A 67,726-nucleotide genomic window follows, 5' to 3' on the forward strand; every position below is an offset into this window, starting at 1 on the left:
GTCATTGGATAGACATATGGATGAAAATGGAATAGTTTAGGTCAGATGATTTCACAGGTCGGCGCAACATCGAGGGCCAAAGGGCCTGTCCTGCGCTGTAATGTTCTAATTCTAATTCAAAAGCCTTACTGAAATCCATATACACCACATCCACGGCTTTACCCTCATCCACCTGTTTGTTCACCTTCTCAAAAAACTCAATAAGGTTTGTGAGGCACGACCTACCCGTCACAAAACCGTGCTGACTATCGCTAATGAACGTATTCTTTTCCAGATGATTATAAATCCTATCTCTTATAACCTTTTCCAACATTTTACCCACAACCGAATTAAGGCTCAAAGGTCTATAATTACCAGGGCTGTCTCCACTCCCCTTCTTCAACAAGGCGACAACACTTGCTATCCTCCAGTCTTCCAGCACTATTCCTGTCGACAATGACGACATAAAGATCAAGGACAAAGGCTTTGCAATATCCTCCCTGGCTTCCCAGAGAATCCTAGGATAAATCCCATCTGGCCCAGGGGACTTATCTATTTTCACACTTTCCAAAATTGCTAACAGCTCCTCCTTGTGAACCTCAATCCAATCTAGCCTAGTAGTCTGTATCTCAGTATTCTCCTCGACAACATTTTCTTTCTCTACTGTAAATACTGACGAAAAATATTCATTTAACGCTTCCCCTATCTCCTCTGATTCCACACACAGCTTCCCACTACTATCCTTGATTGGCCCTAATCTAACTCTAGTCATTCTTTTATTCCTGATATACCTATAGAAAGCCTTAGGGATTTCCTTGATCCTATCCGCCAATGACTTCTCGTGTCCTCTCCTCTCTCTTCTTAGCTCTCCCTTTAGATCCTTCCTGGCTAGCTTGTAACTTTCAAGCGCCCTAACTGAGCCTTCACGTCTCATCCTAACATAAGCCTTCTTCTTCCTCTTGACAAGTGCTTCAACTTCTTCAGTAAACCACGGCTCCCTCGCCCGACAACTTCCTCCCTGCCTGACAGGTACATACTTATCAAGGACACGCAGTAGCTGCTCCTTGAATAAGCTCCACATTTCGATGGTGCCCATCCCCTGCAGTTTCCTTCCCCATCCTGCGCATCCTAAATCTTGCCTAATCGCATCATAATTTCCTTTCCCCCAGCTATAATTCTTGCCCTGCGGTATATACCTATCCCTGCCCATCGCTAAGGTAAACCTAACCGAATTGTGATCACTATCACCAAAGGCACAGTGGCGCAGTGGTCAGCACCACAGCTCCAGCGACCCGGGTTCAATTCTGGGTACTGCCTGTGTGGAGTTTGCAAGTTCTCCCTGTGTCTGCGTGGGTTTTCTCCGGGTGCTCCGGTTTCCTCCCACAAGCCAAAAGACTTGCAGGTTGGTAGGTAAATTGGCCATTGTAAATTGCCCCTAGTATAGGTCGGTGCTAGGGAAATATAGGGACAGGTGGGGATGTGGTGGGAATATGGGGATTGGTGCAGGATTAGTATAAAATGCGTGGTTGATGGTCGGCACAGACTCGGTGGACCGAAGGGCCTGTTTCAGTGCTGTATCTCTAAACTAAACATCTAAATCTAACAGCTGGCCGAGTTCATTACCCAGTACCAAATCCAATGTGGCATCGCCCCTGGTTGGCCAGTCTACATACTGTGTCAGAAAACCCTCCTGCACACACTGGACAAACACTGACCCATCTAAAGTACTCGAACTCTTGTATTTCCAGTCAATATTTGGAAAGTTAAAGTCCCCCATAACAACTACCCTGTTACTCTCGCTCCTGTCGAGAATCATCTTCGCTATCCTTTCCTCTACATCTCTGGAACTATTCGGAGGTCTATAGAAGACTCCCAACAGGGTGACCTCTCCTCTCCTGTTTCGAACCTCGGCCCATACTACCTCAGTAGACGAGTCCTCAAATGTCCTTTCTGCCGCCGTAATACTCTCCTCGATTAACAATGCCACCCCTCCCCCCCCTCTCTTTTACCATCTTTTCTGTTCTTACTGAAACATCTAAATCCCGGAACCTGCAACATCCATTCCTGTCCCTGCTCCACCCATGTCTCTGAAATGGCCACAACATCGAGATCCCAGGTACCAATCCATGCTGCCAGCTCGCCCACCTTATTTCGGATGCTCCTGGCTTTGAAGTAGACTCACTTTAAACCAAGTTCTTGCTTGCCAGTGCCCTCTTGCGTCCTTGTAACCTTATCCCTGACCTCACTACTCTCAACATCCTGTACACTGGAACTACAATTTAGGTTCCCAAACACCTGCTGAATTATTTTAAGCCCCCCCCCCCCCCCCCCCCGAAGAGCACTAGCAAATCTGCCCCCCAGGATATTGGTACCCCTCTGGTTCAGGTGAAGACCATCCTGTTTGTAGAGGTCCCACCTACCCCAGAAAGAGCCCCAATTATCCAGGAAACCAAAACCCTCCCTCCTACACCATCCCTGCAGCCACGTGTTCAACTCCTCTCTCTCCCTATTCCTCGCTTCGCTAGCACGTGGCACGGGCAACAACCCAGAGGCACAGTGGCACAGTGGTTAGCACCGCAGCCTCACAGCTCCAGCGACCCGGGTTCGATTCCGGGTACTGCCTGTGTGGAGTTTGCAAGTTCTCCCTGTGTCTGCGTGGGTTTTCTCCGGGTGCTCCGGTTTCCTCCCACAAGCTAAAAGACTTGCAGGTTGATAGGTAAATTGGCCATTATAAATTGTCACTAGTATAGGTAGGTGGTAGGGAAATATAGGGACAGGTGGGGATGTTTGGTAGGATTATGGAATTAGTGTAGGATTAGTATAAATGGGTGGTTGATGTTCGGCACAGACTCGGTGGGCCGAAGGGCCTGTTTCAGTGCTGTATCTCTAATCTAATCTAACAACTCTGTTTGTTCTCGCTCGAAGCTTCCACCCTAGCTCCTGAATTTCTGCCTTAAATCCCCATCTCTCTTCCTACCTATGTCGTTGGTGCCTATGTGGACCACGACTTGGGGCTGCTCCCCCTCCCCCTTAAGGATCCCAAAAACACGATCCGAGACATCACGAACCTGGGAGGCAACACACCAACCATGAGTCTCTCTCGTTCCCACAGAACCTCCTATCTGTTCCCCTAACTATGGAGTCCCCAATGACTAATGCTCTGCTCCTCTTCCCCCTTCCCTTCTGAGCAACAGGGACAGACTCTGTGCCAGAGACCTGTACCCCATTGCTTACCCCGGTAAGTCGTCCCCCCCAACAGTATCCAAAACGGTATACCTGTTGTTGAGGGAAACGGCCACAGGGGATCCCTGCACTGCCTGCTGGTTCCCTCTCCTTCTTCCTCTGACGGTAACCCATCTACCTACCTCTTTTACCTGAGGTGTAACTACCTCCCTATAACTCCTGTCAATAACCCCCTCCGCCTCCAGAATGATCCGAAGTTCATCCAGCTCCAGTTCCCTAACGCGGTTCTCGAGGAGCTGGAGTTGGCTGCACTTCTCATCGGTGCAGTCAGCAGGGACACTCAAGCAACTGCCCAAATATGTAACCTCACTTACCCAGCAGTCCCGCGTGCGCTCCGCCTGCACACGAGAAATGTCTTCCGATTTCTTGGCACACTTTTCAAAGCTCAGCTCCCGCTGTTCTCTCTCTGGCTCTGTGGCTTTCGATTTCTTGGCACGCTTTTCAAATCTCTGCTGCTGCTGTTCTCTCTCTCTCTCTGTGACATCCGATTTCTTGGCGCGCTTTTCCAAGCTCAGCTCCCGCTGTTCTCTCTCTCTCTCTCTCTCTCTGTGGCTTCCGATTTCTTGGCGCGCTTTTCAAATCTCTCCTGCCGCTGTTCTCTCTCTCTCTCTCTGTGACATCCGATTTTTTGGCGCGCTTTTCCAAGCTCAGCTCCCGCTGTTCTCTCTCTCTCTCTCTCTCTGTGGCTTCCGATTTCTTGGCGCGCATTTCAAAGCTCTGCTCCCGCTGTTCTTTCTCTCTCTCTCTCTCTCTGTGACATCCGATTTCTTGGCGCGCTTTTCCAAGCTCAGCTCCCGCTGTTCTCTCTATCTCTCTGTGACATCCGATTTCTTGGCGCGATTTTCAAAGCTTTGCTCCCGCTGTTCTCTCTCTCTCTGTGTGGCTTCCGATTTCTTGGCGCCTTTTTCAAATCTGTGCTGCCGCTGTTCTCCCTCTCTCTCTCTCTGTGGCTTCCCATTTCTTGGTGCGCTTTTCAAAGCTCTGCTCCCGCTGTTCTCTCTCTCTCTCTCTCTGTGTGGCTTCCGACTTCTTGGCGCACATTTCAAAGCTCTGCTCCCGCTGTTCTCTCTCTCTCTCTGTGACAGAGAGTGTGAGAGAGTGTCAGAGAGAGTCAGAGAGAGTCAGAGAGTGTCTGAGAGAGTCAGAGAGAGTCAAAGAGAATCAGAGAGTGTCTGAGAGAGTCTGAGAGTGTCAGAAAAAGACTGAGAAAGATACAGAGTGATAGTGATACGAAGTGTCAGAGAGTGTCTTAGAGTATCAGAAAATGTCTGAGAGTGAAACAGAGTGCCAGAGAGTGTCAGAGAGTGACAGAGAGTGAGAGAGAGTGTCAGAGAGTGTCTGAGAGGGTCAGGGATTGTCTGAGAGTGATGGAGAGTGTCAGAGAGTGATAGAGAGTGTCAGAGAGAGATAGAGAGTGCCAGAGAGTGTCTGAGAGTGTCAGAAAGTGTCAGAGAGTGTCTGCGAGTGTCAGAGAGTGATAGAGAGTGTCACAGTGTCAGAGAGTGATATAAAATTTCAGAGAGTGTCAGAGAGGGTCAGAGAGGGTCCGAGAAGGTCAGAGAGCGTCAGAGAGTGTGAGAGAGTGTGAGAGAGTGTGAGAGAGTGTCAGAGAGTGTGAGAGTGCCAGAGAGTGTCAGAGAGTGATAGAGAGTGTCAGCGAGTGATAGAGTGGCAGAGAGTGTCTGAAAGTGTCAGAGAGTATCAGAGAGTGTCAGAGAGTGTCAGAGAGTGATAGAGAGTGTGTGAAAGTGTCAGAGAGTGATAGAGAGTTGCAGAGAGTGTCTGAAATTGTCAGAGAGTGTCAGAGAGGGATAGAGAGTGTCAGAGAGTGTCTGAGTGTGTCAGAGAGTGTCAGAGAGTGTCAGAGAGTGATCGAGAGTGTCAGAGAGTGATAGAGAGTGTCAGAGAGTGTGAGAGTGTCAGAGAGTGTCAGACAATGTCAGAGAGTGTCAGAGTGGGTCAGAGAGTGTCAGAGAGTGCGTGAGAGTGTCAGAGAGTGTCAGAGAGTGTGAGAGTGTCAGAGAGTGTCAGAGAGAGTGAGAGTGTCAGAGAGTGTGAGAGTGTCAGAGAGTGTCAGACAATGTCAGAGAGTGTCAGAGTGGGTCAGAGAGTGTCAGAGAGTGCGTGAGAGTGCGTGAGAGTGTCAGAGAGTGTCAGAGAGTGTGAGAGTGTCAGAGAGTGTCAGAGAGTGTCAGAGAGTGATAGAGAGTGATAGAGAGGGGCAGAGAGTGTCTGAAAGTGTCAGAGAGTGTCAGAGAGTGATAGAGAGTGTCAGAGAGTGTCAGAGAGTTTCAGAGAGTGTCTGAGTGTGTCTGAGATTGTCAGAGAGTGTCAGAGAGTGTCAGAGAGAGTCAGAGAGTGATAGAGAGTGTCAGAGAGTGATAGAGAGTGTCAGAGAGGGTCCGAGAGTGTGAGAGTGTCAGAGAGTGTGAGAGTGTCAGAGAGTGTCAGAGAGTGACAGAGAGTGTCAGAGAGCGATAGAGATTGGCAGAGAGTGTCTGAAAGTGTCAGCGAGTGATAGAGAGTAATAGAGAGTGGCAGAGAATGTCTGAAAGTGTCAGAGAGTGTCAGAGAGTGATAGTGAGTGTCAGCGAGTGTCTGAGTGGGTCTGAGAGTGTCAGAGAGGGTCAGAGAGTGTCAGACAGTGATAGAGAGTGGCAGAGACTGTCTGAAAGTGTCAGAGAGTGATAGAGAGTGTCAGAGATTGTCAGAGTGTGTCAGAGAGAGTCAGAGAGCGTCAGAGTTTGTCAGAGAGTAACAGAGAGGGATAGAGAGTGATGGAGAGTTTCTGAGAGTGTCAGAAAGTGTCAGAGTGTGTCAGAGAGTGATATAGAGTGTCTGAGAGTGTCAGAGTGTGTCAGAGAGTGTCAGAGAGTGATAAAGAGTGTCAGTGAGTGATAGAGACAGTCTGAGAGTGTCAGAGATTGATAGAGAGTTTCTGAGTGTGTCAGAGTGTGTCAGAGAGCAACAGAGAGTGACAGAGAGTGATAGAGAGTGTCAGAGAATGTCAGAGACTGTCAGAGTGTGTCAGAGTTGGATAGAGAGTGAGAGAGAGTGTCTGAGAGTGTCAGAAAGTGTCAGAGTGTGTCAGAGAGTGATAGAGAGTGATAGTAAGTGTCAGAGAGTGATAGGGAGTGTCTGAGAGTGTCAGAAAGTGTCTGAGTGTGTCAGAGTGTGTCAGAGAGTGATAGAGAGTGATATAAAGTGTCAGAGAGTGATAGGGAGTGTCCGAGAGTGTCAGAGAGTGATAGAGAGTGTCTGAGAGTTTCAGAGAATGTCAGAGAGTGATAGAGAGTGTCTGAGAGTGATAGAGAGTGTCTGAGAGTGTCAGAGACTGTCAGAGAGTGATAGAGAGTGATAGAGAGTGTCAGAGAGTGATAGCGAGAGTCTGAGAGTGTCTGAGAGTGTCAGAGAGTGTCAGATTGTGTCAGAGACTGTCAGAGAGTGATAGAGAGTGTCTGAGAGTGTCATAGAGTGATAGAGAGTGTCTGAGAGTGTCAGAGAGTGATAGAGAGTGATGGAGAGTGTCAGAGTGTTTCAGAGTGTGTCAGAGAGTGTCAGAGAGTGATAGAGAGTGTCTGAGCGTGTCTGAGAGTGACAGAGAGTGTCTGAGGGTGTCAGTAAGTGTCAGAGAGTGATGGAGAGTGTCTGAGAGTGTCAGAGATTGTCAGATTGTGTCAGAATGTGTCAGAGAGTGATGGAGAGTGATAGAGAGTGTCTGACAGTGTCAGAGAGTGTCAGAGTGTGTCAGAGAATGTCAGAGACCGATAGAGTGTTTCAGAGTGTGTCAGAGAGTGTCAGAGAGTGATAGAGAGTGTCAGAGAGTGTCAGAGTGTGTCAGAGAGTGTCAGAGAGTGATAGAGAGTGTCAGAGAGAGTGTGAGTGTGTCAGAGAGTTTCAGAGAGTGTCAGAGAGTGAGAGAGAGTGTCTGAGAGTGTCATAGAGTGATAGAGAGTGTCTGAGAGTGTCAGAGAGTGATAGAGAGTGATGGAGAGTGTCAGAGTGTTTCAGAGTGTGTCAGAGAGTGTCAACTAGTGATAGAGAGTGACAGAGAGTGTCTGAGAGTGTCAGCGAGTGATAGAGAGTGATAGAGAGTTTCTGAGAATGTCAGAGAGTGTCAGAGAGTGATAGAGATTGATAGAGCGTGTCTGAGAGTGTCAGTGAGTGTCAGAGAGTGATAGAGAGTGTCAGAGTGTGATAGAGAGTGTCAGAGAGTTTCAGAGAGTGATAGAGAGTTTCAGAGAGTGCCTGAGAGTGTCACTGTGTGTCAGGCAGAGTCAGAAAGTGATATCGAGTGTCAGAGAGTGACAGAGACTGTCAGAGAGAATCTGAGAGTGTCAGAGAGTGTCTGAGAGTGTCTGAGAGTGTCTGAGAGTGTCAGAGAGTGTCAGAGAGTGATAGAGAGTGATAGCGAGTGTCTGAGAGTGTCAGAGTGTGTCACAGAGTGTCAGAGAGTGATTGAGAGTGTCATAGAGTGATAGAGAGTGTCTGAGAGTGATCGAGAGTGTCTGAGAGTGTCTGAGAGTGATTGAAAGTGTCATCGAGTGATTGAGAGTGTCAGAGAGTGTCAGAGAGTGATAGAGTGTGATAGCGAGTGTCTGAGATTGTCAGAAAGTGTCAGACTGTGTCAGAGAGTGATAGAGAGTGTCTGAGAGTGTCAGAGAGTGATAGAGAGTGTCTGAGAGTGTCTGAGAGTGATTGAGAGTGTCATTGAGTGATTGAGAGTGTCATAGAGTGATAGAGAGTGTCTGAGAGTGATAGAGAGTGTCTGAGAGTGTCTGAGAGTGTCAGAGAGTGTCAGAGAGTGATAGAGAGTGATAGCGAGTGTCTGAGATTGTCAGAAAGTGTCAGACTGTGTCAGAGAGTGATAGAGAGGGATAGAAAGTGTCAGAGAGTGATAGAGAGTGTCTTAGAGTGTCAGAGAGTGATAGAGAGTGTCTGAGAGTTTCAGAGAATGTCAGAGAGTGATAGAGAGTGCCTGAGAGTGATAGAGAGTGTCTGAGAGTGAAAGAGAGTGACTTTGAGCGTCAGAGAGTGATAGAGAATGTCACAGAGTGATCGAGAGTGTCTGAGAGTGTCTGTGAGTGACAGAGTAGGTCAGAGAGTGATAGAGAGTGTCAGAGATTGTCAGAGTGTGTCAGAGAGAGTCAGAGAGCGTCAGAGTTTGTCAGAGAGTAACAGAGAGGGATAGAGAGTGATGGAGAGTTTCTGAGAGTGTCAGAAAGTGTCAGAGTGTGTCAGAGAGTGATAGAGAGTGTCTGAGAGTGTCAGAGTGTGTCAGAGAGTGTCAGAGAGTGATAGAGAGTGTCAGTGAGTGATAGAGACAGGCTGAGAGTGTCAGAGATTGATAGAGAGTTTCTGAGTGTGTCAGAGTGTGTCAGAGAGCAACAGAGAGTGATAGAGAGTGTCAGAGAATGTCAGAGACTGTCAGAGTGTGTCAGAGTTGGATAGAGAGTGAGAGAGAGTGTCTGAGAGTGTCAGAAAGTGTCAGAGGTTATCAGAGAGTGATAGAGAGTGATAGAAAGTGTCAGAGAGTGATAGGGAGTGTCTGAGAGTGTCAGAGAGTGATAGAGAGTGTCTGAGAGTTTCAGAGAATGTCAGAGAGTGATAGAGAGTGTCTGAGAGTGATAGAGAGTGTCTGAGAGTGTCAGAGACTGTCAGAGAGTGATAGAGAGTGATAGAGAGTGTCAGAGAGTGATAGCGAGAGTCTGAGAGTGTCTGAGAGTGTCAGAGAGTGTCAGATTGTGTCAGAGACTGTCAGAGAGTGATAGAGAGTGTCTGAGAGTGTCATAGAGTGATAGAGAGTGTCTGAGAGTGTCAGAGAGTGATAGAGAGTGTCAAATTGTGTCAGAGAGTGATAGAGAGTGATGGAGAGTGTCAGAGAGTTTCAGAGTGTGTCAGAGAGTGTCAGAGAGTGATAGAGAGTGTCTGAGCGTGTCTGAGAGTGACAGAGAGTGTCTGAGGGTGTCAGTAAGTGTCAGAGAGTGATGGAGAGTGTCTGAGAGTGTCAGAGATTGTCAGATGGTGTCAGAGTGTGTCAGAGAGTGATGGAGAGTGATAGAGAGTGTCTGACAGTGTCAGAGAGTGTCAGAGTGTGTCAGAGAATGTCAGAGAGTGATAGAGTGTGTCAGAGTGTGTCAGAGAGTGTCAGAGAGTGATAGAGAGTGTCAGAGAGTGTCAGAGTGTGTCAGAGAGTGTCAGAGAGTGATAGAGAGTGTCAGAGAGAGTGTGAGTGTGTCAGAGAGTTTCAGAGAGTGTCAGAGAGTGAGAGAGAGTGTCTGAGAGTGTCTGAGAGAGACAGAGAGTGTCTGAGAGTTTCAGTGAGTGTCAGAGAGTGATAGAGAGTGTCTGAGAGTGTCTGAGAGTGTCAACTAGTGATAGAGAGTGACAGAGAGTGTCTGAGAGTGTCTGAGAGTGTCAGCGAGTGATAGAGAGTGATAGAGAGTTTCTGAGAATGTCAGAGAGTGTCAGAGAGTGATAGAGATTGATAGAGCGTGTCTGAGAGTGTCAGTGAGTGTCAGAGAGTGATAGAGAGTGTCAGAGAGTGTCAGAGACAGTCAGAGTGTATCAGAGAGTGACAGAGAGTGATAGAGAGTGATAGACTGTGATAGAGAGTGATAGAGAGTGATAGAGAGTGTCTGAGTGTGTCAGAGTGTGTCAGATAGTGTCAGATAGTGTCAGAGATGGTCAGAGTGAGTCAGAGTGTGCCATAGAGTGATAGAGAGTGATGGAGAGTGTCTGAGAGTGTCAGAGAGTGATGGAGAGTGAAACAGAGTGTCATAGAGAATCTGAGAGGGTTAGGGAGTTATAGGGACCGTCATAGAGGGATAGAGAGTGAAAGAGAGTGTCTGAGAGTGTCAGAGATTGTCAGACAGTGTCAGAGAGTGATATAAAGTGTCTGAGACTGTCTGAGATTATCTGAGAGTGTCAGAGAGTGTCAGAGTGTGATAGAAAGTGTCAAAGAGTGTCTGAGAGGTTCAGAGATTGATATAAAGTGTCAGAGAGTGTCTGAGAGAGTCAGAGAGTGTCAGAGAGTGATAGAGAGTGTCCGACAGTGTCAGAGAGTGATAGAGAGTGATAGAGTGTGATAGAGAGTGTCTTTGAGTGTCAGAGAGTGTCAGAGAGTGATAGAGAGTGATAAAAAGTGTCAGAGAGTGATAGAGAGTGTCTGAGAGTGTCAGAGAGTGATAGAGAGTGTCTGAGAGTTTCAGAGAATGTCAGAGAGTGATAGAGAGTGTCTGAGAGTGTCTGAGAGTGTCTGAGAGTGTCAGAGAGTGTCAGAGTGTGTCAGAGAGTGTCATAGAGTGATAGAGAGTGTCTGAGAGTGTCAGAGAGTGATAGAGAGTGTCAAAGTGTGTCAGAGAGTGATAGAGAGTGATGAAGAGTGTCAGAGAGTTTCAGAGTGTGTCAGAGAGTGTCAGAGAGTGATAGAAAGTGTCAGAGAGTGATAGAGAGTGTCTGAGAGTGTCTGAGAGTGACAGAGAGTGTCTGAGGGTGTCAGTCAGTGTCAGAGAGTGATAGAGTGTGTCTGAGATAGTCAGATTGTGTCAGATTGTGTCAGAGTGTGTCTGACAGTGTCAGAGAGTGGTAGAGAGTGTCTGACAGTGTCGGAGAGTGTCAGAGTATGTCAGAGAATGTCAGAGAGCGATCGAGAGTGTTAGAGCGTTTCAGAGTGTGCCAGAGAGTGTCAGAGAGTGATAGAAAGTGTCAGAGACTGTTAGAGAGTGTCTGAGAGTGTCTGAGAGTGACAGAGAGTGTCTGAGGGTGTCAGTCAGTGTCAGAGGGTGATAGAGAGTGTCTGAGAGTGTCAGAGATTGTCAGATTGTGTCAGAGTGTGTCAGAGAGTGATGCAGATTGATAGAGAGTGTCTGACAGTGTCAATGAGTGTCAGAGTGTGTCAGAGCATGTCAGAGAGCGATACAGTGTGTCAGAGTGTGTCAGAGAGTGTCAGAGAGTGTCAGAGAGTGATAGAGAGTGTCTGACAGTGTCAATGAGTGTCAGAGTGTGTCAGAGCATGTCAGAGAGCGATACAGTGTGTCAGAGTGTGTCAGAGAGTGTCAGAGAGTGATATAGAGTGTCAGAGAGTGTCAGAGTGTGTCAGAGAGTGTCAGAGAATGTCAGAGAGCGATAGAGTGTGTCAGAGTGTGTCAGAGAGTGTCAGAGAGTGATAGAGAGTGTCAGGGAGTGTCATAGTGTGTCAGAGAGTGTCAGAGAGTGATAGAGAGTGTCAGAGAGAGTGTGAGTGTGTCAGAGAGTTTCAGAGAGTGTCAGAGAGTGAGAGAGAGTGTCTGAGAGTGTCTGAGAGAGACAGAGAGTGTCTGAGAGTTTCAGTGAGTGTCAGAGAGTGATAGAGAGTGTCTGAGAGTGTCTGAGAGTGTCAACTAGTGATAGAGAGTGACAGAGAGTGTCTGAGAGTGTCTGAGAGTGTCAGCGAGTGATAGAGAGTGATAGAGAGTTTCTGAGAATGTCAGAGAGTGTCAGAGAGTGATAGAGATTGATAGAGCTTGTCTGAGAGTGTCAGTGAGTGTCAGAGAGTGATAGAGAGTGTCAGAGAGTGTCAGAGACAGTCAGAGTGTGTCAGAGAGTGACAGAGAGTGATAGAGAGTGATAGAGAGTGATAGACAGTGATAGAGAGTGATAGAGAGTGATAGAGAGTGTCTGAGTGTGTCAGAGTGTGTCAGATAGTGTCAGATAGTGTCAGAGATTGTCAGAGTGAGTCAGAGTGTGTCAGAGAGTGATAGAGTGTGATGGAGAGTGTCTGAGAGTGTCAGAGAGTGTCTGGCAGTGTCAGAGAGTGATGGAGAGTGAAACAGAGTGTCATAGAGAATCTGAGAGGGTTAGGGAGTTATAGGGACTGTCATAGAGGGATAGAGAGTGAAAGAGAGTGTCTGAGAGTGTCAGAGATTGTCAGACAGTGTCAGAGAGTGATATAAAGTGTCTGAGACTGTCTGAGATTATCTGAGAGTGTCAGAGAGTGTCAGAGTGTGATAGAAAGTGTCAAAGAGTGTCTGAGAGGTTCAGAGATTGATATAAAGTGTCAGAGAGAGTCAGAGTGTGTCAGAGAGTGTCAGGGAGTGATAGAGAGTGTCAGAGAGAGTGTGAGTGTGTCAGAGAGTTTCAGAGAGCGTCAGAGAGTGAGAGAGAGTGTCAGAGATTGTCAGAGTGTGTCAGAGAGTGTCAGAGAGTGATAGAGAGTGTCAGAGAGAGTGTGAGTGTGTCAGAGAGTTTCAGAGAGCGTCAGAGAGTGAGAGAGAGTGTCTGAGAGTGTCTGAGAGAGACAGAGAGTGTCTGAGAGTGACAGAAAGTGTCAGAGTGTGATAGAGAGTTTCAGAGAGTGACAGAGAGTGGTAGAGAATGGTAGAGTTTGTCAGAGAGTGACAGAGAGTTTCAGTGAGTGTCACAGAGTGATAGAGAGTGCCTGAGAGTGATAGAGAGTGACAGAGAGTGTCAGAGAGTGATAGAAAGTGTCAGAGTGTGATAGAGTGTGTCAGAGAGTTTCAGAGAGTGATAGAGAGTTTCAGAGAGTGCCTGAGAGTGTCAGTGTGTGTCAGGCAGAGTCAGAAAGTGATATCGAGGGTCAGAGAGTGACAGAGACTGTCAGAGAGAATCTGAGAGTGTCAGAGAGTGTCTGAGAGTGTCTGAGAGTGTCAGAGAGTGTCAGAGAGTGATAGAGAGTGATAGCGAGTGTCTGAGAGTGTCAGAGTGTGTCACAGAGTGTCAGAGAGTGATTGAGAGTGTCATGGAGTGATAGAGAGTGTCTGAGAGTGTCTGAGAGTGATTGAGAGTGTCATCGAGTGATTGAGAGTGTCATAGAGTGTCAGAGTGTGTCAGAGAGTGTCATAGAGTGATAGAGAGTGATAGAGAGTAATAGAGAGTGTCTGAGAGTGTCAGAGAGTGTCAGAGTGTGTCAGAGAGTGTCATAGAGTGATAGAGAGTGTCTGAGAGTGTCAGAGAGTGATAGAGAGTGTCAAATTGTGTCAGAGAGTGATAGAGAGTGATGAAGAGTGTCAGAGAGTTTCAGACTGTGTCAGAGAGTGTCAGAGAGTGATAGAAAGTGTCAGAGAGTGATAGAGAGTGTCTGAGAGTGTCTGAGAGTGACAGAGAGTGTCTGAGGGTGTCAGTCAGTGTCAGAGAGTGATAGAGTGTGTCTGAGATTGTCAGATTGTGTCAGATTGTGTCAGAGTGTGTCTGACAGTGTCAGAGAGTGATAGAGAGTGTCTGACAGTGTCAGAGAGTGTCAGAGTGTGTCAGAGAATGTCAGAGAGCGATAGAGTGTGTCAGAGTGTGTCAGAGAGTGTCAGAGAGTGTCAGACAGTGATAGAGAGTGTCAGAGATTGTCAGAGTGTGTCAGAGAGTGTCAGAGAGTGATAGAGAGTGTCAGAGAGAGTGTGAGTGTGTCAGAGAGTTTCAGAGAGTGTCAGAGAGTGACAGAGAGTGTCAGTGAGTGTCACAGAGTGATAGAGAGTGCCTGAGAGTGATAGAGAGTGACAGAGAGTGTCAGAGAGTGATAGAAAGTGTCAGAGTGTGATAGAGAGTGTCAGAGAGTTTCAGAGAGTGATAGAGAGTTTCAGAGAGTGCCTGAGAGTGTCAGTGTGTGTCAGGCAGAGTCAGAAAGTGATATCGAGTGTCAGAGAGTGACAGAGAATGTCAGAGAGAATCTGAGAGTGTCTGAGAGTGTCTGAGAGTGTCTGAGAGTGTCAGAGAGTGTCAGAGAGTGTCACAGAGTGTCAGAGAGTGATAGAGAGTGATAGAGAGTGATAGCGAGTGTCTGAGAGTGTCAGAGTGTGTCACAGAGTGTCAGAGAGTGATTGAGAGTGTCATGGAGTGATAGAGAGTGTCTGAGAGTGATTGAGAGTGTCATCGAGTGATTGAGAGTGTCATGGAGTGATAGAGAGTGTCTGAGAGTGATAGAGAGTGTCTGAGAGTGTCTGAGAGTGTCTGAGAGTGTCAGAGAGTGTCAGAGAGTGATAGAGAGTGATAGCGAGTGTCTGAGAGTGTCAGAGAGTGTCATAGTGTGTCAGAGAGTGTCAGAGAGTGATAGAGAGTGTCTGAGAGTGTCATACAGTGACAGAGAGTGTCTGAGAGTGTCAGAGAGTGATAGAGAGTGTCAAAGTGTGTCAGAGAGTGATAGAGTGTGATCGAGAGTGTTAGAGCGTTTCAGAGTGTGCCAGAGAGTGTCAGAGAGTGAGAGAAAGTGTCAGAGACTGTTAGAGAGTGTCTGAGAGTGTCAGAGATTGTCAGATTGTGTCAGAGTGTGTCAGAGAGTGATAGAGTGTGATGGAGAGTGTCTGAGAGTGTCAGAGAGTGTCTGGCAGTGTCAGAGAGTGATGGAGAGTGAAACAGAGTGTCATAGAGAATCTGAGAGGGTTAGGGAGTTATAGGGACTGTCATAGAGGGATAGAGAGTGAAAGAGAGTGTCTGAGAGTGTCAGAGATTGTCAGACAGTGTCAGAGAGTGATATAAAGTGTCTGAGACTGTCTGAGATTATCTGAGAGTGTCAGAGAGTGTCAGAGTGTGATAGAAAGTGTCAAAGAGTGTCTGAGAGGTTCAGAGATTGATATAAAGTGTCAGAGAGAGTCAGAGTGTGTCAGAGAGTGTCAGGGAGTGATAGAGAGTGTCAGAGAGAGTGTGAGTGTGTCAGAGAGTTTCAGAGAGCGTCAGAGAGTGAGAGAGAGTGTCAGAGATTGTCAGAGTGTGTCAGAGAGTGTCAGAAAGCGATAGAGAGTGTCAGAGAGAGTGTGAGTGTGTCAGAGAGTTTCAGAGAGCGTCAGAGAGTGAGAGAGAGTGTCTGAGAGTGTCTGAGAGAGACAGAGAGTGTCTGAGAGTGACAGAAAGTGTCAGAGTGTGATAGAGAGTTTCAGAGAGTGACAGAGAGTGGTAGAGAATGGTAGAGTTTGTCAGAGAGTGACAGAGAGTTTCAGTGAGTGTCACAGAGTGATAGAGAGTGCCTGAGAGTGATAGAGAGTGACAGAGAGTGTCAGAGAGTGATAGAAAGTGTCAGAGTGTGATAGAGTGTGTCAGAGAGTTTCAGAGAGTGATAGAGAGTTTCAGAGAGTGCCTGAGAGTGTCAGTGTGTGTCAGGCAGAGTCAGAAAGTGATATCGAGGGTCAGAGAGTGACAGAGACTGTCAGAGAGAATCTGAGAGTGTCAGAGAGTGTCTGAGAGTGTCTGAGAGTGTCAGAGAGTGTCAGAGAGTGATAGAGAGTGATAGCGAGTGTCTGAGAGTGTCAGAGTGTGTCACAGAGTGTCAGAGAGTGATTGAGAGTGTCATGGAGTGATAGAGAGTGTCTGAGAGTGTCTGAGAGTGATTGAGAGTGTCATCGAGTGATTGAGAGTGTCATAGAGTGTCAGAGTGTGTCAGAGAGTGTCATAGAGTGATAGAGAGTGATAGAGAGTAATAGAGAGTGTCTGAGAGTGTCTGAGAGTGTCAGAGAGTGTCAGAGTGTGTCAGAGAGTGTCATAGAGTGATAGAGAGTGTCTGAGAGTGTCAGAGAGTGATAGAGAGTGTCAAATTGTGTCAGAGAGTGATAGAGAGTGATGAAGAGTGTCAGAGAGTTTCAGACTGTGTCAGAGAGTGTCAGAGAGTGATAGAAAGTGTCAGAGAGTGATAGAGAGTGTCTGAGAGTGTCTGAGAGTGACAGAGAGTGTCTGAGGGTGTCAGTCAGTGTCAGAGAGTGATAGAGTGTGTCTGAGATTGTCAGATTGTGTCAGATTGTGTCAGAGTGTGTCTGACAGTGTCAGAGAGCGATAGAGAGTGTCTGACAGTGTCTGACAGTGTCAGAGAGTGTCAGAGTGTGTCAGAGAATGTCAGAGAGCGATAGAGTGTGTCAGAGTGTGTCAGAGAGTATCAGAGAGTGTCAGAGAGTGATAGAGAGTGTCAGAGAGAGTGTGAGTGTGTCAGAGAGTTTCAGAGAGCGTCAGAGAGTGAGAGAGAGTGTCTGAGAGTGTCTGAGAGAGACAGAGAGTGTCTGAGAGTGACAGATAGTGTCAGAGTGTGATAGAGAGTTTCAGAGAGTGACAGAGAGTGGTAGAGAATGGTAGAGTTTGTCAGAGAGTGACAGAGAGTGTCAGTGAGTGTCACAGAGTGATAGAGAGTGCCTGAGAGTGATAGAGAGTGACAGAGAGTGTCAGAGAGTGATAGAAAGTGTCAGAGTGTGATAGAGAGTGTCAGAGAGTTTCAGAGAGTGATAGAGAGTTTCAGAGAGTGCCTGAGAGTGTCAGTGTGTGTCAGGCAGAGTCAGAAAGTGATATCGAGTGTCAGAGAGTGACAGAGAATGTCAGAGAGAATCTGAGAGTGTCAGAGAGTGTCTGAGAGTGTCTGAGAGTGTCTGAGAGTGTCTGAGAGTGTCAGAGAGTGTCAGAGAGTGTCACAGAGTGTCAGAGAGTGATAGAGAGTGATAGAGAGTGATAGCGAGTGTCTGAGAGTGTCAGAGTGTGTCACAGAGTGTCAGAGAGTGATTGAGAGTGTCATGGAGTGATAGAGAGTGTCTGAGAGTGATTGAGAGTGTCATCGAGTGATTGAGAGTGTCATGGAGTGATAGAGAGTGTCTGAGAGTGATAGAGAGTGTCTGAGAGTGTCTGAGAGTGTCTGAGAGTGTCAGAGAGTGTCAGAGAGTGATAGAGAGTGATAGCGAGTGTCTGAGAGTGTCAGAGAGTGTCATAGTGTGTCAGAGAGTGTCAGAGAGTGATAGAGAGTGTCTGAGAGTGTCAGAGAGTGTCATAGTGTGTCAGAGAGTGTCAGAGAGTGATAGAGAGTGTCTGAGAGTGTCATACAGTGACAGAGAGTGTCTGAGAGTGTCAGAGAGTGATAGAGAGTGTCAAAGTGTGTCAGAGAGTGATAGAGTGTGATCGAGAGTGTTAGAGCGTTTCAGAGTGTGCCAGAGAGTGTCAGAGAGTGAGAGAAAGTGTCAGAGACTGTTAGAGAGTGTCTGAGAGTGTCAGAGATTGTCAGATTGTGTCAGAGTGTGTCAGAGAGTGATGCAGATTGATAGAGAGTGTCTGACAGTGTCAATGAGTGTCAGAGAGTGTCAGAGCATGTCAGAGAGCGATACAGTGTGTCAGAGTGTGTCAGAGAGTGTCAGAGAGTGAGAGAGAGTGTCAGAGAGTGTCAGAGTGTGTCAGAGAGTGTCAGAGAGTGATAGAGAGTGTCAGAGAGAGTGTGAGTGTGTCAGAGAGTTTCAGAGAGCGTCAGCGAGTGAGAGAGAGTGTCTGAGAGTGTCTGAGAGAGACAGAGAGTGTCTGAGAGTGACAGAAAGTGTCAGAGTGTGATAGAGAGTTTCAGAGAGTGACAGAGAGTGGTAGAGAATGGTAGAGTTTGTCAGAGAGTGTCAGTGAGTGTCAGAGAGTGATAGAGAGTGCCTGAGAGTGATAGAGAGTGACAGAGAGTGTCAGAGAGTGATAGAAAGTGTCAGAGTGTGATAGAGAGTGTCAGAGAGTTTCAGAGAGTGATAGAGAGTTTCAGAGAGTGCCTGAGAGTGTCAGTGTGTGTCAGGCAGAGTCAGAAAGTGATATCGAGTGTCAGAGAGTGATAGAGACTGTCAGAGAGAATCTGAGAGTGTCAGAGAGTGTCCGAGAGTGTCTGAGAGTGATTGAGAGTGTCATCGAGTGATTGAGATTGTCATAGAGTGATAGAGAGTGTCTGAGAGTGTCTGAGTGTGATAGAGAGTGTCTGAGAGTGTCTGAGAGTGTCAGAGAGTAACAGAGAGTGATAGAGAGTGTCTGAGAGTGTCTGAGAGTGTCAGAGAGTGTCAGAGAGTGATAGAGAGTGATAGCGAGTGTCTGAGAGTGTCAGAGAGTGTCATAGTGTGTCAGAGATTGTCAGAGAGTGATAGAGAATGTCTGAGAGTGTCATAGAGTGACAGAGAGTGTCTGAGAGTGTCAGAGAGTGATAGAGAGTGTCAAATTGTGTCAGAGAGTGATAGAGTGTGATCGAGAGTGTTAGAGCGTTTCAGAGTGTGCCAGAGAGTGTCAGAGAGTGATAGAAAGTGTCAGAGACTGTTAGAGAGTGTCTGAGAGTGTCTGAGAGTGACAGAGAGTGTCTGAGGGTGTCAGTCAGTGTCAGAGGCTGATAGAGAGTGTCTGAGAGTGTCAGAGATTGTCAGATTGTGTCAGAGTGTGTCAGAGAGTGATGCAGATTGATAGAGAGTGTCTGACAGTGTCAATGAGTGTCAGAGTGTGTCAGAGCATGTCAGAGAGCGATAGAGTGTGTCAGAGTGTGTCAGAGAGTGTCAGAGAGTGTCAGAGAGTGATAGAGAGTGTCAGAGAGAGTGTGAGTGTGTCAGAGAGTTTCAGAGAGTGTCAGAGAGTGAGAGAGATTGTCTGAGAGTGTCTGAGAGAGACAGAGAGTGTCTGAGAGTTTCAGTGAGTGTCAGAGAGTGATAGTGAGTGTCTGAGAATGTCTGAGAGTGTCAGCGAGTGACAGAGAGTGATAGAGAGTATCTGAGAGTGTCAACGAGTGATAGAGAATGATAGCGAGTGTCTGAGAATGTCAGAGAGTGTCAGAGAGTGACAGAGAGTGATAGAGAGTGTCTGAGAGTGTACAAGAGTGACAGAGCGTGTCTGAGAGTGTCAGTGAGTGTCAGAGAGTGTTTAGAGAGTGTCTGGGAGTGTCTGAGAGTGTCAGAGATTGTCAGAGTCTGTCAGAGAGTGATAGACAGTGTCTGAGAGTGTCTGAGAGTGTCAGAGATTGTCAGAGTCTGTCAGAGAGTAATAGAGAGTGATAGAGAGTGTCTGAGAGTGTCTGAGAGTGTCAGAGTGTGTCAGAGAGTGTCAGTGAATGATAGATAGTGTCAGAAAGTGATAGAGCGTGTCAGAGAGTGACAGAGAGTGTCAGAGAGTGTCAGAGACAGTCAGAGTGTGTCAGAGAGAGATAGAGAGTGATAGAGAGTGTCTGAGAGTGTCAGAGAGTGTCAGAGTGTGTCAGAGAGTGTCAGAGAGTGATAGAAAGTGTCAGAGACTGTTAGAGAGTGTCTGAGAGTGTCTGAGAGTGACAGATAGTGTCTGAGGGTGTCAGTCAGTGTCAGAGGGTGATAGAGAGTGTCTGAGAGTGTCAGAGATTGTCAGATTGTGTCAGAGTGTGTCAGAGAGTGATGCAGATTGATAGAGAGTGTCTGACAGTGTCAATGAGTGTCAGAGTGTGTCAGAGCATGTCAGAGAGCGATAGAGTGTGTCAGAGAGTGTCAGAGAGTGTCAGAGAGTGTCAGAGAGTGTCAGAGAGTGATAGAGAGTGTCAGAGAAAGTGTGAGTGTGTCAGAGAGTTTCAGAGAGTGTCAGAGAGTGAGAGAGATTGTCTGAGAGTGTCTGAGAGAGACAGAGAGTGTCTGAGAGTTTCAGTGAGTGTCAGAGAGTGATAGTGAGTGTCTGAGAGTGTCTGAGAGTGTCAGCGAGTGATAGAGAGTGATAGAGAGTATCTGAGAGTGTCAGCGATTGATAGAGAGTGATAGAGAGTGTCTGAGAATGTCAGAGAGTGTCAGAGAGTGTCAGAGAGTGATAGAGAGCGATAGAGAGTGTCTGAGAGTGTCCGAGAGTGACAGAGCGTGTCTGAGAGTGTCAGTGAGTGTCAGAGAGTGTTTAGAGAGAGTCTGAGAGTGTCTGAGAGTGTCAGAGATTGTCAGAGTCTGTCAGAGAGTGATAGAGAGTGTCTGAGAGTGTCTGAGAGTGTCTGAGAGTGTCAGAGATTGTCAGAGTCTGTCAGAGAGTAATAGAGAGTGATAGAGAGTGTCTGAGAGTGTCTGAGAGTGTCTGAGAGTGTCAGAGTGTGTCAGAGAGTGTCAGTGAATGATAGATAGTGTCAGAAAGTGATAGAGCGTGTCAGAGAGTGATAGAGAGTGTCAGAGAGTGTCAGAGACAGTCAGAGTGTGTCAGAGAGAGATAGAGAGTGATAGAGAGTGTCTGAGAGTGTCAGAGAGTGTCAGACTGTGTCAGTGAGTGATAGAGAGTGATAGAGAATGATAGACAGTGATAGAGAGTGATAGAGAGTGTCTGAGTGTGTCAGAGTGTGTCAGAGAGTGTCAGATCGTGTCAGAGAGTGTCAGAGCGATTCAGAGTGTGCCAGAGAGTGATAGAGAGTGATGGAGAGTGTCAGAGAGTTTCATAGAGTGATAAATAGTGTCAGAGAGTGATGTAGAGTGATAGAGAGTGTCTGAGAGTGTCTGAGAGAGTCAGAGAGTGTCTGAGAGTGTCAGAGAGTGTCTGACAGTGTCAGAGAGTGATGGAGAGTGAAAGAGAGTGTCATAGAGAATCTGAGAGTGTTAGTGAGTGATAGGGAGTGTCATGGAGGGATAGAGAGTGAAAGAGAGTGTCTGAGAGTGTCAGAGATTGTCAGACAGTGTCAGAGAGTGATAGAAAGTGTCTGAGACTGTCTGAGATTATCTGAGCATGTCAGAGTGTGATAGAAAGTGTCAGAGAGTGTCTGAGAGATTCAGAGAGTGTTATAAAGTGTCAGAGAGAGTCTGAGAGAGTCAGCGAGAGTCAGAGAGTGTCAGAGAGTGATAGAGTGTGTCCGAGAGTGTCAGAGAGTGATAGAGAGTGATAGAGAGTGATAGAGAGTGATAGAGTGTGATAGAGAGTGTCAGAGATTATCAGAGAGTGTCAGAGAGTGTCAGAAAGTGTCAGAGGTTATCAGAGAGTGATAGAGAGTGATAGAAAGTGTCAGAGAGTGATAGAGAGTGTCTGAGAGTGTCAGAGAGTGATAGAGAGTGTCTGAGAGTTTCAGAGAATGTCAGAGAGTGATAGAGAGTGTCTGAGAGTGATAGAGAGTGTCTGAGAGTGTCAGAGAGCGTCAGAGTGTGTCAGAGAGTGTCAGAGAGTGATAGAGAGTGTCTGAGAGTGTCATAGAGTGATAGAGAGTGTCTGAGAGTGTCAGAGAGTGATAGAGAGTGTCAAATTGTGTCAGAGAGTGACAGAGAGTGATGAAGAGTGTCAGAGAGTTTCAGAGTGTGTCAGAGAGTGTCTGAGAGTGTCTGAGAGTGACAGAGAGTGTCTGAGGGTGTCAGTCAGTGTCAGAGAGTGATAGAGTGTGTCTGAGAGTGTCAGAGATTGTCAGAGATTGTCAGATTGTGTCAGAGTGTGTCTGACAGTGTCAGAGAGTGATAGAGAGTGTCTGACAGTGTCAGAGAGTGTCAGAGTGTGTCAGAGAATGTCAGAGAGCGATAGAGTGTGTCAGAGTGTGTCAGAGAGTGTCAGAGAGTGAGAGAGAGTGTCAGAGAGTGTTAGAGTGTGTCAGAGAGTGTCAGAGAGTGATAGAGAGTGTCAGAGAGAGTGTGAGTGTGTCAGAGAGTTTCAGAGAGCGTCAGAGAGTTGGAGAGAGTGTCTGAGAGTGTCTGAGAGAGACAGAGAGTGTCTGAGAGTGACAGAAAGTGTCAGAGTGTGATAGAGAGTTTCAGAGAGTGACAGAGAGTGGTAGAGAATGGTAGAGTTTGTCAGAGAGTGACAGAGAGTGTCAGTGAGTGTCAGAGAGTGATAGAGAGTGCCTGAGAGTGATAGAGAGTGACAGAGAGTGTCAGAGAGTGATAGAAAGTGTCAGAGTGTGATAGAGAGTGTCAGAGAGTTTCAGAGAGTGATAGAGAGTTTCAGAGAGTGCCTGAGAGTGTCAGTGTGTGTCAGGCAGAGTCAGAAAGTGATATCCAGTGTCAGAGAGTGATAGAGACTGTCAGAGAGAATCTGAGAGTGTCAGAGAGTGTCTGAGAGTGTCTGAGAGTGTCTGAGAGTGTCAGAGAGTGTCAGAGAGTGTCAGAGAGTGATAGAGAGTGATAGCGAGTGTCAGAGAGTGTCAGAGTGTGTCACAGAGTGTCAGAGAGTGATTGAGAGTGTCGTAGAGTGATAGAGAGTGTCTGAGAGTGTCTGAGAGTGATTGAGAGTGTCATCGAGTGATTGAGATTGTCATAGAGTGATAGAGAGTGTCTGAGAGTGTCTGAGAGTGATAGAGAGTGTCTGAGAGTGTCTGATTTTGTCAGAGAGTGATGGAGAGTGATAGCGAGTGTCTGAGAGTGTCAGAGAGTGTCATAGTGTGTCAGAGAGTGTCAGAGAGTGATAGAGAATGTCTGAGAGTGTCATAGAGTGACAGAGAGTGTCTGAGAGTGTCAGAGAGTGATAGAGAGTGTCAAATTGTGTCAGAGAGTGATAGAGTGTGATCGAGAGTGTTAGAGCGTTTCAGAGTGTGCCAGAGAGTGTCAGAGAGTGAGAGAAAGTGTCAGAGACTGTTAGAGAGTGTCTGAGAGTGTCTGAGAGTGACAGAGAGTGTCTGAGGGTGTCAGTCAGTGTCAGAGGCTGATAGAGAGTGTCTGAGAGTGTCAGAGATTGTCAGATTGTGTCAGAGTGTGTCAGAGAGTGATGCAGATTGATAGAGAGTGTCTGACAGTGTCAATGAGTGTCAGAGTGTGTCAGAGCATGTCAGAGAGCGATAGAGTGTGTTAGAGTGTGTCAGAGAGTGTCAGAGAGTGTCAGAGAGTGATAGAGAGTGTCAGAGAGTGTCAGAGTGTGTCAGAGTGTGTCAGAGAGTGTCAGAGAGTGATATAGAGTGTCAGAGAGAGTGTGAGTGTGTCAGAGAGTTTCAGAGAGTGTCAGAGAGTGATAGTGAGTGTCTGAGAATGTCTGAGAGTGTCAGCGAGTGACAGAGAGTGATAGAGAGTATCTGAGAGTGTCAGCGAGTGATAGAGAATGATAGCGAGTGTCTGAGAATGTCAGAGAGTGTCAGAGAGTGACAGAGAGTGATAGAGAGTGTCTGAGAGTGTATGAGAGTGACAGAGCGTGTCTGAGAGTGTCAGTGAGTGTCAGAGAGTGTTTAGAGAGTGTCTGGGAGTGTCTGAGAGTGTCAGAGATTGTCAGAGTCTGTCAGAGAGTGATAGAGAGTGTCTGAGAGTGTCTGAGAGTGTCAGAGATTGTCAGAGTCTGTCAGAGAGTAATAGAGAGTGATAGAGAGTGTCTGAGAGTGTCTGAGAGTGTCAGAGTGTGTCAGAGAGTGTCAGTGAATGATAGATAGTGTCAGAAAGTGATAGAGCGTGTCAGAGAGTGACAGAGAGTGTCAGAGAGTGTCAGAGACAGTCAGAGTGTGTCAGAGAGAGTTAGAGAGTGATAGAGAGTGTCTGAGAGTGTCAGAGAGTGTCAGATTGTGTCAGAGAGTGTCAGAGAGTGATAGAAAGTGTCAGAGACTGTTAGAGAGTGTCTGAGAGTGTCTGAGAGTGACAGATAGTGTCTGAGGGTGTCAGTCAGTGTCAGAGGGTGATAGAGAGTGTCTGAGAGTGTCAGAGATTGTCAGATTGTGTCAGAGTGTGTCAGAGAGTGATGCAGATTGATAGAGAGTGTCTGACAGTGTCAATGAGTGTCAGAGTGTGTCAGAGCATGTCAGAGAGCGATAGAGTGTGTCAGAGTGTGTCAGAGAGTGTCAGAGAGTGTCAGAGAGTGATAGAGAGTGTCAGAGAGTGTCAGAGAGTGATAGAGAGTGTCAGAGAAAGTGTGAGTGTGTCAGAGAGTTTCAGAGAGTGTCAGAGTGTGAGAGAGATTGTCTGAGAGTGGCTGAGAGAGACAGAGAGTGTCTGAGAGTTTCAGTGAGTGTCAGAGAGTGATAGTGAGTGTCTGAGAGTGTCTGAGAGTGTCAGCGAGTGATAGAGAGTGATAGAGAGTATCTGAGAGTGTCAGCGATTGATAGAGTGTGATAGAGAGTGTCTGAGAATGTCAGAGAGTCTCAGAGAGTGATAGAGAGTGATAGAGAGTGTCTGAGAGTGTCCGAGAGTGACAGAGCGTGTCTGAGAGTGTCCGTGAGTGTCAGAGAGTGTTTAGAGAGAGTCTGAGAGTGTCTGAGAGTGTCAGAGATTGTCAGAGTCTGTCAGAGAGTAATAGAGAATGATAGAGAGTGTCTGAGAGTGTCAGAGTGTGTCAGAGAGTGTCAGTGAATGATAGATAGTGTCAGAAAGTGATAGAGCGTGTCAGAGAGTGATAGAGAGTGTCAGAGAGTGTCAGAGACAGTCAGAGTGTGTCAGAGAGAGATAGAGAGTGATAGAGAGTGTATGAGAGTGTCAGAGAGTGTCAGACTGTGTCAGTGAGTGATAGAGAGTGATAGAGAGTGATAGACAGTGATAGAGAGTGATAGAGAGTGTCTGAGTGTGGCAGAGTGTGTCAGAGAGTGTCAGATCGTGTCAGAGAGTGTCAGAGTGATTCAGAGTGTGCCAGAGAGTGATAGAGAGTGATGGAGAGTGTCAGAGAGTTTCATAGAGTGATAAATAGTGTCAGAGAGTGATGTAGAGTGATAGAGAGTGTCTGAGAGTGTCTGAGAGTGTCTGAGAGAGTCAGAGAGTGTCTGAGAGTGTCAGAGAGTGTCTGACAGTGTCAGAGAGTGATGGAGAGTGAAAGAGAGTGTCATAGAGAATCTGAGAGTGTTAGTGAGTGATAGGGAGTGTCATGGAGGGATAGAGAGTGAAAGAGAGTGTCTGAGAGTGTCAGAGATTGTCAGACAGTGTCAGAGAGTGATAGAAAGTGTCTGAGACTGTCTGAGATTATCTGAGCGTGTCAGAGTGTGATAGAAAGTGTCAGAGAGTGTCTGAGAGATTCAGAGAGTGTTATAAAGTGTCAGAGAGAGTCCGAGAGAGTCAGCGAGAGTCAGAGAGTTTCAGAGAGTGATAGAGTGTGTCCGAGAGTGTCAGAGAGTGATAGAGAGTGATAGAGAGTGATAGACTGTGATAGAGAGTGATAGAGTGTGTCAGAGATTGTCAGAGAGTGTCAGAGAGTGATAGAGGGTGATAGAGAGTGTCTGAGAGTGTCAGAGAGTGTCAGAGAGTGTCAGTGTGTGTCAGAGAGTGTCAGAGAGTGATAGAGAGTGTCAGTGAGTGATAGAGTGTGTCTGAGAGTGTCAGAGATTGATAGAGAGTGTCTGAGAGTGTCAGAGAGTGATAGAGAGTGTCAGAGAGTGATAGGAAGTGTCAGAGATTGTCAGAGTGTGTCAGAGAGTGTTAAGGAATGTCAGAGTGTGTCAGAGAGTAACAGAGAGTGATAGAGAGTGACAGAGAGTGTCAGAGAGTGTCAGACACTGTCAGAGTGTGTCAGAGTTTGATAGAGAGTGAGAGAGAGTTTCTGAGATTGTCAGAAATGTCAGAGTGTGTCAGAGAGTGATAGAGAGTGATAGAGAGTGATAGAAAGTGTCATAGAGCGATAGAGAGTGATAGAGAGTGTCTGAGAGTGATGGAGAGTGTCTGAGAGTGATAGAGAGTATCTGAGAGTGTCAGACACTGTCAGAGAGTGATAGAGAGTGATAGAGCGTGTCAGAGAGTGATAGAGAGTGATAGCGAGTGTCTGAGAGTGTCAGAGAGTGTCAGAGTGTGTCAGAGACAGTCAGAGTGTGTCAGAGAGAGATGGAGAGTGATAGAGAGTGTCTGAGAGTTTCAGAGAGTGTCAGAGTGTGTCAGAGAGTGTCAGAGAGTGATAGAAAGTGTCAGAGACTGTTAGAGAGTGTCTGAGAGTGTCTGAGAGTGACAGATAGTGTCTGAGGGTGTCAGTCAGTGTCAGAGGGTGATAGAGAGTGTCTGAGAGTGTCAGAGATTGTCAGCTTGTTTCAGAGTGTGTCAGAGAGTGATGCAGTTTGATAGAGATTGTCTGACAGTGTCAATGAGTGTCAGAGTGTGTCAGAGCATGTCAGAGAGCGATAGAGTGTGTCAGAGTGTGTCAGAGAGTGTCAGAGAGTGTCAGAGAGTGATAGAGAGTGTCAGAGAGTGTCAGAGAGTGTCAGAGAGTGTCAGAAATTGATAGAGAGTGTCAGAGAAAGTGTGAGTGTGTCAGAGAGTTTCAGAGAGTGTCAGAGAGTGAGAGAGATTGTCTGAGAGTGTCTGAGAGAGACAGAGAGTGTCTGAGAGTTTCTGTGAGTGTCAGAGAGTGATAGTGAGTTTCTGAGAGTGTCTGAGAGTGTCAGCGAGTGATAGAGAGTGATAGAGAGTATCTGAGAATGTCAGAGAGTGTCAGAGAGTGATAGAGAGTGATAGAGAGTGTCTGAGATTGTCCGAGAGTGACAGAGCGTGTCTGAGAGTGTCAGTGAGTGTCAGAGAGTGTTTAGAGAGAGTCTGAGAGTGTCTGAGAGTGTCAGAGATTGTCAGAGTCTGTCAGAGAGTGATAGAGAGTGTCTGAGAGTGTCAGAGATTGTCAGAGTCTGTCAGAGAGTAATAGAGAGTGATAGAGAGTCTCTGAGAGTGCCTGAGAGTGTCAGAGTGTGTCAGAGAGTGTCAGTGAATGATAGATAGTGTCAGAAAGTGATAGAGCGTGTCAGAGAGTGATAGAGAGTGTCAGAGAGTGTCAGAGACAGTCAGAGTGTGTCAGAGAGAGATAGAGAGTGATAGAGAGTGTCTGAGAGTGTCAGAGAGTGTCAGACTGTGTCAGAGAGTGATAGAGAGTGATAGAGAGTGATAGACAGTGATAGAGAGTGATAGAGAGTGTCTGAGTGTTTCAGAGTGTGTCAGAGAGTGTCAGATCGTGTCAGAGAGTGTCAGAGTGATTCAGAGTGTGCCAGAGAGTGATAGAGAGTGATGGAGAGTGTCAGAGAGTTTCATAGAGTGATAAATAGTGTCAGAGAGTGATGTAGAGTGATAGAGAGTGTCTGAGAGTGTCTGAGAGTGTCTGAGAGTGTCTGAGAGAGTCAGAGAGTGTCTGAGAGTGTCAGAGAGTGTCTGACAGTGTCAGAGAGTGATGGAGAGTGAAAGAGAGTGTCATAGAGAATCTGAGAGTGTTAGTGAGTGATAGGGAGTGTCATGGAGGGATAGAGAGTGAAAGAGAGTGTCTGAGAGTGTCAGAGATTGTCAGACAGTGTCAGAGAGTGATAGAAAGTGTCTGAGACTGTCTGAGATTATCTGAGCGTGTCAGAGTGTGATAGAAAGTGTCAGAGAGTGTCTGAGAGATTCAGAGAGTGTTATAAAGTGTCAGAGAGAGTCCGAGAGAGTCAGTGAGAGTCAGAGAGTGTCAGAGAGTGATAGAGTGTGTCCGAGAGTGTCAGAGAGTGTCAGAGAGTGATAGAGAGTGATAGAGTGTGATAGAGAGTGTCAGAGATTGTCAGAGAGTGTCAGAGAGTGTCAGAGAGTGATAGAGGGTGATAGAGAGTTTCAGAGATTGTCAGAGTGTGTCAGAGAGTGTTAAAGAATGTCAGAGTGTGTCAGAGAGTAACAGAGAGTGATAGAGAGTGACAGAGAGTGTCAGAGAGTGTCAGAGACTGTCAGAGTGTGTCAGAGTTTGATAGAGAGTGAGAGAGAGCGTCTGAGATTGTCAGAAAGTGTCAGAGTGTGTCAGAGAGTGATAGAGAGTGATAGAAAGTGTCAGAGAGCGATAGAGAGTGTCAGAGAGTGATAGAGAGTGTCTGAGAGTGATGGAGAATGTATGAGAGTGATAGAGAGTGTCTGAGAGTGTCAGACACTGTCAGAGAGTGATAGAGAGTGTCAGAGAGTGTCAGAGTGTGTCAGAAAGTGATAGAGAGTGGCTGAGAGTGTCAGAGAGTGATAGAGTGTGTCAAATTGTGTCAGAGAGTGATAGAAAGTGTCAGAGAGTGATAGAGAGTGCCTGAGAGTGTCTGAGAGTGACAGAGAGTGTCTGAGGGTGTCAGTCAGTGTCAGAGAAAGTTAGAGAGTGTCTGAGATAGTCAGAGATTGTCAGATTGTGTCAGAGTGTGTCAGAGAGTGATGGAGAGTGATAGAGAGTGTCTGACAGTGTCAGAGAGTGTCAGAGTGTGTCAGAGGATGTCGGAGAGCGATAGAGTGTGTCAGAGTGTGTCAGAGAGTGTCAGAGAGTGTCAGAGATTGATAGAGAGTGTCAGAGAGAGTGTGAGTGTGTCAGAGAGTTTCAGAGAGTGTCAGAGAGTGAGAGAGAGTGTCTGAGAGTGTCTGAGAGAGACAGAGAGTGTCTGAGAGTTTTACTGAGTGTCAGAGAGTGATAGAGAGTGTCTGAGAGTGTCAGCGAGTGATAGAGAGTGATAGGGAGTGTCTGAGAGTGTCTGAGAGTGTCAGTGAGTGATAGAGAGTGTCTGAGAGTGTCAGAGAGTGACAGAGCGTGTCTGAGAGTGTCAGTGAGTGTCAGAGAGTGTTTAGAGGGTGTCTGACAGTGTCTGAGAGTGTCAGTGAGTCATGGAGAGTGATAGAGAGTGTCTGAGAATGTCAGAGAGTGTCAGAGAGTGATAGAGAGTGTCTGAGAGTGTCAGATAGTGACAGAGCGTGTCTGAGAGTGTCAGTGAGTGTCAGAGAGTGTTTAGAGAGTGTCTGAGAGTGTCTGAGAGTGTCTGAGAGTGTCAGAGATTGTCAGAGTGTGTCAGAGAGTAATAGTGAGTGATAGAGAGTGTCTGAGAGTGTCAGAGTGTGTCAGAGAGTGTCAGTGAGTGATGGAGAGTGTCAGAGAGCGATAGAGCGTGTCTGAGAATGTCAAATAGTGAGAGAGAGTGTCAGAGAGTGATAGAGAGTGTCAGAGAGTGTCAGAGACAGTCAGAGTGTGTCAGAGAGTGATAGAGAGTGACAGAGAGTGTCTGAGAGTGTCAGAGAGTGTCAGAGTGTGTCAGAGAGTGATAGAGAGTGATAGAGAGTGATAGAGAGTGATAGAGAGTGATAGACAGTGATGGAGAGTGATAGAGAGTGTCAGAGTGTGTCAGATCGTGTCAGAGAGGGTCAGAGTGAGTCAGAGTGAGTCAGAGTGTGCCAGAGTGTGATAGAGAGTGATGGAGAGTGTCAGAGAGTTTCAAAGAGTGATAGATAGTGTCAGAGAGTGATATAGATTGATAGAGAGTGTCTGAGAGTGAGAGAGTCAGTGAGAGTCTGAGAGTGTCAGAGAGTGCGTGACAGTGTCAGAGAGTGATGGAGAGTGAAAGAGAGTGTCATAGAGAATCTGAGAGTGTTAGGGAGTGATAGGGAGTGTCATAGAAGGATAGAGAGTGAAAGAGAGTGTCTGAGAGTGTCAGAGACTGTCAGACAGTGTCAGAGAGTGATAGAAAGTGTCTGAGATTGTCTAAGATTATCTGAGAGTGTCAGAGAGTGTCAGAGTGTGATAGAAAGTGTCAGAGGGTGTCTGAGAGATTCAGAGAGTGATATAAAGTGTCAGAGAGTGATAGAGAGTGTCTGAGAGTGTCAGAGAGTGATACAGAGTGTCTGAGAGTTTCAGAGAATGTCAGAGAGTGATAGAGAGTGTCTGAGAGTGATAGAGAGTGTCTGAGAGTGATAGAGAGTGTCTGAGAGTGTCAGAGACTGTCAGAGAGTGGTACAGGGTGATAGAGAGTGATAGAGAGTGTCAGAGAGTGCCAGAGAGTGATAGAGAATATCAGAGAGTTATCGAGAGTGTCTGAGAGGGTCTGTGAGTGACAGAGTATGTCAGAGAGTGATAGAGAGTGTCAGAGATTGTCAGAGTGTGTCAGAGAGAGTCAGAGAGTGTTATCAAGTGTCAGAGAGAGTCCGAGAGAGTCAGCGAGAGTCAGAGTGTCAGAGAGTGATAGAGTGTGTCCGAGAGTGTCAGAGAGTGATAGAGAGTGATAGAGTGTGATAGAGAGTGTCAGAGATTGTCAGAGAGTGTCAGAGAGTGTCAGAGAGTGTCAGAGAGTGATAGAGAGTGTCTGAGAGTGTCAGAGAGTGTCAGTGTGTGTCAGAGAGTGTCAGAGAGTGATCAAGAGCGTCAGTGAGTGATAGAGTGTGTCTGAGAGTGTCAGAGATTGATAGAGAGTGTCTGAGAGTGTCAGAGACTGATAGAGAGTGTCAGAGAGTGATAGGAAGTGGCAGAGATTGTCAGAGTGTGTCAGAGAGTGTTAAAGAATGTCAGAGTATGTCAGAGAGTAACAGAGAGTGATAGAGAGTGATAGAGAGTGTCAGAGAGTGTCAGAGACTGTCAGAGTGTGTCAGAGTTTGATAGAGAGTGATGGAGAGTGTCTGAGAGTGATGGAGAGTGTCTGAGAGTGATAGAGAGTGTCTGAGAGTGTCAGACACTGTCAGAGAGTGATAGAGAGTGATCGAGCGTGTCAGAGAGTGATAGAGAGTGATAGCGAGTGTCTGAGAGTGTCAGAGAGTGTCAGAGTGTGTCAGAAAGTGATAGAGAGTGGCTGAGAGTGTCAGAGAGTGATAGAGTGTGTCAAATTGTGTCAGAGAGTGTCAGAGAGTGATAGAAAGTGTCAGAGAGTGATAGAGAGTGCCTGAGAGTGTCTCAGAGTGACAGAGAGTGTCTGAGGGTGTCAGTCAGTGTCAGAGAAAGATAGAGAGTGTCTGAGATAGTCAAAGATTGTCAGATTGTGTCAGAGTGTGTCAGAGAGTGATGGAGAGTGATAGAGAGTGTCTGACAGTGTCAGAGAGTGTCAGAGTGTGTCAGAGGATGTCAAAGAGCGATAGAGTGTGTCAGAGTGTGTCAGAGAGTGTCAGAGAGTGTCAGAGATTGATAGAGATTGTCAGAGAGAGTTTGAGTGTGTCAGAGAGTTTCAGAGAGTGTCAGAGAGTGAGAGAGAGTGTCTGAGAGTGTCTGAGAGAGACAGAGAGTGTCTGAGAGTTTTAGTGAGTGTCAGAGAGTGATAGAGAGTGTCTGAGAGTGTCAGCGAGTGATAGAGAGTGACAGAGAGTTTCTGAGGGTGTCTGAGAGTGTCAGTGAGTGATAGAGAGTGTCTGAGAGTGTCAGAGAGTGACAGAGCGTGTCTGAGAGTGTCAGTGAGTGTCAGAGAGTGTTTAAAGGGTGTCTGAGAGTGTCTGAGAGAGTCAGTGAGTGATGGAGAGTGATAGAGAGTGTCTGAGAATGTCAGAGAGTGTCACAGAGAGATAGAGAGTGTCTGAGAGTGTCAGATAGTGACAGAGCGTGTCTGAGAGTGTCAGTGAGTGTCAGAGAGTGTTTAGAGAGTGTCTGAGAGTGTCTGAGAGTGTCAGAGATTGTCAGAGTGTGTCAGAGAGTGATAGTGAGTGATAGAGAGTGTCTGAGAGTGTCAGAGTGTGTCAGAGAGTGTCAGTGAGTGATAGAGAGTGTCAGAGAGCGATAGAGAGTGTCTGAGAATGTCAAATAGTGAGAGAGAGTGTCAGAGAGTGATAGAGAGTGTCAGAGAGTGTCAGAGACAGTCAGAGTGTGTCAGAGAGTGATAGAGAGTGACAGAGAGTGTCAGAGAGTGTCAGAGTGTGTCAGAGAGTGATAGAGAGTGATAGAGTGTGATAGACAGTGATGGAGAGTGATAGAGAATGTCAGAGTGTGTCAGAGAGTGTCAGATCGTGTCAGAGAGGGTCAGAGTGAGTCAGAGTGTGCCAGAGTGTGATAGAGAGTGATGGAGAGTGTCAGAGAGTTTCAAAGAGTGATAGATAGTGTCAGAGAGTGATAGAAAGTGTCTGAGATTGTCTGAGATTATCTGAGAGTGTCAGAGAGTGTCAGAGTGTGATAGAAAGTGTCAGAGGGTGTCTGAGAGATTCAGAGAGTGATATAAAGTGTCAGAGAGTGATAGAGAGTGTCTGAGAGTGTCAGAGAGTGATAGAGAGTGTCTGAGAGTTTCAGAGAATGTCAGAGAGTGATACAGAGTGTCTGAGAGTGATAGAGAGTGTCTGAGAGTGATAGAGAGTGTCTGAGAGTGTCAGAGACTGTCAGAGAGTGATACAGGGTGATAGAGTGTGATAGAGAGTGTCAGAGAGTGATAGAGAATATCAGAGAGTTATCGAGAGTGTCTGAGAGTGTCTGTGAGTGACAGAGTATGTCAGAGAGTGATAGAGAGTGTCAGAGATGGTCAGAGTGTGTCAGAGAGAGTCAGAGTGTGTCAGAGAGTGAGAGAGAGTGATAGAGAGTGTCTGAGAGTGTCAGAGTGTGTCAGAGAGCGTCAGAGAGTGATAGAGAGTGTCAGTGAGTGATAGAGACTGTCTGAGAGTGTCAGAGATTGATAGAGAGTTTCTGAGAGTGTCAGAGTGTGTCAGAGAGCAACAAAGAGTGACAGAGAGTGATAGAGAGTGCCAGAGTGTGTCAGAGTTTGATAGAGAGTGAGAGAGAGTGTCTGAGAGTGCCAGAAAGTGTCAGAGGTTATCAGAGAGTGATAGAGAGTGATCGAAAGTGTCAGAGAGTGATAGAGAGTGTCTGAGAGTGGCAGAGTGATAGAGAGTGTCTGAGAGTGATAGAGAGTGTCTGAGAGTGTCAGAGTGTGTCAGAGAGTGTCAGTGAGTGATAGAGAGTGTCAGAGAGCGATAGAGAGTGTCTGAGAATATCAAATAGTGAGAGAGAGTGTCAGAGAGTGATAGAGAGTGTCAAAGAGTGTCAGAGACAGTCAGAGTGTGTCAGAGAGTGATAGAGAGTGACAGAGAGTGTCTGAGAGTGTCAGAGAGTGTCTGAGAGTTTCAGAGAATGTCAGAGAGTGATAGAGAGTGTCTGAGAGTTTCAGAGAATGTCAGAGAGTGATACAGAGTGTCTGAGAGTGATAGAGAGTGTCTGAGAGTGATAGAGAGTGTCTGAGAGTGTCAGAGACTGTCAGAGAGTGATACAGGGTGATAGAGAGTGATAGAGAGTGTCAGAGAGTGCCAGAGAGTGATAGAGAATATCAGAGAGTTATCGAGAGTGTCTGAGAGGGTCTGTGAGTGACAGAGTATGTCAGAGAGTGATAGAGAGTGTCAGAGATTGTCAGAGTGTGTCAGAGAGAGTCAGAGAGTGTTATCAAGTGTCAGAGAGAGTCCGAGAGAGTCAGCGAGAGTCAGAGAGTGTCAGAGAGTGATAGAGTGTGTCCGAGAGTGTCAGAGAGTGATAGAGAGTGATAGAGTGTGATAGAGAGTGTCAGAGATTGTCAGAGAGTGTCAGAGAGTGTCAGAGAGTGTCAGAGAGTGTCAGAGAGTGATAGAGAGTGTCTGAGAGTGTCAGAGAGTGTCAGTGTGTGTCAGAGAGTGTCAGAGAGTGATCAAGAGCGTCAGTGAGTGATAGAGTGTGTCTGAGAGTGTCAGAGATTGATAGAGAGTGTCTGAGAGTGTCAGAGACTGATAGAGAGTGTCAGAGAGTGATAGGAAGTGGCAGAGATTGTCAGAGTGTGTCAGAGAGTGTTAAAGAATGTCAGAGTATGTCAGAGAGTAACAGAGAGTGATAGAGAGTGATAGAGAGTGTCAGAGAGTGTCAGAGACTGTCAGAGTGTGTCAGAGTTTGATAGAGAGTGATGGAGAGTGTCTGAGAGTGATGGAGAGTGTCTGAGAGTGATAGAGAGTGTCTGAGAGTGTCAGACACTGTCAGAGAGTGATAGAGAGTGATCGAGCGTGTCAGAGAGTGATAGAGAGTGATAGCGAGTGTCTGAGAGTGTCAGAGAGTGTCAGAGTGTGTCAGAAAGTGATAGAGAGTGGCTGAGAGTGTCAGAGAGTGATAGAGTGTGTCAAATTGTGTCAGAGAGTGTCAGAGAGTGATAGAAAGTGTCAGAGAGTGATAGAGAGTGCCTGAGAGTGTCTCAGAGTGACAGAGAGTGTCTGAGGGTGTCAGTCAGTGTCAGAGAAAGATAGAGAGTGTCTGAGATAGTCAGAGATTGTCAGATTGTGTCAGAGTGTGTCAGAGAGTGATGGAGAGTGATAGAGAGTGTCTGACAGTGTCAGAGAGTGTCAGAGTGTGTCAGAGGATGTCAAAGAGCGATAGAGTGTGTCAGAGTGTGTCAGAGAGTGTCAGAGAGTGTCAGAGATTGATAGAGATTGTCAGAGAGAGTTTGAGTGTGTCAGAGAGTTTCAGAGAGTGTCAGAGAGTGAGAGAGAGTGTCTGAGAGTGTCTGAGAGAGACAGAGAGTGTCTGAGAGTTTTAGTGAGTGTCAGAGAGTGATAGAGAGTGTCTGAGAGTGTCAGCGAGTGATAGAGAGTGACAGAGAGTTTCTGAGGGTGTCTGAGAGTGTCAGTGAGTGATAGAGAGTGTCTGAGAGTGTCAGAGAGTGACAGAGCGTGTCTGAGAGTGTCAGTGAGTGTCAGAGAGTGTTTAAAGGGTGTCTGAGAGTGTCTGAGAGAGTCAGTGAGTGATGGAGAGTGATAGAGAGTGTCTGAGAATGTCAGAGAGTGTCACAGAGAGATAGAGAGTGTCTGAGAGTGTCAGATAGTGACAGAGCGTGTCTGAGAGTGTCAGTGAGTGTCAGAGAGTGTTTAGAGAGTGTCTGAGAGTGTCTGAGAGTGTCAGAGATTGTCAGAGTGTGTCAGAGAGTGATAGTGAGTGATAGAGAGTGTCTGAGAGTGTCAGAGTGTGTCAGAGAGTGTCAGTGAGTGATAGAGAGTGTCAGAGAGCGATAGAGAGTGTCTGAGAATGTCAAATAGTGAGAGAGAGTGTCAGAGAGTGATAGAGAGTGTCAGAGAGTGTCAGAGACAGTCAGAGTGTGTCAGAGAGTGATAGAGAGTGACAGAGAGTGTCAGAGAGTGTCAGAGTGTGTCAGAGAGTGATAGAGAGTGATAGAGTGTGATAGACAGTGATGGAGAGTGATAGAGAATGTCAGAGTGTGTCAGAGAGTGTCAGATCGTGTCAGAGAGGGTCAGAGTGAGTCAGAGTGTGCCAGAGTGTGATAGAGAGTGATGGAGAGTGTCAGAGAGTTTCAAAGAGTGATAGATAGTGTCAGAGAGTGATAGAAAGTGTCTGAGATTGTCTGAGATTATCTGAGAGTGTCAGAGAGTGTCAGAGTGTGATAGAAAGTGTCAGAGGGTGTCTGAGAGATTCAGAGAGTGATATAAAGTGTCAGAGAGTGATAGAGAGTGTCTGAGAGTGTCAGAGAGTGATAGAGAGTGTCTGAGAGTTTCAGAGAATGTCAGAGAGTGATACAGAGTGTCTGAGAGTGATAGAGAGTGTCTGAGAGTGATAGAGAGTGTCTGAGAGTGTCAGAGACTGTCAGAGAGTGATACAGGGTGATAGAGTGTGATAGAGAGTGTCAGAGAGTGATAGAGAATATCAGAGAGTTATCGAGAGTGTCTGAGAGTGTCTGTGAGTGACAGAGTATGTCAGAGAGTGATAGAGAGTGTCAGAGATGGTCAGAGTGTGTCAGAGAGAGTCAGAGTGTGTCAGAGAGTGAGAGAGAGTGATAGAGAGTGTCTGAGAGTGTCAGAGTGTGTCAGAGAGCGTCAGAGAGTGATAGAGAGTGTCAGTGAGTGATAGAGACTGTCTGAGAGTGTCAGAGATTGATAGAGAGTTTCTGAGAGTGTCAGAGTGTGTCAGAGAGCAACAAAGAGTGACAGAGAGTGATAGAGAGTGCCAGAGTGTGTCAGAGTTTGATAGAGAGTGAGAGAGAGTGTCTGAGAGTGCCAGAAAGTGTCAGAGGTTATCAGAGAGTGATAGAGAGTGATCGAAAGTGTCAGAGAGTGATAGAGAGTGTCTGAGAGTGTCAGACACTGTCAGAGAGTGATAGAGAGTGATCGAGCGTGTCAGAGAGTGATAGAGAGTGATAGCGAGTGTCTGAGAGTGTCAGAGAGTGTCAGAGTGTGTCAGAAAGTGATAGAGAGTGGCTGAGAGTGTCAGAGAGTGATAGAGTGTGTCAAATTGTGTCAGAGAGTGTCAGAGAGTGATAGAAAGTGTCAGAGAGTGATAGAGAGTGCCTGAGAGTGTCTGAGAGTGACAGAGAGTGTCTGAGGGTGTCAGTCAGTGTCAGAGAAAGATAGAGAGTGTCTGAGATAGTCAGAGATTGTCAGATTGTGTCAGAGTGTGTCAGAGAGTGATGGAGAGTGATAGAGAGTGTCTGACAGTGTCAGAGAGTGTCAGAGTGTGTCAGAGGATGTCAAAGAGCGATAGAGTGTGTCAGAGTGTGTCAGAGAGTGTCAGAGAGTGTCAGAGATTGATAGAGAGTGTCAGAGAGAGTTTGAGTGTGTCAGAGAGTTTCAGAGAGTGTCAGAGAGTGAGAGAGAGTGTCTGAGAGTGTCTGAGAGAGACAGAGAGTGTCTGAGAGTTTTAGTGAGTGTCAGAGAGTGATAGAGAGTGTCTGAGAGTGTCAGCGAGAGATAGAGAGTGACAGAGAGTTTCTGAGGGTGTCTGAGAGTGTCAGTGAGTGATAGAGAGTGTCTGAGAGTGTCAGAGAGTGACAGAGCGTGTCTGAGAGTGTCAGTGAGTGTCAGAGAGTGTTTAAAGGGTGTCTGAGAGTGTCTGAGAGAGTCAGTGAGTGATGGAGAGTGATAGAGAGTGTCTGAGAATGTCAGAGAGTGTCACAGAGAGATAGAGAGTGTCTGAGAGTGTCAGATAGTGACAGAGCGTGTCTGAGAGTGTCAGTGAGTGTCAGAGAGTGTTTAGAGAGTGTCTGAGAGTGTCTGAGAGTGTCAGAGATTGTCAGAGATTGTCAGAGTGTGTCAGAGAGTGATAGTGAGTGATAGAGAGTGTCTGAGAGTGTCAGAGTGTGTCAGAGAGTGTCAGTGAGTGATAGAGAGTGTCAGAGAGCGATAGAGAGTGTCTGAGAATGTCAAATAGTGAGAGAGAGTGTCAGAGAGTGATAGAGAGTGTCAGAGAGTGTCAGAGACAGTCAGAGTGTGTCAGAGAGTGATAGAGAGTGACAGAGAGTGTCAGAGAGTGTCAGAGTGTGTCAGAGAGTGATAGAGAGTGATAGAGTGTGATAGACAGTGATGGAGAGTGATAGAGAGTGTCAGAGTGTGTCAGAGAGTGTCAGATCGTGTCAGAGAGGGTCAGAGTGAGTCAGAGTGTGCCAGAGTGTGATAGAGAGTGATGGAGAGTGTCAGAGAGTTTCAAAGAGTGATAGATAGTGTCAGAGAGTGATGGAAAGTGTCTGAGATTGTCTGAGATTATCTGAGAGTGTCAGAGAGTGTCAGAGTGTGATAGAAAGTGTCAGAGGGTGTCTGAGAGATTCAGAGAGTGATATAAAGTGTCAGAGAGTGATAGAGAGTGTCTGAGAGTGTCAGAGAGTGATAGAGAGTGTCTGAGAGTTTCAGAGAATGTCAGAGAGTGATACAGAGTGTCTGAGAGTGATAGAGAGTGTCTGAGAGTGATAGAGAGTGTCTGAGAGTGTCAGAGACTGTCAGAGAGTGATACAGGGTGATAGAGTGTGATAGAGAGTGTCAGAGAGTGATAGAGAATATCAGAGAGTTATCGAGAGTGTCTGAGAGTGTCTGTGAGTGACAGAGTATGTCAGAGAGTGATAGAGAGTGTCAGAGATGGTCAGAGTGTGTCAGAGAGAGTCAGAGTGTGTCAGAGAGTGAGAGAGAGCGATAGAGAGTGTCTGAGAGTGTCAGAGTGTGTCAGAGAGCGTCAGAGAGTGATAGAGAGTGTCAGTGAGTGATAGAGACTGTCTGAGAGTGTCAGAGATTGATAGAGAGTTTCTGAGAGTGTCAGAGTGTGTCAGAGAGCAACAGAGAGTGACAGAGAGTGATAGAGAGTGCCAGAGTGTGTCAGAGTTTGATAGAGAGTGAGAGAGAGTGTCTGAGAGTGCCAGAAAGTGTCAGAGGTTATCAGAGAGTGATAGAGAGTGATCGAAAGTGTCAGAGAGTGATAGAGAGTGTCTGAGAGTGTCAGAGTGATAGAGAGTGTCTGAGAGTGATAGAGAGTGTCTGAGAGTGTCAGAGTGTGTCAGAAAGTGTCAGTGAGTGATAGAGAGTGTCAGAGAGCGATAGAGAGTGTCTGAGAATATCAAATAGTGAGAGAGAGTGTCAGAGAGTGATAGAGAGTGTCAAAGAGTGTCAGAGACAGTCAGAGTGTGTCAGAGAGTGATAGAGAGTGACAGAGAGTGTCTGAGAGTGTCAGAGAGTGTCTGAGAGTTTCAGAGAATGTCAGAGAGTGATAGAGAGTGTCTGAGAGTGATAGAGAGTGTCTGAGAGTGATAGAGAGTGTCTGAGAGTGTCAGAGACTGTCAGAGAGTGATAGAGAGTGATAGAGAGTGTCAGAGAGTGATAGCGAGTGTCTGAGAGTGTCAGAGAGTGTCAGAGTGTGTCAGAGAGTGTCAGAGAGTGATAGAGAGTGACAGAGAGTGTCAGAGAGTGTCAGAGTGTGTCAGAGAGTGATAGAGAGTGATAGAGTGTGATAGACAGTGATGGAGAGTGATAGAGAGTGTCAGAGTGTGTCAGAGAGTGTCAGATCGTGTCAGAGAGGGTCAGAGTGAGTCAGAGTGTGCCAGAGTGTGATAGAGAGTGATGGAGAGTGTCAGAGAGTTTCAAAGAGTGATAGATAGTGTCAGAGAGTGATAGAAAGTGTCTGAGATTGTCTGAGATTATCTGAGAGTGTCAGAGAGTGTCAGAGTGTGATAGAAAGTGTCAGAGGGTGTCTGAGAGATTCAGAGAGTGATATAAAGTGTCAGAGAGTGATAGAGAGTGTCTGAGAGTGTCAGAGAGTGATAGAGAGTGTCTGAGAGTTTCAGAGAATGTCAGAGAGTGATACAGAGTGTCTGAGAGTGATAGAGAGTGTCTGAGAGTGATAGAGAGTGTCTGAGAGTGTCAGAGACTGTCAGAGAGTGATACAGGGTGATAGAGTGTGATAGAGAGTGTCAGAGAGTGATAGAGAATATCAGAGAGTTATCGAGAGTGTCTGAGAGTGTCTGTGAGTGACAGAGTATGTCAGAGAGTGATAGAGAGTGTCAGAGATGGTCAGAGTGTGTCAGAGAGAGTCAGAGTGTGTCAGAGAGTGAGAGAGAGTGATAGAGAGTGTCTGAGAGTGTCAGAGTGTGTCAGAGAGCGTCAGAGAGTGATAGAGAGTGTCAGTGAGTGATAGAGACTGTCTGAGAGTGTCAGAGATTGATAGAGAGTTTCTGAGAGTGTCAGAGTGTGTCAGAGAGCAACAGAGAGTGACAGAGAGTGATAGAGAGTGCCAGAGTGTGTCAGAGTTTGATAGAGAGTGAGAGAGAGTGTCTGAGAGTGCCAGAAAGTGTCAGAGGTTATCAGAGAGTGATAGAGAGTGATCGAAAGTGTCAGAGAGTGATAGAGAGTGTCTGAGAGTGTCAGAGTGATAGAGAGTGTCTGAGAGTGATAGAGAGTGTCTGAGAGTGTCAGAGTGTGTCAGAAAGTGTCAGTGAGTGATAGAGAGTGTCAGAGAGCGATAGAGAGTGTCTGAGAATATCAAATAGTGAGAGAGAGTGTCAGAGAGTGATAGAGAGTGTCAAAGAGTGTCAGAGACAGTCAGAGTGTGTCAGAGAGTGATAGAGAGTGACAGAGAGTGTCTCAGAGTGTCAGAGAGTGTCTGAGAGTTTCAGAGAATGTCAGAGAGTGATAGAGAGTGTCAGAGAGTGATAGAGAGTGACAGAGATTGTCTGAGAGTGTCAGAGAGTGTCTGAGAGTTTCAGAGAATGTCAGAGAGTGATAGAGAGTGTCTGAGAGTGATAGAGAGTGTCTGAGAGTGATAGAGAGTGTCTGAGAGTGTCAGAGACTGTCAGAGAGTGATAGAGAGTGATAGAGAGTGTCAGAGAGTGATAGCGAGTGTCTGAGAGTGTCAGAGAGTGTCAGAGTGTGTCAGAGAGTGTCAGAGAGTGATAGAGAGTGTCTGAGAGTGTCGTAGAGTGATAGAGAGTGTCTGAGAGTGTCAGAGAGAGATAGAGAGTATCAAATTGTGTCAGAGAGTGATAGAGAGTGATGGAGAGTGTCAGAGAGTTTCAGAGTGTGTCAGAGAGTGTCAGATAGTGATAGAAAGTGTCTGAGAGTGACAGAGAGTGTCTGAGGGTGTCAGTCAGTGTCAGAGAGTGATAGAGAGTGTCTGAGAGTGTCAGAGATTGTCAGATTGTGTCAGAGTGTGTCAGAGAGTGATGGAGTTTGTCAGAGTGTGTCAGAGAGTGTCGGAGAGTGTCAGAGAGTGATAGAGATTGTCAGAGAGTGTCAGAGTGTGTCAGAGAGTGATAGAGATTGTCAGAGAGTGTCAGAGCATGTCAGAGAATGTCAGAGAGCGATAGAGTTTTTCAGAGTGTGTCAGAGAGTGTCGGAGAGTGTCAGAGAGTGATAGAGATTGTCAGAGAGTGTCAGAGTGTGTCAGAGAGTGATAGAGATTGTCAGAGAGTGTCAGAGTGTGTCAGAGAGTGATAGAGATTGTCAGAGAGTGTCAGAGTGTGTCAGAGAGCGTCAGAGAGTGATAGAGAGTGTTAGTGAGTGATAGAGACTGTCTGAGAGTGTCAGAAATTGATAGATATTTTCTGAGTGTGTCAGAGAGCAACAGAGAGTGACAGAGAGTGATAGAGAGTGTCAGAGTGTGTCAGAGTTTGATAGAGAGCGAGAGAGAGTGTCTGAGAGTGTCAGAAAGTGTCAGAGGTTATCAGAGAGTGATAGAGAGTGATAGAAAGTGTCAGAGAGTGATAGAGAGTGTCTGAGAGTGTCAGAGAGTGATAGAGAGTGCCTGAGAGTGTCAGAGACTGTCAGAGAGTGATGGAGAGTGATAGAGAGTGTCAGAGAGTGATAGCGAGAGTCTGAGAGTGTCTGAGAGTGTCAGAGAGTGTCAGAGTGTGTCAGAGAGTGTCAGAGAGTGATAGAGAGTGTCTGAGAGTGTCGCAGAGTGATAGAGAGTGTCTGAGAGAGTCAGAGAGAGATAGAGAGTGTCAAATTGTGTCAGAGAGTGATAGAGAGTGATGGAGAGTTTCAGAGAGTTTCAGAGTGTGTCAGAGAGTGTCAGATAGTGATAGAAAGTGTCAGAGAGTGATACAGAGTGTCTGAGAGAGTCTGAGAGTGACAGAGAGTGTCTGAGGGTGTCAGTCAGTGTCAGAGAGTGATAGAGAGTGTCTGAGAGTGTCAGAGATTGTCAGATTGTGTCAGAGTGTGTCAGAGAGTGATGGAGAGTGATAGAGAGTGTCTGACAGTGTCAGAGAGTGTCAGAGTATGTCAGAGAATGTCAGAGAGCGATAGAGTGTGTCAGAGTGTGTCAGAGAGTGTCGGAGAGTGTCAGAGAGTGATAGAGATTGTCAGAGAGTGTCAGAGTGTGTCAGAGAGTGTCAGAGAGTGATAGAGAGAGTCAGAGAGAGTGTGAGTGTGTCAGAGAGTTTCAGAGAGTGTCAGAGAGTGAGAGAGAGTGTCTGAGAGAGACAGATAGTGTCTGAGAGTTTCAGTTAGTGTCAGAGAGTGATAGAGAGTGTCTGAGAGTGTCTGAGAGTGTCAACGAGTGATAGAGAGTGATAGAGAGTGTCTGAGAGTGTCTGAGAGTGTCTGAGAGTGTCAGCGAGTGATAGAGAGTGTCAGAGAGTTTCTGAGAATGTCAGAGAGTGCCAGAGAGTGATAGAGAGTGATAGAGAGTGATGGAGAGTGTCTGAGAGTGTCTGACAGTGTCAGAGAGTGATGGAGAGTGAAAGTGAGTGTCATAGAGAATCTGAGAGTGTTAGGGAGTGATAGGGACTGTCATAGAGGGATAGAGAGTGAAAGAGAGTGTCTGAGAGTGTCAGAGATTGTCAGACAGTGTCAGAGAGTGATATAAGGTGTCTGAGACTGTCTGAGATTATCTGAGAGTGTCAGAGAGTGTCAGAGTGTGATAGAAATTGTCAGAGAGTGTCTGAGAGGTTCAGAGATTGATATAAAGTGTCAGAGAGTGTCTGAGAGAGTCAGAGAGTGTCAGAGAGTGATAGAGAGTGTCCGAGAGTGTCAGAGAGTGATAGAGAGTGATAGAGTGTGATAGAGAGTGTCAGAGAGTGTCAGAGAGTGATAGAGAGGGATAGAAAGTGTCAGAGAGTGATAGAGAGTGTCAAAGTGTGTCAGAGAGTGTCAGAGAGTGTCAGAGAGTGATAGAGAGTGTCAGAGAGTGTCAGAGAGCATCAGAGAGTGATAGAGAGTGTCTGAGAGTGTCTGAGAGTGTCAGCGAGTGTCAGCGAGTGATAGAGAGTGATAGAGAGTGTCTGAGAGTGTCTTAGAGTGTCAGCGAGTTATAGAGAGTGATAGACAGTTTCTGAGAATGTCAGAGAGTGATAGAGAGTGTCTGAGAGTATCAGAGAGTGACAGAGCGTGTCTGAGAGTGTCAGTGAGTGTCAGTGAGTGTCAGAGAGTGATAGAGAGTGTCTGAGAGTGTCAGAGATTGTCAGAGTGTGTCAGAGAGTGATAGAGAGTTATAGAGAGTGTCTGAGAGTGTCAGAGAGTGTCAGAGTGTGTCAGAGAGTGATAGAGAGTGATAGACAGTGATAGAGAGTGTCTGAGAGTGTCTGAGAGTGTCAGAGAATGTCAGAGTGTGTCAGAGTGTGTCAGTGAGTGATAGAAAGTGATAGAGAGTGCCTGAGAGTGTCAGAAAGTGATAGAGCGTGTCAGAGAGTGATAGAGAGTTACAGAGAGTGTCAGAGAGAGTCAGGGTGTGTCAGAGAGTGATAGAGAGTGATAGAGCGTGTCAGAGAGAGTCAGAGTGTTTCAGAGAGTGATAGAGAGTGTCTGAGAGTGTCAGAGAGAGTCAGAGTGTGTCAGAGAGTGATAGAGAGTGATAGAGCGTGTCAGAGAGAGTCAGAGTGTTTCAGAGAGTGATAGAGAGTGATAGAGAGTGTCTGAGAGTGTCAGAGAGTGTCAGAGTGTGTCAGAGAGTGATAGAGAGTGATAGAGAGTGATCGAGAGTGATAGAGAGTGATAGACATTGATAGAGAGTAATAGAGAGTGTCTGAGTGTGTCAGAGTGTGTCAGAGAGTGATAGAGAGTGATGGAGAGTGTCAGAGAGTGATGGAGAGTGATTGATAGTGTCAGAGAGTGATATAGAGTGATAGAGAGTGTCTGAGAGAGTCAGAGAGTGTCTGAGAGTGTCAGAGAGTATCGGACAGTGTCAGAGAGTGATGGAGAGTGTCATAGAGAATCTGAGAGTGTTAGTGAGTGATAGGGAGTGTCATAGAGGGATAGAGAGTGAAATAGAGTGTCTGAGAGTGTCAGAGATTGTCAGAAAGTGTCAGAGAGTGATAGAAAGTGTCAGAGAGTGTCTGAGAGGTTCAGAGAGTGATATAAAGTGTCAGAGAGTGTCTGAGAGAGTCAGAGAGAGTCAGAGAGTGTCAGAGAGTGATAGTGTCCGAGAGTGTCAGAGTGTGATAGATAGTGATACAGTGTGATAGAGAGTGTCTTTGAGTGTCAGAGAGTGATAGAGAAAGTCAGAGAGTGATCGATCGAATGTGTCTGAGAGTGTCTGTGAGTGACAGAGTATGTCAGAGAGTGATAGAGAGTGTCAGAGAGTGTCAGAGTGTGTCAGACAGTGTCAGAAAGTGTCAGAAAGTGTCAGAGAGTGTCAGAGAGTGTCAGAGAGTGTCAGAGTGTGTCAGAGTGTGTCAGAGAGTGATCGAGAGTGATAGAGCGTGTCTGAGAGTGTCAGAGTGTGTCAGAGAGTGTCAGTGAGTGATAGAGAGTGTCTGAGAGTGTCAGAGATTGATAGAGAGTGTCTGAGAGTGTCAGAGATTGATAGAGGGTGTCTGAGAGTGTCAGAGAGTGATAGAGAGTGTCAGAGAGTGATAGAAAGTTTCAGAGATTGTCAGAGTGTGTCAGAGAGTGTCAGAGAATGTCAGAGTGTGTCAGAGAGTAACAGAGAGTGATAGAGAGTGATAGAGAGTGTCAGAGAGTGTCAGAGACTGTCAGAGTGTGTCAGAGTTTGATAGAGAGTGAGAGAGAGTGTCTGAGAGTGTAAGAAAGTGTCAGAGTGTTTCAGAGAGTGATAGAGAATGATAGAACGTGTCAGAGAGTGATAGAGTGTGTCTGAGTGTGTCAGAGAGTGATAGAGAGTGTCTGACAGTGATAGTGAGTGTCTGAGAGTCATAGAGAGTGTCTGAGCGTGTCAGAGACTGTCAGAGAGTGTCAGAGAGTGATAGAGAGTGTCCGAGAGTGTCAGAGAGTGATAGAGAGTGATAGAGTGTGATAGAGAGTGTCTTTGAGTTTCAGTGAGTGTCAGAGAGTGTTAGAGAATGTCAGAGAGTGATCGAGAGTGTCTGAGAGTGTCTGTGAGTGACAGAGTATGTCAGAGAGTGTCAGAGTGTGTCAGAGAGTAACAGAGAGGGATAGAGAGTGATAGAGAGTGTCTGAGAGTGCCAGAAAGTGTCAGAGTGTGTCAGAGAGTGATAGAGAGTGATAGAGAGTGTCTGAGAGTGTCAGAGTGTGTCAGAGAGTGTCAGAGAGTGATAGAGAGTGATATAAAGTGTCAGAGAGTGTCTGAGAGAGTCAGAGAGAGTCAGAGAGTGTCAGAGAGTGATAGAGAGTGTCCGAGAGTGTCAGAGAGTTATAGAGAGTGATAGAGTGTGACAGAGTGTGTCTTTGAGTGTCAGAGAGTGATAGAGAAAGTCAGAGAGTGATCGAGTGTGTCTGAGAGTGTCTGTGAGTGACAGAGTATGTCAGAGAGTGATATAGAGTGATAGAGAGTGTCTGAGAGTGATAGAGAGTGTCTGAGAGTGTCAGAGTGTGTCAGAGAGTGTCAGAGAGTGATAGAGAGTGTCAGTGAGTGATAGAGAGTGTCTGAGAGTGTCAGAGATTGATAGAGTGTGTCTGAGAGTGTCAGAGAGTGATAGAGCGTGTCAGAGAGTGATAGAAAGTTTCAGAGATTGTCAGAGTGTGTCAGAGAGTGTCAGAGAATGTCAGAGTGTGTCAGAGAGTAACAGCGAGTGATGGAGAGTGATAGAGAGTGTCAGAGAGTGTCAGAGACTGTCAGCGTGTGTCAGAGTTTGATAGAGAGTGAGAGAGAGTGTCTGAGAGTGTCAGAAAGTGTCAGAGTGTGTCAGAGAGTGATAGAGAGTGATAGGATGTGTCAGAGAGTTATATTGAGTGTCTGAGAGTGTCAGAGAGAGATAGAGAGTGTCTGAGATTTTCAGAGAATGTCAGAGAGTGATAGAGAGTGTCTGACAGTGATAGTGAGTGTCTGAGTGTCATAGAGAGTGTCTGAGAGTGTCAGAGAGTGTCAGAGAGTGATAGAGAGTGATAGAGTGTGACAGAGAGTGTCTTTGAGTGTCAGAGAGTGATAGAGAAAGTCAGAGAGTGATCGAGTGTGTCTGAGAGTGTCTGTGAGTGACAGAGTATGTCAGAGAGTGATATAGAGTGTCAGAGAGTGTCAGAGAGTGTCAGAGTGTGTCAGAGAGTGTCAGAGAGTGTCAGAGTGTGTCAGAGAGTAACAGAGAGGGATAGAGAGTGATAGAGAGTGTCTGAGAGTGTCTGAGAGTGATGGAGAGTGATAGAGAGTGTCTGAGAGTGTCTGAGAGTGTCAGAGTGTGTCAGAGAGTGTCAGAGAGTGATAGAGAGTGTCAGTGAGTGATAGAGAGTGTCTGAGAGTGTCAGAGATTGATAGAGTGTGTCTGAGAGTGTCAGAGAGTGATAGAGCGTGTCAGAGAGTGATAGAAAGTTTCAGAGATTGTCAGAGTGTGTCAGAGAGTGTCAGAGAATGTCAGAGTGTGTCAGAGAGTAACAGCGAGTGATGGAGAGTGATAGAGAGTGTCAGAGAGTGTCAGAGACTGTCAGCGTGTGTCAGAGTTTGATAGAGAGTGAGAGAGAGTGTCTGAGAGTGTCAGAAAGTGTCAGAGGGTGTCAGAGAGTGATAGAGAGTGATAGGATGTGTCAGAGAGTTATAGTGAGTGTCTGAGAGTGTCAGAGAGTGATAGAGAGTGTCTGAGATTTTCAGAGAATGTCAGAGAGTGATAGAGAGTGTCTGACAGTGATAGTGAGTGTCTGAGTGTCATAGAGAGTGTCTGAGAGTGTCAGAGACTGTCAGAGAGTGTCAGAGAGTGATAGAGAGTGTCCGAGAGTGTCCGAGAGTGATAGAGAGAGATAGAGGGTGATAGAGAGAATCTTTGAGTGTCAGAGAGTGATAGAGAATTTCAGAGAGTGATCGAGAGTGTCTGAGAGTGTCGGTGAGTGACAGAGTATGTCAGAGAGTGATAGAGAGCGTCAGAGATTGTCAGAGTGTGTCAGAGAGTGTCAGAGAGTGTCAGAGAGTGTCAGAGTGTGTCAGAGAGTAACAGAGAGGGATAGAGAGTGATAGAGATTGTCTTTGAGTTTCAGAGAGTGTCAGAGAGTGTTAGAGAATGTCAGAGAGTGATCGAGAGTGTCTGAGAGTGTCTGTGAGTGACAGAGTATGTCAGAGAGTGTCAGAGTGTGTCAGAGAGTAACAGAGAGGGATAGAGAGTGATAGAGAGTGTCTGAGAGTGCCAGAAAGTGTCAGAGTGTGTCAGAGAGTGATAGAGAGTGATAGAGAGTGTCTGAGAGTGTCAGAGTGTGTCAGAGAGTGTCAGAGAGTGATAGAGAGTGATATAAAGTGTCAGAGAGTGTCTGAGAGAGTCAGAGAGAGTCAGAGAGTGTCAGAGAGTGATAGAGAGTGTCCGAGAGTGTCAGAGAGTTATAGAGAGTGATAGAGTGTGACAGAGTGTGTCTTTGAGTGTCAGAGAGTGATAGAGAAAGTCAGAGAGTGATCGAGTGTGTCTGAGAGTGTCTGTGAGTGACAGAGTATGTCAGAGAGTGATATAGAGTGATAGAGAGTGTCTGAGAGTGATAGAGAGTGTCTGAGAGTGTCAGAGTGTGTCAGAGAGTGTCAGAGAGTGATAGAGAGTGTCAGTGAGTGATAGAGAGTGTCTGAGAGTGTCAGAGATTGATAGAGTGTGTCTGAGAGTGTCAGAGAGTGATAGAGCGTGTCAGAGAGTGATAGAAAGTTTCAGAGATTGTCAGAGTGTGTCAGAGAGTGTCAGAGAATGTCAGAGTGTGTCAGAGAGTAACAGCGAGTGATGGAGAGTGATAGAGAGTGTCAGAGAGTGTCAGAGACTGTCAGCGTGTGTCAGAGTTTGATAGAGAGTGAGAGAGAGTGTCTGAGAGTGTCAGAAAGTGTCAGAGTGTGTCAGAGAGTGATAGAGAGTGATAGGATGTGTCAGAGAGTTATATTGAGTGTCTGAGAGTGTCAGAGAGAGATAGAGAGTGTCTGAGATTTTCAGAGAATGTCAGAGAGTGATAGAGAGTGTCTGACAGTGATAGTGAGTGTCTGAGTGTCATAGAGAGTGTCTGAGAGTGTCAGAGAGTGTCAGAGAGTGATAGAGAGTGATAGATTGTGACAGAGAGTGTCTTTGAGTGTCAGAGAGTGATAGAGAAAGTCAGAGAGTGATCGAGTGTGTCTGAGAGTGTCTGTGAGTGACAGAGTATGTCAGAGAGTGATATAGAGTGTCAGAGAGTGTCAGAGAGTGTCAGAGTGTGTCAGAGAGTGTCAGAGAGTGTCAGAGTGTGTCAGAGAGTAACAGAGAGGGATAGAGAGTGATAGAGAGTGTCTGAGAGTGTCAGAAAGTGACAGAGTGTGTCAGAGAGTGATGGAGAGTGATAGAGAGTGTCTGAGAGTGTCAGAGAGTGTTAGAGAGTGTCAGAGTGTGTCAGAGAGTAACAGAGAGTGATAGAGAGTGTCTGAGAGTGTCTGAGAGTGTCAGAGTGTGTCAGAGAGTGTCAGAGAGTGATAGAGAGTGTCAGTGAGTGATAGAGAGTGTCTGAGAGTGTCAGAGATTGATAGAGTGTGTCTGAGAGTGTCAGAGAGTGATAGAGCGTGTCAGAAAGTGATAGAAAGTTTCAGAGATTGTCAGAGTGTGTCAGAGAGTGTCAGAGAATGTCAGAGTGTGTCAGAGAGTAACAGCGAGTGATGGAGAGTGATAGAGAGTGTCAGAGAGTGTCAGAGACTGTCAGCGTGTGTCAGAGTTTGATAGAGAGTGAGAGAGAGTGTCTGAGAGTGTCAGAAAGTGTCAGAGTGTGTCAGAGAGTGATAGAGAGTGATAGGATGTGTCAGAGAGTTATAGTGAGTGTCTGAGAGTGTCAGAGAGTGATAGAGAGTGTCTGAGATTTTCAGAGAATGTCAGAGAGTGATAGAGAGTGTCTGACAGTGATAGTGAGTGTCTGAGTGTCATAGAGAGTGTCTGAGAGTGTCAGAGACTGTCAGAGAGTGTCAGAGAGTGATAGAGAGTGTCCGAGAGTGTCCGAGAGTGATAGAGAGAGATAGAGGGTGATAGAGAGAATCTTTGAGTGTCAGAGAGTGATAGAGAATTTCAGAGAGTGATCGAGAGTGTCTGAGAGTGTCGGTGACTGACAGAGTATGTCAGAGAGTGATAGAGAGCGTCAGAGATTGTCAGAGTGTGTCAGAGAGTGTCAGAGAGTGTCAGAGAGTGTCAGAGTGTGTCAGAGAGTAACAGAGAGGGATAGAGAGTGATAGAGATTGTCTTTGAGTTTCAGAGAGTGTCAGAGAGTGTTAGAGAATGTCAGAGAGTGATCGAGAGTGTCTGAGAGTGTCTGTGAGTGACAGAGTATGTCAGAGAGTGTCAGAGTGTGTCAGAGAGTAACAGAGAGGGATAGAGAGTGATAGAGAGTGTCTGAGAGTGTCAGAGAGTGTCAGAGTGTGTCAGAGAGTGATAGAGAGTGATAGACAGTGATAGAGAGTGTCTGAGAGTGTCTGAGAGTGTCAGAGAATGTCAGAGTGTGTCAGAGTGTGTCAGTGAGTGATAGAAAGTGATAGAGAGTGTCTGAGAGTGTCAGAAAGTGATAGAGCGTGTCAGAGAGTGATAGAGAGTTACAGAGAGTGTCAGAGAGAGTCAGGGTGTGTCAGAGAGTGATAGAGAGTGATAGAGCGTGTCAGAGAGAGTCAGAGTGTTTCAGAGAGTGATAGAGAGTGTCTGAGAGTGTCAGAGAGAGTCAGAGTGTGTCAGAGAGTGATAGAGAGTGATAGAGCGTGTCAGAGAGAGTCAGAGTGTTTCAGAGAGTGATAGAGAGTGATAGAGAGTGTCTGAGAGTGTCAGAGAGTGTCAGAGTGTGTCAGAGAGTGATAGAGAGTGATAGAGAGTGATCGAGAGTGATAGAGAGTGATAGACATTGATAGAGAGTAATAGAGAGTGTCTGAGTGTGTCAGAGTGTGTCAGAGAGTGATAGAGAGTGATGGAGAGTGTCAGAGAGTGATGGAGAGTGATTGATAGTGTCAGAGAGTGATATAGAGTGATAGAGAGTGTCTGAGAGAGTCAGAGAGTGTCTGAGAGTGTCAGAGAGTATCGGACAGTGTCAGAGAGTGATGGAGAGTGTCATAGAGAATCTGAGAGTGTTAGTGAGTGATAGGGAGTGTCATAGAGGGATAGAGAGTGAAATAGAGTGTCTGAGAGTGTCAGAGATTGTCAGAAAGTGTCAGAGAGTGATAGAAAGTGTCAGAGAGTGTCTGAGAGGTTCAGAGAGTGATATAAAGTGTCAGAGAGTGTCTGAGAGAGTCAGAGAGAGTCAGAGAGTGTCAGAGAGTGATAGTGTCCGAGAGTGTCAGAGTGTGATAGATAGTGATACAGTGTGATAGAGAGTGTCTTTGAGTGTCAGAGAGTGATAGAGAAAGTCAGAGAGTGATCGATCGAATGTGTCTGAGAGTGTCTGTGAGTGACAGAGTATGTCAGAGAGTGATAGAGAGTGTCAGAGAGTGTCAGAGTGTGTCAGACAGTGTCAGAAAGTGTCAGAAAGTGTCAGAGAGTGTCAGAGAGTGTCAGAGTGTGTCAGAGTGTGTCAGAGAGTGATCGAGAGTGATAGAGCGTGTCTGAGAGTGTCAGAGTGTGTCAGAGAGTGTCAGTGAGTGATAGAGAGTGTCTGAGAGTGTCAGAGATTGATAGAGAGTGTCTGAGAGTGTCAGAGATTGATAGAGAGTGTCTGAGAGTGTCAGAGAGTGATAGAGAGTGTCAGAGAGTGATAGAAAGTTTCAGAGATTGTCAGATTGTGTCAGAGAGTGTCAGAGAATGTCAGAGTGTGTCAGAGAGTAACAGAGAGTGATAGAGAGTGATAGAGAGTGTCAGAGAGTGTCAGAGACTGTCAGAGTGTGTCAGAGTTTGATAGAGAGTGAGAGAGAGTGTCTGAGAGTGTAAGAAAGTGTCAGAGTGTTTCAGAGAGTGATAGAGAATGATAGAACGTGTCAGAGAGTGATAGAGTGTGTCTGAGTGTGTCAGAGAGTGATAGAGAGTGTCTGACAGTGATAGTGAGTGTCTGAGAGTCATAGAGAGTGTCTGAGCGTGTCAGAGACTGTCAGAGAGTGTCAGAGAGTGATAGAGAGTGTCCGAGAGTGTCAGAGAGTGATAGAGAGTGATAGAGTGTGATAGAGAGTGTCTTTGAGTTTCAGTGAGTGTCAGAGAGTGTTAGAGAATGTCAGAGAGTGATCGAGAGTGTCTGAGAGTGTCTGTGAGTGACAGAGTATGTCAGAGAGTGTCAGAGTGTGTCAGAGAGTAACAGAGAGGGATAGAGAGTGATAGAGAGTGTCTGAGAGTGCCAGAAAGTGTCAGAGTGTGTCAGAGAGTGATAGAGAGTGATAGAGAGTGTCTGAGAGTGTCAGAGTGTGTCAGAGAGTGTCAGAGAGTGATAGAGAGTGATATAAAGTGTCAGAGAGTGTCTGAGAGAGTCAGAGAGAGTCAGAGAGTGTCAGAGAGTGATAGAGAGTGTCCGAGAGTGTCAGAGAGTTATAGAGAGTGATAGAGTGTGACAGAGTGTGTCTTTGAGTGTCAGAGAGTGATAGAGAAAGTCAGAGAGTGATCGAGTGTGTCTGAGAGTGTCTGTGAGTGACAGAGTATGTCAGAGAGTGATATAGAGTGATAGAGAGTGTCTGAGAGTGATAGAGAGTGTCTGAGAGTGTCAGAGTGTGTCAGAGAGTGTCAGAGAGTGATAGAGAGTGTCAGTGAGTGATAGAGAGTGTCTGAGAGTGTCAGAGATTGATAGAGTGTGTCTGAGAGTGTCAGAGAGTGATAGAGCGTGTCAGAGAGTGATAGAAAGTTTCAGAGATTGTCAGAGTGTGTCAGAGAGTGTCAGAGAATGTCAGAGTGTGTCAGAGAGTAACAGCGAGTGATGGAGAGTGATAGAGAGTGTCAGAGAGTGTCAGAGACTGTCAGCGTGTGTCAGAGTTTGATAGAGAGTGAGAGAGAGTGTCTGAGAGTGTCAGAAAGTGTCAGAGTGTGTCAGAGAGTGATAGAGAGTGATAGGATGTGTCAGAGAGTTATATTGAGTGTCTGAGAGTGTCAGAGAGAGATAGAGAGTGTCTGAGATTTTCAGAGAATGTCAGAGAGTGATAGAGAGTGTCTGACAGTGATAGTGAGTGTCTGAGTGTCATAGAGAGTGTCTGAGAGTGTCAGAGAGTGTCAGAGAGTGATAGAGAGTGATAGAGTGTGACAGAGAGTGTCTTTGAGTGTCAGAGAGTGATAGAGAAAGTCAGAGAGTGATCGAGTGTGTCTGAGAGTGTCTGTGAGTGACAGAGTATGTCAGAGAGTGATATAGAGTGTCAGAGAGTGTCAGAGAGTGTCAGAGTGTGTCAGAGAGTGTCAGAGAGTGTCAGAGTGTGTCAGAGAGTAACAGAGAGGGATAGAGAGTGATAGAGAGTGTCTGAGAGTGTCAGAAAGTGACAGAGTGTGTCAGAGAGTGATGGAGAGTGATAGAGAGTGTCTGAGAGTGTCAGAGAGTGTTAGAGAGTGTCAGAGTGTGTCAGAGAGTAACAGAGAGTGATAGAGAGTGTCTGAGAGTGTCTGAGAGTGTCAGAGTGTGTCAGAGAGTGTCAGAGAGTGATAGAGAGTGTCAGTGAGTGATAGAGAGTGTCTGAGAGTGTCAGAGATTGATAGAGTGTGTCTGAGAGTGTCAGAGAGTGATAGAGCGTGTCAGAGAGTGATAGAAAGTTTCAGAGATTGTCAGAGTGTGTCAGAGAGTGTCAGAGAATGTCAGAGTGTGTCAGAGAGTAACAGCGAGTGATGGAGAGTGATAGAGAGTGTCAGAGAGTGTCAGAGACTGTCAGCGTGTGTCAGAGTTTGATAGAGAGTGAGAGAGAGTGTCTGAGAGTGTCAGAAAGTGTCAGAGGGTGTCAGAGAGTGATAGAGAGTGATAGGATGTGTCAGAGAGTTATAGTGAGTGTCTGAGAGTGTCAGAGAGTGATAGAGAGTGTCTGAGATTTTCAGAGAATGTCAGAGAGTGATAGAGAGTGTCTGACAGTGATAGTGAGTGTCTGAGTGTCATAGAGAGTGTCTGAGAGTGTCAGAGACTGTCAGAGAGTGTCAGAGAGTGATAGAGAGTGTCCGAGAGTGTCCGAGAGTGGTAGAGAGAGATAGAGGGTGATAGAGAGAATCTTTGAGTGTCAGAGAGTGATAGAGAATTTCAGAGAGTGATCGAGAGTGTCTGAGAGTGTCGGTGAGTGACAGAGTATGTCAGAGAGTGATAGAGAGCGTCAGAGATTGTCAGAGTGTGTCAGAGAGTGTCAGAGAGTGTCAGAGAGTGTCAGAGTGTGTCAGAGAGTAACAGAGAGGGATAGAGAGTGATAGAGATTGTCTTTGAGTTTCAGAGAGTGTCAGAGAGTGTTAGAGAATGTCAGAGAGTGATCGAGAGTGTCTGAGAGTGTCTGTGAGTGACAGAGTATGTCAGAGAGTGTCAGAGTGTGTCAGAGAGTAACAGAGAGGGATAGAGAGTGATAGAGAGTGTCTGAGAGTGCCAGAAAGTGTCAGAGTGTGTCAGAGAGTGATAGAGAGTGATAGAGAGTGTCTGAGAGTGTCAGAGTGTGTCAGAGAGTGTCAGAGAGTGATAGAGAGTGATATAAAGTGTCAGAGAGTGTCTGAGAGAGTCAGAGAGAGTCAGAGAGTGTCAGAGAGTGATAGAGAGTGTCCGAGAGTGTCAGAGAGTTATAGAGAGTGATAGAGTGTGACAGAGTGTGTCTTTGAGTGTCAGAGAGTGATAGAGAAAGTCAGAGAGTGATCGAGTGTGTCTGAGAGTGTCTGTGAGTGACAGAGTATGTCAGAGAGTGATATAGAGTGATAGAGAGTGTCTGAGAGTGATAGAGAGTGTCTGAGAGTGTCAGAGTGTGTCAGAGAGTGTCAGAGAGTGATAGAGAGTGTCAGTGAGTGATAGAGAGTGTCTGAGAGTGTCAGAGATTGATAGAGTGTGTCTGAGAGTGTCAGAGAGTGATAGAGCGTGTCAGAGAGTGATAGAAAGTTTCAGAGATTGTCAGAGTGTGTCAGAGAGTGTCAGAGAATGTCAGAGTGTGTCAGAGAGTAACAGCGAGTGATGGAGAGTGATAGAGAGTGTCAGAGAGTGTCAGAGACTGTCAGCGTGTGTCAGAGTTTGATAGAGAGTGAGAGAGAGTGTCTGAGAGTGTCAGAAAGTGTCAGAGTGTGTCAGAGAGTGATAGAGAGTGATAGGATGTGTCAGAGAGTTATATTGAGTGTCTGAGAGTGTCAGAGAGAGATAGAGAGTGTCTGAGATTTTCAGAGAATGTCAGAGAGTGATAGAGAGTGTCTGACAGTGATAGTGAGTGTCTGAGTGTCATAGAGAGTGTCTGAGAGTGTCAGAGAGTGTCAGAGAGTGATAGAGAGTGATAGATTGTGACAGAGAGTGTCTTTGAGTGTCAGAGAGTGATAGAGAAAGTCAGAGAGTGATCGAGTGTGTCTGAGAGTGTCTGTGAGTGACAGAGTATGTCAGAGAGTGATATAGAGTGTCAGAGAGTGTCAGAGAGTGTCAGAGTGTGTCAGAGAGTGTCAGAGAGCGTCAGAGTGTGTCAGAGAGTAACAGAGAGGGATAGAGAGTGATAGAGAGTGTCTGAGAGTGTCAGAAAGTGACAGAGTGTGTCAGAGAGTGATGGAGAGTGATAGAGAGTGTCTGAGAGTGTCAGAGAGTGTTAGAGAGTGTCAGAGTGTGTCAGAGAGTAACAGAGAGTGATAGAGAGTGTCTGAGAGTGTCTGAGAGTGTCAGAGTGTGTCAGAGAGTGTCAGAGAGTGATAGAGAGTGTCAGTGAGTGATAGAGAGTGTCTGAGAGTGTCAGAGATTGATAGAGTGTGTCTGAGAGTGTCAGAGAGTGATAGAGCGTGTCAGAAAGTGATAGAAAGTTTCAGAGATTGTCAGAGTGTGTCAGAGAGTGTCAGAGAATGTCAGAGTGTGTCAGAGAGTAACAGCGAGTGATGGAGAGTGATAGAGAGTGTCAGAGAGTGTCAGAGAGTAACAGAGAGGGATAGAGAGTGATAGAGATTGTCTTTGAGTTTCAGAGAGTGTCAGAGAGTGTTAGAGAATGTCAGAGAGTGATCGAGAGTGTCTGAGAGTGTCTGTGAGTGACAGAGTATGTCAGAGAGTGTCAGAGTGTGTCAGAGAGTAACAGAGAGGGATAGAGAGTGATAGAGAGTGTCTGAGAGTGTCAGAGAGTGTCAGAGTGTGTCAGAGAGTGATAGAGAGTGATAGACAGTGATAGAGAGTGTCTGAGAGTGTCTGAGAGTGTCAGAGAATGTCGGAGTGTGTCAAAGTGTGTCAGTGAGTGATAGAAAGTGATAGAGAGTGTCTGAGAGTGTCAGAAAGTGATAGAGCGTGTCAGAGAGTGATAGAGAGTTACAGAGAGTGTCAGAGAGAGTCAGGGTGTGTCAGAGAGTGATAGAGAGTGATAGAGCGTGTCAGAGAGAGTCAGAGTGTTTCAGAGAGTGATAGAGAGTGTCTGAGAGTGTCAGAGAGAGTCAGAGTGTGTCAGAGAGTGATAGAGAGTGATAGAGCGTGTCAGAGAGAGTCAGAGTGTTTCAGAGAGTGATAGAGAGTGATAGAGAGTGTCTGAGAGTGTCAGAGAGTGTCAGAGTGTGTCAGAGAGTGATAGAGAGTGATAGAGAGTGATCGAGAGTGATAGAGAGTGATAGACATTGATAGAGAGTAATAGAGAGTGTCTGAGTGTGTCAGAGTGTGTCAGAGAGTGATAGAGAGTGATGGAGAGTGTCAGAGAGTGATGGAGAGTGATTGATAGTGTCAGAGAGTGATATAGAGTGATAGAGAGTGTCTGAGAGAGTCAGAGAGTGTCTGAGAGTGTCAGAGAGTATCGGACAGTGTCAGAGAGTGATGGAGAGTGTCATAGAGAATCTGAGAGTGTTAGTGAGTGATAGGGAGTGTCATAGAGGGATAGAGAGTGAAATAGAGTGTCTGAGAGTGTCAGAGATTGTCAGAAAGTGTCAGAGAGTGATAGAAAGTGTCAGAGAGTGTCTGAGAGGTTCAGAGAGTGATATAAAGTGTCAGAGAGTGTCTGAGAGAGTCAGAGAGAGTCAGAGAGTGTCAGAGAGTGATAGTGTCCGAGAGTGTCAGAGTGTGATAGATAGTGATACAGTGTGATAGAGAGTGTCTTTGAGTGTCAGAGAGTGATAGAGAAAGTCAGAGAGTGATCGATCGAATGTGTCTGAGAGTGTCTGTGAGTGACAGAGTATGTCAGAGAGTGATAGAGAGTGTCAGAGAGTGTCAGAGTGTGTCAGACAGTGTCAGAAAGTGTCAGAAAGTGTCAGAGAGTGTCAGAGAGTGTCAGAGTGTGTCAGAGTGTGTCAGAGAGTGATCGAGAGTGATAGAGCGTGTCTGAGAGTGTCAGAGTGTGTCAGAGAGTGTCAGTGAGTGATAGAGAGTGTCTGAGAGTGTCAGAGATTGATAGAGAGTGTCTGAGAGTGTCAGAGATTGATAGAGAGTGTCTGAGAGTGTCAGAGAGTGATAGAGAGTGTCAGAGAGTGATAGAAAGTTTCAGAGATTGTCAGATTGTGTCAGAGAGTGTCAGAGAATGTCAGAGTGTGTCAGAGAGTAACAGAGAGTGATAGAGAGTGATAGAGAGTGTCAGAGAGTGTCAGAGACTGTCAGAGTGTGTCAGAGTTTGATAGAGAGTGAGAGAGAGTGTCTGAGAGTGTAAGAAAGTGTCAGAGTGTTTCAGAGAGTGATAGAGAATGATAGAACGTGTCAGAGAGTGATAGAGTGTGTCTGAGTGTGTCAGAGAGTGATAGAGAGTGTCTGACAGTGATAGTGAGTGTCTGAGAGTCATAGAGAGTGTCTGAGCGTGTCAGAGACTGTCAGAGAGTGTCAGAGAGTGATAGAGAGTGTCCGAGAGTGTCAGAGAGTGATAGAGAGTGATAGAGTGTGATAGAGAGTGTCTTTGAGTTTCAGTGAGTGTCAGAGAGTGTTAGAGAATGTCAGAGAGTGATCGAGAGTGTCTGAGAGTGTCTGTGAGTGACAGAGTATGTCAGAGAGTGTCAGAGTGTGTCAGAGAGTAACAGAGAGGGATAGAGAGTGATAGAGAGTGTCTGAGAGTGCCAGAAAGTGTCAGAGTGTGTCAGAGAGTGATAGAGAGTGATAGAGAGTGTCTGAGAGTGTCAGAGTGTGTCAGAGAGTGTCAGAGAGTGATAGAGAGTGATATAAAGTGTCAGAGAGTGTCTGAGAGAGTCAGAGAGAGTCAGAGAGTGTCAGAGAGTGATAGAGAGTGTCCGAGAGTGTCAGAGAGTTATAGAGAGTGATAGAGTGTGACAGAGTGTGTCTTTGAGTGTCAGAGAGTGATAGAGAAAGTCAGAGAGTGATCGAGTGTGTCTGAGAGTGTCTGTGAGTGACAGAGTATGTCAGAGAGTGATATAGAGTGATAGAGAGTGTCTGAGAGTGATAGAGAGTGTCTGAGAGTGTCAGAGTGTGTCAGAGAGTGTCAGAGAGTGATAGAGAGTGTCAGTGAGTGATAGAGAGTGTCTGAGAGTGTCAGAGATTGATAGAGTGTGTCTGAGAGTGTCAGAGAGTGATAGAGCGTGTCAGAGAGTGATAGAAAGTTTCAGAGATTGTCAGAGTGTGTCAGAGAGTGTCAGAGAATGTCAGAGTGTGTCAGAGAGTAACAGCGAGTGATGGAGAGTGATAGAGAGTGTCAGAGAGTGTCAGAGACTGTCAGCGTGTGTCAGAGTTTGATAGAGAGTGAGAGAGAGTGTCTGAGAGTGTCAGAAAGTGTCAGAGTGTGTCAGAGAGTGATAGAGAGTGATAGGATGTGTCAGAGAGTTATATTGAGTGTCTGAGAGTGTCAGAGAGAGATAGAGAGTGTCTGAGATTTTCAGAGAATGTCAGAGAGTGATAGAGAGTGTCTGACAGTGATAGTGAGTGTCTGAGTGTCATAGAGAGTGTCTGAGAGTGTCAGAGAGTGTCAGAGAGTGATAGAGAGTGATAGAGTGTGACAGAGAGTGTCTTTGAGTGTCAGAGAGTGATAGAGAAAGTCAGAGAGTGATCGAGTGTGTCTGAGAGTGTCTGTGAGTGACAGAGTATGTCAGAGAGTGATATAGAGTGTCAGAGAGTGTCAGAGAGTGTCAGAGTGTGTCAGAGAGTGTCAGAGAGTGTCAGAGTGTGTCAGAGAGTAACAGAGAGGGATAGAGAGTGATAGAGAGTGTCTGAGAGTGTCAGAAAGTGACAGAGTGTGTCAGAGAGTGATGGAGAGTGATAGAGAGTGTCTGAGAGTGTCAGAGAGTGTTAGAGAGTGTCAGAGTGTGTCAGAGAGTAACAGAGAGTGATAGAGAGTGTCTGAGAGTGTCTGAGAGTGTCAGAGTGTGTCAGAGAGTGTCAGAGAGTGATAGAGAGTGTCAGTGAGTGATAGAGAGTGTCTGAGAGTGTCAGAGATTGATAGAGTGTGTCTGAGAGTGTCAGAGAGTGATAGAGCGTGTCAGAGAGTGATAGAAAGTTTCAGAGATTGTCAGAGTGTGTCAGAGAGTGTCAGAGAATGTCAGAGTGTGTCAGAGAGTAACAGCGAGTGATGGAGAGTGATAGAGAGTGTCAGAGAGTGTCAGAGACTGTCAGCGTGTGTCAGAGTTTGATAGAGAGTGAGAGAGAGTGTCTGAGAGTGTCAGAAAGTGTCAGAGGGTGTCAGAGAGTGATAGAGAGTGATAGGATGTGTCAGAGAGTTATAGTGAGTGTCTGAGAGTGTCAGAGAGTGATAGAGAGTGTCTGAGATTTTCAGAGAATGTCAGAGAGTGATAGAGAGTGTCTGACAGTGATAGTGAGTGTCTGAGTGTCATAGAGAGTGTCTGAGAGTGTCAGAGACTGTCAGAGAGTGTCAGAGAGTGATAGAGAGTGTCCGAGAGTGTCCGAGAGTGATAGAGAGAGATAGAGGGTGATAGAGAGAATCTTTGAGTGTCAGAGAGTGATAGAGAATTTCAGAGAGTGATCGAGAGTGTCTGAGAGTGTCGGTGAGTGACAGAGTATGTCAGAGAGTGATAGAGAGCGTCAGAGATTGTCAGAGTGTGTCAGAGAGTGTCAGAGAGTGTCAGAGAGTGTCAGAGTGTGTCAGAGAGTAACAGAGAGGGATAGAGAGTGATAGAGATTGTCTTTGAGTTTCAGAGAGTGTCAGAGAGTGTTAGAGAATGTCAGAGAGTGATCGAGAGTGTCTGAGAGTGTCTGTGAGTGACAGAGTATGTCAGAGAGTGTCAGAGTGTGTCAGAGAGTAACAGAGAGGGATAGAGAGTGATAGAGAGTGTCTGAGAGTGCCAGAAAGTGTCAGAGTGTGTCAGAGAGTGATAGAGAGTGATAGAGAGTGTCTGAGAGTGTCAGAGTGTGTCAGAGAGTGTCAGAGAGTGATAGAGAGTGATATAAAGTGTCAGAGAGTGTCTGAGAGAGTCAGAGAGAGTCAGAGAGTGTCAGAGAGTGATAGAGAGTGTCCGAGAGTGTCAGAGAGTTATAGAGAGTGATAGAGTGTGACAGAGTGTGTCTTTGAGTGTCAGAGAGTGATAGAGAAAGTCAGAGAGTGATCGAGTGTGTCTGAGAGTGTCTGTGAGTGACAGAGTATGTCAGAGAGTGATATAGAGTGATAGAGAGTGTCTGAGAGTGATAGAGAGTGTCTGAGAGTGTCAGAGTGTGTCAGAGAGTGTCAGAGAGTGATAGAGAGTGTCAGTGAGTGATAGAGAGTGTCTGAGAGTGTCAGAGATTGATAGAGTGTGTCTGAGAGTGTCAGAGAGTGATAGAGCGTGTCAGAGAGTGATAGAAAGTTTCAGAGATTGTCAGAGTGTGTCAGAGAGTGTCAGAGAATGTCAGAGTGTGTCAGAGAGTAACAGCGAGTGATGGAGAGTGATAGAGAGTGTCAGAGAGTGTCAGAGACTGTCAGCGTGTGTCAGAGTTTGATAGAGAGTGAGAGAGAGTGTCTGAGAGTGTCAGAAAGTGTCAGAGTGTGTCAGAGAGTGATAGAGAGTGATAGGATGTGTCAGAGAGTTATATTGAGTGTCTGAGAGTGTCAGAGAGAGATAGAGAGTGTCTGAGATTTTCAGAGAATGTCAGAGAGTGATAGAGAGTGTCTGACAGTGATAGTGAGTGTCTGAGTGTCATAGAGAGTGTCTGAGAGTGTCAGAGAGTGTCAGAGAGTGATAGAGAGTGATAGATTGTGACAGAGAGTGTCTTTGAGTGTCAGAGAGTGATAGAGAAAGTCAGAGAGTGATCGAGTGTGTCTGAGAGTGTCTGTGAGTGACAGAGTATGTCAGAGAGTGATATAGAGTGTCAGAGAGTGTCAGAGAGTGTCAGAGTGTGTCAGAGAGTGTCAGAGAGTGTCAGAGTGTGTCAGAGAGTAACAGAGAGGGATAGAGAGTGATAGAGAGTGTCTGAGAGTGTCAGAAAGTGACAGAGTGTGTCAGAGAGTGATGGAGAGTGATAGAGAGTGTCTGAGAGTGTCAGAGAGTGTTAGAGAGTGTCAGAGTGTGTCAGAGAGTAACAGAGAGTGATAGAGAGTGTCTGAGAGTGTCTGAGAGTGTCAGAGTGTGTCAGAGAGTGTCAGAGAGTGATAGAGAGTGTCAGTGAGTGATAGAGAGTGTCTGAGAGTGTCAGAGATTGATAGAGTGTGTCTGAGAGTGTCAGAGAGTGATAGAGCGTGTCAGAAAGTGATAGAAAGTTTCAGAGATTGTCAGAGTGTGTCAGAGAGTGTCAGAGAATGTCAGAGTGTGTCAGAGAGTAACAGCGAGTGATGGAGAGTGATAGAGAGTGTCAGAGAGTGTCAGAGACTGTCAGCGTGTGTCAGAGTTTGATAGAGAGTGAGAGAGAGTGTCTGAGAGTGTCAGAAAGTGTCAGAGTGTGTCAGAGAGTGATAGAGAGTGATAGGATGTGTCAGAGAGTTATAGTGAGTGTCTGAGAGTGTCAGAGAGTGATAGAGAGTGTCTGAGATTTTCAGAGAATGTCAGAGAGTGATAGAGAGTGTCTGACAGTGATAGTGAGTGTCTGAGTGTCATAGAGAGTGTCTGAGAGTGTCAGAGACTGTCAGAGAGTGTCAGAGAGTGATAGAGAGTGTCCGAGAGTGTCCGAGAGTGATAGAGAGAGATAGAGGGTGATAGAGAGAATCTTTGAGTGTCAGAGAGTGATAGAGAATTTCAGAGAGTGATCGAGAGTGTCTGAGAGTGTCGGTGAGTGACAGAGTATGTCAGAGAGTGATAGAGAGCGTCAGAGATTGTCAGAGTGTGTCAGAGAGTGTCAGAGAGTGTCAGAGAGTAACAGAGAGGGATAGAGAGTGATAGAGAGTGTCTGAGAGTGTCAGAAAGTGTCAGAGTGTGTCAGAGAGTGATAGAGAGTGATAGAAAGTGTCTGAGAGTGTCAGAGTGTGACAGAGAGTGATAGAGAGTGATAGAAAGTGTCTGAGAGTGTCAGAGTGAGTCAGAGAGTGATAGAGAGTGATAGAAAGTGTCTGAGAGAATCAGAGTGTGTCAGAGAGTGATAGAGAGTGTCAGTGAGTGATAGAGAGTGTCTGAGAGTGTCAGAGATTTATAGAGAGTGTCAGAGAGTGTCAGAGAGCGATAGAGAGTGTATTTGAGTATCAGAGAGTGTCAGAGAGTGATAGAGAAAGTCAGAGAGTTATCGAGTGTGTCTGAGAGTGTCTGTGAGTGACAGAGTATGTCACAGAGTGATAGAGAGTGTCAGGGAGTGTCAGAGTGTGTCAGAGATTGTCAGAGAGTGTCAGAGTGTGTCAGAGAGTAACAGAGAGGCATAGTGAGTGATAGAGAGTGTCTGAGAGTGTCAGAAAGTGTCAGAGTGTGTCAGAGAGTGATAGAGAGTGTCAGTGAGTGATAGAGAGTGTCTGAGAGTGTCAGAGATTGATAGAGAGTGTCTGAGAGTGTCAGAGAGTGATAGAGAGTGTCAGAGAGTGTCAGAGAGTAACAGAGAGTGATAGAGAGTTTCAGAGAGTTTCAGACTGTGTCAGAGAGTGTCAGAGAGTGATAGAAAGTGTCAGAGAGTGATCGGGAGTGTCTGAGAGTGTCAGTCAGTGTCAGAGAGTGATCGAGAGTGTCTGAGAGTGTCAGAGAGTGTCAGAGTGTGTCAGAGAATGTCAGAGAGCGATAGAGTGTGTCAGAGTGTGTCACAGAGTGTCAGAGAGTGTCAGAGAGTGATAGAGAGTGATAGAGAGTGTCAGAGAGTTTCAGACTGTGTCAGAGAGTGTCAGAGAATGATAGTAAGTGTCAGAGAGTGATATAGAGTGTCTGAGAGTCTCTGAGAGTTTCAGAGAGTGTCTGAGGGTGTCAGTCAGTGTCAGAGAGTGATAGAGGGTGTCTGAGAGTGTCAGAGAGTGTCAGAGTGTGTCAGAGAATGTCAGAGAGCGATAGAGTGTGTCAGAGTGTGTCACAGAGTGTCAGAGAGAGTCAGAGAGTAATATAGATTGTCAGAGAGTGTCAGAGTGTGTCAGAGAGTGTCAGAGAGTGATAGAGAGTGTCAGAGAGAGTGTGAGTGTGTCAGAGAGTTTCAGAGAGTGTCAGAGAGTGTGAGAGAGTGTCTGAGAGTGTCTGAGAGATACAGAGAGTGTCTGAGAGTTTCAGTGAGTGTCAGAGAGTGATAGAGAGTGTCTGAGAGTGTCTGAGAGTGTCAGCGAGTGATAGAGAGTGATAGAGAGTTTCTGAGAATGTCAGAGAGTGTCAGAGAGTGATAGAGAGTGATAGAGCGTGTCTGAGAGTGTCAGAGAGTGACAGCGCGTGTCTGAGAGTGTCAGTGAGTGTCAGAGAGTGTTTAGAGAGTGTCTGAGAGTGTCTGAGATTGTCAGAGATAGTCAGAGTGTGTCAGAGAATGATAGAGAGTGACAGAGAGTGTCTGAGATTTTCTGAGAGTGTCAGAGTGTGTCAGAGAGTGTCAGTGAGTGATAGAGAGTATCAGAGAGTGATAGATAGAGTCTGAGAGTGTCAGAAAGTGATAGAGAGTGTCAGAGAGTGATAGAGAGTGTCAGAGCGTGTCAGAGAGTGTCAGAGACAGTCAGAGTGCGTCAGAGAGTGATAGAGAGTGTCTGAGAGTGTCAGAGAGTGTCAGAGTGTGTCAGAGAGTGATAGAGAGTGTCTGAGAGTGTCTGAAAGTGTCAGCGAGTGATAGAGAGTGATAGAGAGTTTCTGAGAATGTCAGAGAGTGTCAGAGAGTGATAGAGAGTGATAGTGCGTGTCTGAGAGTGTCAGAGAGTGACAGCGCGTGTCTGAGAGTGTCAGTGAGTGTCAGTGAGTGTCAGAGAGTGTTTAGAGTGTGTCTGAGAGTGTCTGAGATTGTCAGAGATTGTCAGAGTGTGTCAGAGAATGATAGAGAGTGACAGAGAGTGTCTGAGATATTCTGAGAGTGTCAGAGTGTGTCAGAGAGTGTCAGTGAGTGATAGAGAGTGTCAGAGAGTGATAGATAGAGTCTGAGAGTGTCAGAAAGTGATAGAGAGTGTCAGAGAGTGATAGAGAGTGTCAGAGCGTGTCAGAGAGTGTCAGAGACAGTCAGAATGCGTCAGAGAGTGATAGAGAGTGTCTGAGAGTGTCAGAGAGTGTCAGAGTGTGTCAGAGTGTGTCAGAGAGTGATAGAGAGTGTCTGAGAGTGTCTGAAAGTGTCAGCGAGTGATAGAGAGTGATAGAGAGTTTCTGAGAATGTCAGAGAGTGTCAGAGAGTGATAGAGAGTGATAGTGCGTGTCTTGAGTGTCAGAGAGTGACAGCGCGTGTCTGAGAGTGTCAGTGAGTGTCAGAGAGTGTTTAGAGTGTGTCTGAGAGTGTCTGAGATTGTCAGAGATTGTCAGAGTGTGTCAGAGAATGATAGAGAGTGACAGAGAGTGTCTGAGATATTCTGAGAGTGTCAGAGTGTGTCAGAGAGTGTCAGTGAGTGATAGAGAGTGTCAGAGAGTGATAGATAGAGTCTGAGAGTGTCAGAAAGTGATAGAGAGTGTCAGAGAGTGATAGAGAGTGTCAGAGAGTGTCAGAGACAGTCAGAGTGCGTCAGAGAGTGATAGAGAGTGATAGAGATTGTCTGAGAGTGTCAGAGAGTGTCAGAGTGTGTCAGAGAGTGTCAGAGAGTGATGGAGAGTGATAGACAGTGATAGAGAGTTTCTGAGTGTGTCAGAATGTGTCAGAGAGGGTCAGAGTGAGTCAGAGTGTGCCAGAGAGTGAGAGAGAGTGATGGAGTGTGTCAGAGAGTTTCATAGAGTGATAGATAGTGTCAGAGAGTGATATAGAGTGATAGAGAGTGTCTGAGAGTGTCTGAGAGTGTCAGAGAGTGGCTGAGAGTGTCAGAGAGTGATAGAGAGTGTCAAATTGTGTCAGAGAGTGAAAGAGAGTGATAGAGAGTGTCAGAGAGTTTCAGAGTCTGTCAGAGAGTGTCAGAGAGTGGTAGAAAGTGTCAGAGAGTGATAGAGAGCGCCTGAGAGTGTCTGAGAGTGACAGAGCGTATCTGAGGGTGTCAGTCAGTGTCAGAGAAAGATCGAGAGTGTCTGAGATAGTCAGAGATTGTCAGATTGTGTCAGAGTGTGTCAGAGAGTGATTGAGAGTGATAGAGAGTGTCTGACAGTGTCAGAGAGTGTCAGAGTGTGTCAGAGAGTGTCAGAGAGTGTCAGAGAGAGTGTGAGTGTGTCAGAGAGTTTCAGAGAGTGTCAGAGAGTGAGAGAGAGTGTCTGAGAGAGTGTGAGTGTGTCAGAGAGTTTCAGAGATTGTCAGAGAGTGTGAGAGAGTGTCTGAGAGTGTCTGAGAGATACAGAGAGTGTCTGAGAGTTTCAGTGAGTGTCAGAGAGTGATAGAGAGTGTCTGAGAGTGTCTGAGAGTGTCAGCGAGTGATAGAGAGTGATAGAGAGTTTCTGAGAATGTCAGAGAGTGTCAGAGAGTGATAGAGAGTGATAGAGCGTGTCTGAGAGTGTCAGAGAGTGACAGCGCGTGTCTGAGAGTGTCAGTGAGTGTCAGAGAGTGTTTAGAGAGTGTCTGAGAGTGTCTGAGATTGTCAGAGATTGTCAGAGTGTGTCAGAGAATGATAGAGAGTGACAGAGAGTGTCTGAGATTTTCTGAGAGTGTCAGAGTGTGTCAGAGAGTGTCAGTGAGTGATAGAGAGTGTCAGAGAGTGATAGATAGAGTCTGAGAGTGTCAGAAAGTGATAGAGAGTGTCAGAGAGTGATAGAGAGTGTCAGAGCGTGTCAGAGAGTGTCAGAGACAGTCAGAGTGCGTCAGAGAGTGATAGAGAGTGTCTGAGAGTGTCAGAGAGTGTCAGAGTGTGTCAGAGAGTGATAGAGAGTGTCTGAGAGTGTCTGAAAGTGTCAGCGAGTGATAGAGAGTGATAGAGAGTTTCTGAGAATGTCAGAGAGTGTCAGAGAGTGATAGAGAGTGATAGTGCGTGTCTGAGAGTGTCAGAGAGTGACAGCGCGTGTCTGAGAGTGTCAGTGAGTGTCAGAGAGTGTTTAGAGTGTGTCTGAGAGTCTGAGATTGTCAGAGATTGTCAGAGTGTGTCAGAGAATGATAGAGAGTGACAGAGAGTGTCTGAGATATTCTGAGAGTGTCAGAGTGTGTCAGAGAGTGTCAGTGAGTGATAGAGAGTGTCAGAGAGTGATAGATAGAGTCTGAGAGTGTCAGAAAGTGATAGAGAGTGTCAGAGAGTGATAGAGAGTGTCAGAGAGTGTCAGAGACAGTCAGAGTGCGTCAGAGAGTGATAGAGAGTGATAGAGATTGTCTGAGAGTGTCAGAGAGTGTCAGAGTGTGTCAGAGAGTGTCAGAGAGTGATGGAGAGTGATAGACAGTGATAGAGAGTGTCTGAGTGTGTCAGAGTGTGTCAGAGAGGGTCAGAGTGAGTCAGAGTGTGCCAGAGAGTGAGAGAGAGTGATGGAGTGTGTCAGAGAGTTTCATAGAGTGATAGATAGTGTCAGAGAGTGATATAGAGTGATAGAGAGTGTCTGAGAGTGTCTGAGAGTGTCAGAGAGTGTCAGAGTGTGTCAGAGAATGTCAGAGAGTGATAGAGTGTGTCAGAGTGTGTCACAGAGTGTCAGAGAGAGTCAGAGAGTGATAGAGATTGTCAGAGAGTGTCAGAGTGTGTCAGAGAGTGTCAGAGAGTGATAGAGAGTGTCAGAGAGAGTGTGAGTGTGTCAGAGAGTTTCAGAGAGTGTCAGAGAGTGTGAGAGAGTGTCTGAGAGTGTCTGAGAGATACAGAGAGTGTCTGAGAGTTTCAGTGAGTGTCAGAGAGTGATAGAGAGTGTCTGAGAGTGTCTGAGAGTGTCAGCGAGTGATAGAGAGTGATAGAGAGTTTCTGAGAATGTCAGAGAGTGTCAGAGAGTGATAGAGAGTGATATAGCGTGTCTGAGAGTGTCAGAGAGTGACAGCGCGTGTCTGAGAGTGTCAGTGAGTGTCAGAGAGTGTTTAGAGAGTGTCTGAGAGTGTCTGAGATTGTCAGAGATAGTCAGAGTGTGTCAGAGAATGATAGAGAGTGACAGAGAGTGTCTGAGATTTTCTGAGAGTGTCAGAGTGTGTCAGAGAGTGTCAGTGAGTGATAGAGAGTGTCAGAGAGTGATAGATAGAGTCTGAGAGTGTCAGAAAGTGATAGAGAGTGTCAGAGAGTGATAGAGAGTGTCAGAGCGTGTCAGAGAGTGTCAGAGACAGTCAGAGTGCGTCAGAGAGTGATAGAGAGTGTCTGAGAGTGTCAGAGAGTGTCAGAGTGTGTCAGAGAGTGATAGAGAGTGTCTGAGAGTGTCTGAAAGTGTCAGCGAGTGATAGAGAGTGATAGAGAGTTTCTGAGAATGTCAGAGAGTGTCAGAGAGTGATAGAGAGTGATAGTGCGTGTCTGAGAGTGTCAGAGAGTGACAGCGCGTGTCTGAGAGTGTCAGTGAGTGTCAGAGAGTGTTTAGAGTGTGTCTGAGAGTGTCTGAGATTGTCAGAGATTGTCAGAGTGTGTCAGAGAATGATAGAGAGTGACAGAGAGTGTCTGAGATATTCTGAGAGTGTCAGAGTGTGTCAGAGAGTGTCAGTGAGTGATAGAGAGTGTCAGAGAGTGATAGATAGAGTCTGAGAGTGTCAGAAAGTGATAGAGAGTGTCAGAGAGTGATAGAGAGTGTCAGAGCGTGTCAGAGAGTGTCAGAGACAGTCAGAGTGCGTCAGAGAGTGATAGAGAGTGTCTGAGAGTGTCAGAGAGTGTCAGAGTGTGTCAGAGTGTGTCAGAGAGTGATAGAGAGTGTCTGAGAGTGTCTGAAAGTGTCAGCGAGTGATAGAGAGTGATAGAGAGTTTCTGAGAATGTCAGAGAGTGTCAGAGAGTGATAGAGAGTGATAGTGCGTGTCTGAGAGTGTCAGAGAGTGACAGCGCGTGTCTGAGAGTCTCAGTGAGTGTCAGAGAATGTTTAGAGTGTGTCTGAGAGTGTCTGAGATTGTCAGAGATTGTCAGAGTGTGTCAGAGAATGATAGAGAGTGACAGAGAGTGTCTGAGATATTCTGAGAGTGTCAGAGTGTGTCAGAGAGTGTCAGTGAGTGATAGAGAGTGTCAGAGAGTGATAGATAGAGTCTGAGAGTGTCAGAAAGTGATAGAGAGTGTCAGAGAGTGATAGAGAGTGTCAGAGAGTGTCAGAGACAGTCAGAGTGCGTCAGAGAGTGATAGAGAGTGATAGAGATTGTCTGAGAGTGTCAGAGAGTGTCAGAGTGTGTCAGAGAGTGTCAGAGAGTGATGGAGAGTGATAGACAGTGGTAGAGAGTGTCTGAGTGTGTCAGAGTGTGTCAGAGAGGGTCAGAGTGAGTCAGAGTGTGCCAGAGAGTGAGAGAGAGTGATGGAGTGTGTCAGAGAGTTTCATAGAGTGATAGATAGTGTCAGAGAGTGATATAGAGTGATAGAGAGTGTCTGAGAGTGTCTGAGAGTGTCAGAGAGTGGCTGAGAGTGTCAGAGAGTGATAGAGAGTGTCAAATTGTGTCAGAGAGTGAAAGAGAGTGATAGAGAGTGTCAGAGAGTTTCAGAGTGTGTCAGAGAGTGTCAGAGAGTGGTAGAAAGTGTCAGAGAGTGATAGAGAGCGCCTGAGAGTGTCTGAGAGTGACAGAGCGTATCTGAGGGTGTCAGTCAGTGTCAGAGAAAGATCGAGAGTGTCTGAGATAGTCAGAGATTGTCAGATTGTGTCAGAGTGTGTCAGAGAGTGATTGAGAGTGATAGAGAGTGTCTGACAGTGTCAGAGAGTGTCAGAGTGTGTCAGAGAATGTCAGAGAGCGATATAGTGTGTCAGAGTGTGTCAGAGAGTGTCAGAGAGTGTCAGAGAGTGACAGAGAGTGTCAGAGAGAGTGTGAGTGTGTCAGAGAGTTTCAGAGAGTGTCAGAGAGTGAGAGAGAGTGTCTGAGAGAGTGTGAGTGTGTCAGAGAGTTTCAGAGAGTGTCAGAGAGTGTGAGAGAGTGTCTGAGAGTGTCTGAGAGGTACAGAGAGTGTCTGAGAGTTTAAGTGAGTGTCAGAGAGTGATAGAGAGTGTCTGAGAGTGTCTGAGAGTGTCAGCGAGTGATAGAGAGTGATAGAGAGTTTCTGAGAATGTCAGAGAGTGTCAGAGAGTGATAGAGAGTGATAGAGCGTGTCTGAGAGTGTCAGAGAGTGACAGCGCGTGTCTGAGAGTGTCAGTGAGTGTCAGAGAGTGTTTAGAGAGTGTCTGAGAGTGTCTGAGATTGTCAGAGATTGTCAGAGTGTGTCAGAGAATGATAGAGAGTGACAGAGAGTGTCTGAGATTTTCTGAGAGTGTCAGAGTGTGTCAGAGAGTGTCAGTGAGTGATAGAGAGTGTCAGAGAGTGATAGATAGAGTCTGAGAGTGTCAGAAAGTGATAGAGAGTGTCAGAGAGTGATAGAGAGTGTCAGAGCGTGTCAGAGAGTGTCAGAGACAGT

This window comes from Heterodontus francisci, chromosome 22 (assembly GCF_036365525.1).
Source record: "Heterodontus francisci isolate sHetFra1 chromosome 22, sHetFra1.hap1, whole genome shotgun sequence".
NCBI lineage: Eukaryota > Metazoa > Chordata > Chondrichthyes > Heterodontiformes > Heterodontidae > Heterodontus > Heterodontus francisci.